The 72,089-nt window shown below is 41.0% G+C and overlaps 2 long non-coding RNA genes across 5 annotated transcripts; one reads left to right on the plus strand and one right to left on the minus strand.

The window, feature by feature from the left end:
• Positions 1 to 10,470: 10,470 nt before the first annotated feature.
• LOC310846116 lies at positions 10,471 to 27,873 on the minus strand. Its single transcript, XR_014565139.1, has 3 exons — positions 27,733 to 27,873; positions 26,858 to 26,899; positions 10,471 to 10,687 (listed from the first exon to the last, which is right to left on the minus strand). It is a non-coding gene; the product is annotated as an uncharacterized lncRNA (long non-coding RNA).
• Positions 27,874 to 27,878: 5 nt separating this feature from the next.
• Positions 27,879 to 38,669, plus strand: LOC310846115. Of its 4 annotated transcripts, none has more exons than XR_014565136.1 (5): positions 27,880 to 28,955; positions 29,062 to 29,511; positions 31,082 to 31,167; positions 37,214 to 37,382; positions 38,009 to 38,669. It is a non-coding gene; the product is annotated as an uncharacterized lncRNA (long non-coding RNA). The 4 variants fall into 4 exon arrangements; XR_014565137.1 differs by having other exon boundaries at positions 27,882 to 28,955; positions 29,062 to 29,218; positions 29,421 to 29,511; positions 37,214 to 38,669; XR_014565135.1 differs by having other exon boundaries at positions 27,879 to 28,955; positions 37,214 to 38,669.
• Positions 38,670 to 72,089: the final 33,420 nt, after the last annotated feature.

Genomic DNA, 72,089 nt, shown 5'->3' on the forward strand with positions numbered 1-72,089 from the left:
CGTCATGATTGCTTTGTCCTGTATATATTGCTTAATAAAATAACTTAGATTCCACACTTCATAGCCTCAGCTTCCAGCTTTACTCTGCTGTTTGAGTATAATAATAATAATAATAATAATAATAATAATAATAATAATAATTTATACCCCGCCCATCTGGCTGGGCTTCCCCAGCCACTCTGGGTGGCTTCCAAAAGAATATTAAAATACTGTAATACATTAAACATTAAAAGCTTCCCTAAACAGATGTCTTCTAAAAGTCTGGTAGTTGTTCTCTTTCACATCTGGTGGGAGAGCATTCCACAGGGAGGGCGCCACTACCGAGAAGGCCCTCTGCCTGGTTCCCTGTAGCTTTGCTTCTCACAATGAGGGAACCGCCAGAAGGCCCTTGGTGCTGAACCTCAGTGTCTGGGTAGAACGATGGGGGTGGAGACGCTCCTTCAGATATACTGGAGTATGCACATATCTTCGTATATGTGTCGCTGCTGCACAACAGGACTGAAGAGTTATGACCGTCCCATGCTGCACTCCAGAGGAAGACGCCTGTAGAGGTTTGTCTTGATCTGGGGGCTGTGTGCAGTGCCCCCGGCTCTTCTGACAGTGGCATCCTTCCTAAAGATTTTGAGCTGGAGGTGCATGTTTCATAAAGTAGAGCTTTTTGTGGTGGGAGGATTATAATTACAAGGGAGCCATTCTTTTTTGAACATTTATTAAAGGTACAAACTACTCCAAGGGGCTAGACACCACATACTTTCAAAACAGGGCTGGAAATGATGCCGCCCACAGATGTTGCTGTCTCTCCAATTCCCACCCGCTACCATTGTTGGGCAAGAAAGAACAGTCTATCAAGTTGGTGGTTCAGGCCTTTGCATAGCCCATAGTTTTGTTTGCCACTTTGATATTCTCTTTTATGATTAAGAAGTATACTAATGTGTGCAAAACATTTTTTTGGTACCAAGACAAGCCCTACTCACCCATCCCCATAGATTTGATGACTAGATCCCAAGCTAGCATAAGTTTCCTGTCCACGTGTAGATCAAAGGAGCTGCACATTAAATTCCCTTGAAATCTCAATGAATATGTGGTTAGACATTGGTGTTGACAAGCCTATAACCATTATTATGTCAGCTGGGCAAACTTGATTTAAATACGATCACCTTAGTGTCACATCAATACACAATACTTCACAAAAATTGTGGTCTGGATGGTTTTTGAAGTTCTGGCAATCTTTAGGTGGAGGTTTTCTTCAGGAAATCTCCAGTAAATCCCTCTTGTTTCCGCAAAATAATCTGAATCCTGGTTCTACTGTGCTGATCTTAATATAATTAACATTTATTGTACACTTAAGCTTTTCTTCAAAGAGAAAATAATTCAGTTACAGCCAAGGAACTGTACCATACAATTAATCATTTCCTTCTCCTCTGAAGTTGCATTTGTTCTCTCCATTGCTACCGTTGCTTCTAAATTACAAAAATGATGTGTCCATTTGTTTCTCTATAGAACAGCTTTTTCCATCCATGAAGGCCTCATGTGATTGAACCTCCAGCTTCTCTGGATCTTATAAAATAAACGAATAAATCTCTAGCACTTACAGCATGTACATCCGATCTCTGATATTTTCAGATGCAAGAAAAGAATTGCTCCAAGAATAACACATAACATGAGTCAAGAGCTTGTTATAATATGACAAAACTTGAAATTATTCTTCAGGGGGAATTGTGGTTTACTAGAATCTTCTTCCCTTATAGTCCATGAGCTGTTGCAGAGGTCCTGACACACTTCGCAGAGCATAAGAATCCCTAGCCCTGTTACTAATATCACCACTTGCTCAACTTGAGTGGAAATATTCACAGAATGGTTTTAAAGAACCAAAGACATGCTGGTTCATAGTTGGGTATAATAATGAAAAGCTGGCTGCAGATTCATTGGGATGAGGGTTGCTTTAGCTGAAGCAGGGCTGAGTAAATAGCTTTAGCAAGATCAAGGAGTTGGGTCTGGACTTCACATTTTGTGCGCAGAAAGGTTCTTTCTATTCATGGGAGGTAGTTGATTCCATAGGCTGAGGCTCAGCTAGAAAGTGTGGCAGGAGGCCCCTAGGAGAAGAAGGGGGAGAGGAAATCTCCTCCGTTCTGCTAGTGGAAGCGTCCCTTCAATAGAACTATACTTTAGTCAGAAGTGAATGGTGAGAGAAAGCTGAATCTTCTCCTAATATGTTTAGGTAAAAAAAAAGCGCACTGCTGGTTGACTCACTGACATGCACTAGGGTTATTTATCTGTAACAGATATATTCTTCTGATAAAACACTTAGCTTTTGGCAGAGTACGGTATATCTTACAATCAGAGTTAAGATTACATTTTCCAGGGTAGCTATATTGACTCCAAAGTGGACCTACCCAAGAGTAAGTGGTTTGATAGCTGTGTGCAGCAACAAATTTATTCTGGAAGCAAAACTGAAGCCCTTCAACTCACTTTGCCATTACGCTGAAGACACTTAGGAAGCAAATTAATAAACAAAACGCTTCCACTGCCGAAGACAAAGCTCTGTCGAGTCTTTTATAAGGCTTGTGAAATGAAGTAATTTCCTTAAATGAAGCCCCTACATATTAATCAGAAGTTCCACTATTGATTTCAGGGGCATTTAATTAGTCTCCAGTTGTAGAAAGGGGGGAAAGTGCATCTAGTTTGGCCATGATAAATTCTTTGAGAATTCATTATCTGTTTTTCACTTAAAAAAAAAAAAGGTGCACAGAAACACACACACACACACACACACACACACACACACAGTCTTTCAGTTTCAATGAATGAATCATTTTCCATCAGCACCACTCCTCCGATAAGCTAAGCCAATCACTTTTTTAATCGATTTGGAGTGGTGAAAAGTTGCCACAGATATGGGATCCTGCAGCAATCAAAACAGAGAGCAGCTTCAGAATTGAAAGTGACAGATTTATTCATCACATAGTTAACAAGCCTTTGAAGGGAAAGAGTGGGCCTGTCAGAGTTCTTAGGCTGTGTAGAAGAAGACTGTAGTGAAATACTGAAAGAATTGCCAATGAGCACTTCAGTGGAAAAAAGACTAGATAATATTTTCATTAAAGTTCCAGCATGGTAATGTGCCTGAACACTGAACTCTACATTTAGATGTTCTTAAATTAAATGTTAAAATATTTGTTTTTTAAAAACCCACCCCAATACTGGTAAACCCATTGTCATTCACTCACAATAGCTGTAATGGAGGGTCGTGTGAAAATAGTAGATTTTGACATTTTTGCACAATTTCAAACTGTTCCAGGCTAAGTTTAGAAGGCACAAAGATACGCTGAAACCATCAATTTAAGATCTCATCATTTCCTCATTGTTATGTTCTGAAGGGCCTTTTTGTCTTTTTGGCTCAGTGCCCTTTGCAAAATATTGTGAGAGCCCTGTGGGGATGTTTATGGGATTCTGTAAGATCCTGCTGGGTTTCTTTCTACTGTACTTTTAATGCATTTGTGAATTCACTATGTTTCCTGTCTGCGAGCACAGTAAGCATGTCACTTAACCATCCATTTGCAGATCATGCCTCATGGCAGTTTGTCTAAGATACCAGCCTTTCTGTCACACTGCAATTAGAAGAAACTTTATATAAAAAAAATATCACTGAGGGGAGTGAGGGAGGAGAGAATCCTCTGTTAAAGTACAGAGTTTAAATGACAAAAAGCACATGGAAAGCAGAATAATTGTGACTCCAAGCATGAAATGAAGAGAGAGGTGGCACAAAAGCGATTTTGGAAAACATGGCTGCTGTTTATTTACTATCAGTAGTGTGGCCTTGTGGGAAACAAGTAGTTATTCAAGGGTGGGTAGGGAGGCCTTCCTCACCCCAGCGGCAGAGGAAGCCGCTTGGGCACCTGGGGTGGTGCGCCCATAGGGGTGGGGCACACCACAGGGCCTGCCTCCTCCCACTCAGCCACCCTACAGCTGGGGGGAGGCAGTGGGCAGACTGTTAGGGGCAGTGAGGAGCCTGTGTGTGCCCAAGCCACCGCATCCCTCCCAGGAGGCTGCAGGCCCTGCGGTGAGTGCTGCCTGGCATTTTGTCACACACCCCCTCAGTGGTGACACCCGGGTAGACTGCACCCACCACACCCAATTCCTCCACCCTTGCCTTACCCACCCCATCTTGGTGCCCCACAAATCCAGGTGAGTGTTACAAGATAACACTAATGATGAGCCTTACTTAGACAACAAGCCCCACAGATCAGGCAGGCACATTTTGTGTCTCACCTTTCATCTTAAAGGTGCCTAAGGGTGCTCACCACTCCCTACCCTGTGGAATAATAATAATAACAATAATAATAAGTATACCACCCTATACCCACAGGTCTCAGGGTCGTTCACAACATAAAATCACAATATAAAAACACAAAATACATAATAAGAACAAAAACAAGGCAATAATCCCCCCTCCCCAACACATTTTAAAAGGATATTAGATGTCAATCTGACTGGCGCCTAAAGATATATAGTGAAGGTGACAGTCGAACCTCCGCGGGAAGAGGAATTCCCACAGATACCTGTCAAATGTGACCAACTAAACTAGGAAACTAGGAAAATGCCAAGCAATCCAATTCACAAAGCAGCACATTAACCTATTTAAACAAGCCAAATTAGCACAATAAGAGAAGCAGTACAGAGTAGGCAAAAAAAACAACAACCAAAAAACACACACCATAATGATCAGTCAACAAGTGAACCAACTGGCAAAAATATCCTGCTCAACTCCAAAAGGCAGCCAGTGAAATCTGTACTGCGCTCAGGGAGAGTAAGTGGGTGGAGCATGAAAGAGGCAGGTGGTGGAGCAGAGTGGTCTTCTATCTAGCCTTGCAAGCCCCACTCAATCATAGCATGCATGAGCATGCTGCATGACTGAAGTCATGCCAGAATCCCATTCCTGGTTTGGCCACAAAAGCCCTCTGCTGCTTGAGCTTTGAAGTCCAGTAGCTGAAAAGGAATTCCTCTCATCAGTAGTAGCCTTAACAGTGTGTAATGCTGGCTACATTAATTGGGCTCATGTCTTCCTCTGATACTCTCATTACTGTCTGACTCCCTGTCTTTATTTCACTGTAAATAATGGGCTTTGATACATAATTAAGCAATAATTTTGTTTTCACAAATGCCTTTCGTAAAGCTTCCCTTAGGCAGAAGCTTCTCATCCAGTAATCATGAGAAGGCAGAAATATTAATCTGTTTGGTGTTTTTAGCATATATAATCCAGGTTTGTGGGAACGAAAAAGGATTTTAAAATAACAAACAATAAGGTATAGGCATATCAAGTGTCAATCTTGTTCTGGTGCTCATGGATACATCTACCTAGCATGGCTTTCACTTTCAAGGACATACATTGGTTTCTCCAAGTTTGTAATAACAAGATTCCTTTGGTTTCTTTAATGTGCTCCTTAATGTTCTCCTGCTCCTCACCCTCTCTTCTAAAATGTATACGGTGGGTTATGATGCTTGCACCCAAAAGCAGGCCAGAGCTGTGGACAACTTTTCTCAAGAATCAGATCCAAAGAGAGAAGCCTTCTCTGAGTTGGGACTGCTGAATCTCCAGAATTATGGTCAACCCACTTCAGTTGTACACCCTGGATTTGCTTGTATGTTGTTTGTTTAGCTATGCGCAGATTACACTTTAAGTTTGAAAATGTAATTTAGTGTCATTTAAATGGTCCCTTGTTTCCTGGATTCCTCTGGTTGAAAATGGAAAATAGCCTATACACAGCTAAACAAACATGGATGGTGCTGGTAATATTCACTATCTTTTAAATATGTGTGCATATGTATATTGAACTAGGGTTTGTATGACTTCAGCTGATTAAAATAGAAAACACGTGACACTGAGATGCAGTAAAAAAAATGCCTCTCTTTCAAAGTGGCATAATCACTTTGACAGGGAGAGTGAGTAACAGATTATTACAGAGTTTGGACAGATAGATAGATGATAGATGAAAGATAGATAGATGATAGATAGATAGATGATAGATAGATTAGATAGATTAGATAGATAGATGATAGATAGATAGATGATAGATAGATAGATAGATAGATAGATAGATAGATAGATAGATGATAGATAGATATAGATAGATAGATAGATAGATAGATAGATAGATAGATAGATAGATAGATAGATAGATAGATGATAGATAGATGATAGATAGATAGATGATAGATGATAGATATAGAAAGATAGATAGATGATAGATAGATTGATAGATTATATATAGATACACAGATAAATAGAGTCTTATCTTCCTAAGAAATTGGTTCTGGTATATATGGATAATAATTTCTTGTAATATTTGTTTGAGGTTAAACATTGCATTATAATATTAAATGTCGCCTTTCCCAATTTTTTAGTTAGTTACATTAATTCTTCCTTTAGTGAATCTGTTAACAAGTACAGCATGACCTTATTAAAATGGAAATCCTCTTAGTCAGAAGGCCACATCATAGTTGCAAATCAGATGAAGAGATGAGGTTGAAGATGTGGCCAAAAGGTGTGCAGCTTGGTGTACTACAAACTTGTGTTTACAGCAAGCGCAATATCCTACAAAATGACAGTTTCTTAGCACACACATATTTTTTTTCTTTGTGTGTTGTCACTGAACTGTGTAAATTGGTTTGAATAAGAGGCTAGAGATCAAACTTAATCTTATTCTGTTTACCCGAACTAGGATAAGTCCTTTTCAACAAACATGCAAATTGAATCAATCCAATTCCATGAATATGTCACTGCATATATTTCCCTGCCTAATAGACCAATTACATCTAGACTTTGTCTTCTGCTGCACATTTCCAGGGAGTGTAAGGATACCAGGCTTGCTGAAGTAGAAAATGCATAAAACAAACACATGTCAATATGTTTATATTGAAGCACTGGTATGTGGTCTTCAGGGATTCCACCTTGAAACCTTTGAGATGAGGAAGCTGACTGGTTATGCCTATATTTGGAGTGCAAGAGAGTTACTTGTGCCCTGACCAACAAGGATGCTCCATGCTCAGAACTAGGCTTTATTGCAGATATCCCTTTCGTATCCATCTCTGCAGGCAAAACAATGTTGCATGAATGTTACCCCTTGTTGGATTTGGACAGCAGTACATACATCGCTGCACAGATACTGTCTGTACTGGCAGCTCTGAGTCCAGCTATGGAACTCTCATAGAACAGCCCTGATATGATCATAGCTATTTTGAGCTTGTTAATGTTGAGTAAAAGGAAAATAATCAGCTCTCAAGTATTTTGTTGATAGAAAATGATTTTGACAAAATAGACATTGATTCCCACTGTGGCATTCATACAGAGCTCCCAGTTGTTTCACAGGCTATTGACCTGTACACCAACCAGGTTTCTTCTGGTGAAATACTGAGTCTCAGTCAGGTTGTAAAGTCAACAACGAAGATTAAAGTTTATTGAAGAACAAACAAGTTTTAAATATATTCAGAAAAGTTTCTCAATGTGTGCCCTTAACTAGATGTAGCACTATCTCACACTGTCACACTCTTCTCTCTCAGTTCTATCCCTGTCTCTCACTCTAGCTGTCACAACCGCTATGTTCATCTTACTGACTCTGTCTGACTCTGACTCCTCTATCTCCCAATGGTAAAACCCCTGGGCTGAGCCTCAAAACTAGGTAGGCTCCACCTCTGAGCTTTCTCATTGGTCAATCTACATTAACCATTTCCATCCCCCTCTACAAACAAAATCACAAGGAATGGACAAACACCACACCCACCCACCTAAAAAAAGAGCAAACTCCAGTCCCGACGAAGTGTTGAGGCTTCTCTTCAGATCTGCAAAGGATGTGCTTCACTTTCTGTTATCCATGTCTAGGGAAGGAAAATAATTGCAGTTACTGTAAATTTAATGTGAATCTACCAAATTGGAGTTTGCTAAAACAATACAGAGACTGAAATGCAGTGATCCTTCAAAATTTGCACGGCACCCCACCCAAAATTTTTTTAGGGAAATATGCATGAAAATTCACATATTAGTATGACAGAGAAAAATGCATTATATTAAGCGAAACGGCTTGCAAATTTTTCTGTGTTAAAAGAAATGCACATTAAAATGCTGATAATTTTTTTGAAAAGAACAACGCAGAAATGGATGGAAAACTCTGGAGAACTGAACATAAGAGTGGAGAAAATGAGAGAAACTGAAATTGGCAGGTTCGTTCACACAGTGTGTGTTGTGTGTGCAGTGGCAGGACTTTGCACAAGTGGAAAACATGATTTTTCTGTTCCTGTGGACTTGTGGCACTGCATACATCCTTATGCGTGACCCCCTGTTACAAACTTCAGTGTGTGGACAGGGAGTACAGAGATTGCTGTTGTCTTTAAGCCATTTGCTCATTGTATGCACATAGAAGTGTCTTAATGTCTAAACGGGTCATCTGATAGAAAAATGCAGAGGGAGGAAAATCTGGTGCAAGATTTATGTGATATTCAAATATTGATTCAAAATGTATCCCATTCATTTATACAAGGAGCATGCCACTTTATGCAGTCTCTCAATATATATTATGACACTAACAAAATTTTACAGACTAAATTTCTTTACTACCAGAAGATAAAATAACAAAAGTGATGGAAACATATTCATTCATCTTTCAGCACCATTTTAACTCCCACCGCCCGACTGAAGGACTTCAGTTAACCCCCAAAGAGCACTTGGTTATTTGTTTTTGTCATATGCAGAAACTACTATTACGGGGGGGACCAAATCCCAAAAAAGACATTTCACCACTTAGAGCAGTTGAAAAGATGCACAACCCTATTTGAAGTTACATTCAGGTCAGGCCTGCATAACCTATCTGGCTAAGTCTAGTCCACAACCCCCACCCCATCCCAGTACTTGATTATCTCCTGTATCTGTTTCTTAGCAAGGACTATTAAGAGAGAAAACAGTGCTGTTAATCTGTTTAGGTGGGTGACATTTGGAGGACCTAATTTAGCCCTCAGATATTTACATTCCTTATTATGGATCAAGCTTCCTCAGGCTAAGAAAACGACAGATTTTGTTCCTTTGCTTTAAAGCAGAAATATGGACATTCTGGCCATAGCTGTCAACTTTCCCCCTTTTTTTGCGAGGAATCCTATTCAGAATAAGGGAATTTCCATTAAAAAAGGGGAAACGTTGACAGTTATGATTCTGGCCTTCCAGATGTTGATGGGCCAGATGTTGCCACACCATCCCTTAACTTTGGCTATAATGTCTCAAACTGATGGGAGATGGAAACAACATCTTAAGGGACAAAGGTCCCCTATCCGTATTTAAAGGCATTTGATGACAATAGCACTATCCAGTTCATGACCCCCAGCCTGTGACGTAGCATGCATGGCTGTTGTGGGCGCACCCTGGGTTGGTGCCCTTGGTGGGTGCAACAGGCATGCACCCAAAGGGCACACTCATGCCACCCTGCGAGCCCTGCACCCTGAACAGGAAGACAAGACATTGTGGTAAGGCAATCAAAAAGCCACAACTCCATAAGGCAACAGGTACTGCCATGTAAAAGGAATGTTAGATCTGGACAGAAGTACTTGCATCAGTAAAACTAGCACAATAAACCCTGTGTGTGAATGCAGTCTGGAACAATCCAGTACTGGAACATACCTTTCCTGGCGTACCCTGGATAGAGCTGACAAAATGGAGTGCCCTATACATCATTGCCAAGAAAGGTTCCATTTGTAGATCAGGATCTGACTCAGCTCTAAAACATCTGTATTGAAACTTCAAAGTAATGTTTACCGAACCGCCATGTGCTTAGATGAATAAAAGTTGGATTGCATGATAAAACAACTGACAACAACAGCAGCAGAAAAGATCATGGTGCTCATGTGAGAAGGATATATGCCCCTATATGTGGGGGTGAACAGGTGTTCTCGAATCTTGATCAGCAGGTGTCTGCACTTTCAAAGCAAATATGTGATTCACATGAAAAATAACTTTCAGAATGGAATGTCCTTTTTTCCCTGGCAGTCTGGAATACAGGTGTGTCATCTATTAAAAACAAGAAGCATTTCCCGCTGTTAAATTTCATGAAAGTGCATATAATATTAGCAAATGCAAACAAACCTGGCTATGGCTTAGGCAGACTTTTTCAACTTTTCAAAGCCTTTGGGAAGCTGCCCTTTTAAGTGTTCTGCATTCTTATTGCTCTGTCTTGCTCTGCTTTCTCATTTTGTTTTTACTGCAAAAGTAGATTTCATACTTTAAAGAATACGGGTTGAAAAGAATTTAAAGGAGCTGTTTCAAGTGAGGGACCAGGGAAGGTTTGTGATGTACAACTATCAAAGGACAATTCACTTTTTTAAAAAAAAGATACAACAAAATAACCTTCTCTGTGAACTAAATAATAATTTGTTTCTCTCATTAAGCTGCCAGTTTTAATTATGAGTGCACAAATAGTTCTGTCAGGGCAGCTAAACTATTTCCACAGATCGCCTTTTATTCATGCTGTTTCTGCCTGTTTGGGACCTGATTGACCACTGCTTTTTGTCAAGTTTTTTTTCCCTTTTCCTTTTCCTTTTTCCATTCCTGAGATTGGTGATTCTTTCTGGGAGTAGCCAGCTGTGATAAGTGATGAGACCATTCATTTTGCCTTGCAGCCCATGAGATTCTTTTAGAAGTTGTCCTCCATGCATTCTGTGGAGAATCAGAAAAAGTCTGATATTTTTAAGATGTTCTATAAATAGAAAAAAATAAGAATGTTTATGAGTATAATAATACTGTTGTGTTTACACCTGGGTAAGAATAAGTGATGAAAAGGTCAGCGCTAGCTGAAGTCCGACTGTTATTTCTTATAACATCCTGCTGTTGGCTCCTACAGTTACAAAGAAAGCTGCTACAGGCCCCAGTGGTTAACACTTAAAAGCTTGCCAGCTTTTATACTTGGCAGGAAGCTTCAAAAGCTCAGGATTTGGTAGGCCAGTTTTCTCCATAGAAATGGATGTGCAGAGAGATAAGTAATTAAAAGTCATTGGTCAGAGGGTCTTGTACAAAAAATGTATTATATAAAGGGGAGTTGTCCACAATGTGGTCAATGTGTGGTCTGATGATCAGCCAGCACAGTAAAGAACAGTACACAGAGAGATGGAAGAGAGGGAGCAAAAGCTCCAAGAGATCACAAAAAGAGGAAAACTCCAGTGGCCAGAGTTACAGCAGCAAGAAGTTGGCCCCAGGAAGCAGGAAGACGTTAGAGGAGACATATGCATCATGTTTCTGAGGGGTATCCTCAAGTCTTGACCAGAAGGAAGGGTTCCCTGGAAGCTGAAAAAAGTCTATCAGAGAAAGAGTGCTTGTCCCATTAAGTTGGCACTTGATTGTGGATGACAGCTAAGGGATTCTGGTCTACCCTGTATCAATAGAGCAAGTCTGCTGAAAACAAACAAACCCAACCTTAATGCATTGAACAACAACAACAAAAACAACAACAACCAGCCATCAGATCTTGAAAAGTAGTGAACTACTAATGTTGAAGCAGGAACTCCTCTGAAGAAAATAAAAGAGGTATCCAGCCTCTTTTTCAGTACTTTGCTAATTCTTTATGATAATTTGACACACACACACACTTGAAAGTCTCATTATCACCTCACTGACATGCCAGAATAAGGTGAGTCCCCCCCCCAATAATTCTTAGAATGCACCTGCTGAAATCCAATTAATATATCTCCCTTTCTGGGCATAAGAGAAATGGTCCTATGAAAGTTGAGATATTCTCTCCACCACTTTAGTTTTAGTTTGCTGAGAACTATAACTTCTGCTTTTGCAACTTCATTTTGATTGTGTTTTATTCTTTTAACTGTTTTTAGTATATATATTATATTATATTATATTATATTATATTATATTATATTATATTATATTAATTATATTATATTATATTATATTATATTATATTATATTATATTATATTATATTATATTATATTATATTATATTATATTATATTATATTATATTATATTATATTATATTATATTTCTACTGAAGAGCATGATACACACTAGTTATTTGCTCATTTACAAATGAATGAATGTTTGCTGGCCTGTGGATAAGCGTAAGATTCACTAATGTATCTGGACAAGACAGCAAGAGACTTCTTGGTGCTTTTTGCTAATGAAATACAAGGTCAGACGTTTGCTGAAAGATAAATTGTAGACAGCCCTGCAACTCTTTTTTTTTAAAAAAGAAAGCTTTGATCTATCAGACAGCATTAAGAGCAAAATATAAAAGAGCTTAAACAATGAAACGCCACCTGCATAATTAAATTCTAGTATTTAGCTCTTCTGTGTACACACAAATCAGAACTTCCTTTCATATTCTGTGGTGTTTTCAGTTCCGCTCATGTAAATACTTTGTTCGAGGTAGGGAAAGGACGCCTAAAACAGTAGCCTAGGCCTCTTCAGAAATACTTTTAAGACCCATTACTTTCATAACTATCTGCCACAAATTATCTTAAAAGGAAGATTAAGCAGTATAATCCTTTCATTTAAGGAAGCTGGCAGCTACATCAGTCAAATTTTGAGCAAAATAGTTCCACTGGTATTAGCGAGTGACATAAAAAGGATTCCATTCATGTGAGATAGATAATGGTTAAAGGTTAATCAAGCATAAGTGACAATCAATGGCAGCACTCCCTTGCCCTATACATTTTGCTTAGCTCAGATAAGCATAGCTAGACATATAGTACCAACCCGGATACTCCAGAGACTGAGTAGCTTTTACAATAACACTTTTACACTTTAAAAATATCATCCAGGAATACAATAGTGTAAAACAGTGTTTCCTATAGACTGCCACTTGATGAATCCTCACTCTTCATAAGGATCTGATTCTGCAGCCTGGTCTTGGTCACCACCATAAGTGGCAGAGAATCTTTTGGCATATTTTGTTGTCCCACTCCCATTCCCTCAAATTGCTACCTCTCCTCCTTTCCTCTCTCCCTTCCAAATTTGAGCAGAAGGTCTCCTAGGGAGGAATTTTGGTTTGACATTACTTGTGAGTTAACCAAGGTATTTTAGGAAGCTGTCTTTGGAGGCTTACAAAACCAGTCCAATATGGAAGAAGAAGAAGAAGAAGAAGAAGAAGAAGAAGAAGAAGAAGAAGAAGAAGAAGAAGAAGTTGTTCATTACATTAAGTTACCTGTGTAAAAAACAAAAGAAAGGAAAATATTTATTGTACAATTGAATATCTGCTACACTCGGCAATCAATATGATCTGGTGAAAAACATAGTGAGGAATTCCCCTCTGTATAGAAGCAGAACCCAGCAGTCGAAAACTCGGTGTACTACTTACTAGACCACTCCAAAATGTCTTGTTTTGAAATGATGAATGGCTATTGTCTTTCTGCTGTTTGCAGGTAGTCAGCGCTGGGGGTGGGGGGAGGAGAGACTAGCCTCATGATATTATAAATGGCAACAGCTGCCGCTATTATGCCTCACTTGCACAGATAACTTTTAATCCAACTAGATTCAAGGTGAGGGGGTGTTTTGGATTGTTTACACTCTTAAACAGGGGATATCTATAATGAACTCTCTCCCTACCCTATTACCTCTCACAGTCTTCCTTCCTGGACACTCTTTAGCACACTTCCTGACTATCTGCCTTGCATGATATTTCTGACATAGATAATTTCCCTGATACTGATACTTCTGCTCAGACCCCTTGCCCCACCAAAGCCTTGTCTACTAGGGTCACATGGTAGATTCCAGTGAGATCTCATGGAATGCTTCCCAGAGTTCTCTGAGAACTTGCTAGAGCCCAGTGGTGACAGGGGCAGGTGGGGCACCCCCCCCCCAAGGATTCGACTTCCTGGGGCAGCTGCTTCAGCCCACGTCATAGGCTGGCTGGCTCTGCTTCTGTTCACTCATCCTGCATTGGCCACACCACTTTCTATTTGTTTTGCAATCAGCTACTATTGCTTGATAGGGACACGGGTGGCACTGTGGATTAAACTACAGAGCCTAGGACTTGCCGATCAGAAGGTCGGTGGTTCGAATCCCTGTGATGGGGTGAGCTCCCGTTGCTCGGTCCCTGCTCCTGCCATCCTAGCAGTTCAAAAGCACGTCAAAGTGCAAGTAGATAAATGAGTGTTGCAACCCCAGAGTCGGTCACGACTGGACCTAATGGTTAGGGGTCCTTACTATTGCTTGATGGTCCTCCCACACCCTGTATTAGGGCCTACCTATAGCTTAGACATGGAGTCACTGGTGTGGTGAGCATGGGCACCAACATAGTTCCTATGGCACCCAAAAAGTATCTTAGTAACTATTCCCTGCAAAAGCCACAATGCATATGAGACTGTTTGCTCTTCCTGCTCAGCTTCCGCTACATGCTCCCGTGGCAGCCATTTTATGACAGGTGTCACTGGAATTTTCTCAAAACTCTGAATATGCCTACTGGAGCAAAAAGGGGGGCAGACCCAACGAACACATAAACAGGTCTGCAATGAAAATTGTGCTTTCTCTAAGAGCAATATCTGTTTTTCTAGGTGGGGGATGTTAGGAGGGGATTTTGAGAGAAGAATCAACCACAGACGATAGGGTGCAAACCTCTTTTCAAATAATCTGTGTGAACCCCCTGCCACTTTTTCCCACCTGCATATTTTCAAAAGCATACTTTCTTGAAAATATAAATATGTAATCTCATGTGGGAAAGGGGGCTCTTGTGGGGGGGGGTGGAGAGAGAGAGAGAGAGAGAGAGAGAGAGAGAGAGAGAGAGAGAGGAGTTAAGAATATGGTAGTCTGGGACAGAAACAGGATTAAGCAAGGCTTTCCAATTGCTTCCCCACTCTACATTCTCCTGCCACAGCTGTTTTTTCCCTAAGATGAGCAGATGTCACACTTTCCTTTCATCTGTATCTGTCTGTAATGTGCTCTTACAAGCCATGGTGAAGAGAAGGTTCTGCCCACTGGCTCGAGAGAAACAGCCACCACCTGAACAAATGGTTGTCTGGGTTTCAGTCTCACAGCTATTTAGCTTAATTCCCTGAAGAAGGATGTCTCTGTGCTCTAGACCCAGCAGTGGTCTCTGTCTGTTAAGTAGATCTTGATACCCAGGATGAACTTAAACCAAATGCCAAACAGTGGAAGCTTTGCCAGGATTTCTACTGTTAGTTTTGCAGAGTAAAGTTAAAAGAGCTTGACATGCATCATAGCATTTTGCTGCAGCGTGATAAAATTTATAGCGCTGGCGAGCAGGGCCTTAGCTTTGGAACTATCGGCCTATCCAGCTTGATGCTGGAAGCAATGTGCATGAATAGAGTCCAGATCCCGGCAGTGTAAAAATGCTTTCCTAACCACTGATGAGCTAAAATATGAAATAACTGAAGGGTGAACCAGGGAATTGGCTTTGGTGAAGAATGTTTTGCCAATCATTCAGTGATTGCTGACAGGATTACAAGCTGAGCTTTGTCGGCCAAAGAAGAAACAAGAAAGAAAATGAACAGGAGAAGCTCATGCCAAATGGAAGGCTGATAGCTGTGAACGAGTGAAGTACTATCATTTCAGCTAGCAATGCACTGCTGGAATGGGTTTTGTAGGGTCTTACTTCAGAAATCGGAACCACAACAGATTCAAACTTGATGTGTCAAAAGATTGCACAATCACCTGATGTGCACTACATTCTGCCACTAGCATATAAAGTGGAAAAAGGTAATTGGAAAGTGCATTGTAGATGATAATATATGACAGCTGTCATTTTATCAGGATAGCAGTTTGGAGTGTGCCTGCAGATGGGAACTGGGAGTCCAGTCCAAGGAGCAACAAGGGTAAACCAGAAGAAACAAACACAGAACAAACCAGGACTAAAGAAGATCAGAAATGCATATCAGATGAAGTTAAGGGGAGATAACTAACAGTCCCTTATTTAGGGCCTTCTCAGCCAGAGGGCACAGCCTCTGACCCAGAGGATGGGTCTCCTACAGTACATCTGTCCCTCAGCCTCACAGAAGACAATATTTACAAAATAATGTGAAGGCCCTTTAAACAAACATCTCCTTCAGAAAGTGGAGACTCCTCCACTTCAGATCTAGTCAGCCTAAGGTAAAGGTAAAGGGACCCCTGACTATTAGGTCCAGTCGTGACCGACTCTGGGGTTGCTGCACTCATCTCGCTTTATTGGCTGAGGGAGCCAGCGTACAGCTTCCGGGTCATGTGGCCAGCATGACTAACCCGCTTCTGGCGAACCAGAGCAGCACACGGAAATGCCCTTTACCTTCCCGCTGGAACGGTACCTATTAATCTACTTGCACTTTGACGTGCTTTCGAACTGTTAGGTTGGCAGGAGCAGGGACCGAGAAATGGGAGCTCACCCCGTCGCGGGGATTCGAACCGCCGACCTTCTGATTGGCAAGTCCTAGGCTCTGTGGTTTAACCCACAGCGCCACCCACGTCCCAGTCAGCCTACATAAGGTTTAATTCGGCTCCAGCTCTCTGGGAACCAGCTTCTCTTGCCTTAGCTTCAAAGAGCTGTCCAAGGTTCTGTATGCTCTCTCCTTGGTCCTGACTTACAACTGCACAATCCTTGCTTCCCTTTTGAGCCTTAGGTAACCACAGAAAGTGGACATGTGTCAGGGATTCTGCATATATCTAAACATATTTATAAAGAATTGAAAAAGAAAATGAGAGCTAGGTGGTCTGGTGGCAAGAGATCACACTCTGTGGTCATCAAACATGGGGCCTTTCACCCGGTAGGCAGTGGTTGATTAAGGAGACTCAAAGTAAGAGAAGGCAACTGTCCTTCTCAATTATTTGTTCCAATATCTAGACTCAAATGGCACATTACCTTGAGACTCAAATGGCACATGGATGGAGGCTGCATTTACTTATCACATTTAATAGCCTTTGAAAGACCTTCTGCCCATTAATTTGTCTAATCCCATTTTAAGCTTTAGCCCTACTATGCAGTAACTACAAGCATCAAGGCAATTTGGAGGAGGGTGGGGTTCTGGATATATCTCAGTTTCCCATACAACTGATGTAACTTCTGTTTCTATGACTTCTGCTTTTTAAAACAAAACTATTTTAAAGAAAAGCTGAAATAGAAGTATGCAAAAAAGGATAACTTTAACAATTATTTAAACTGCAGGATACATAAATATGTGATTGGAATAGAAGATGGAGTATGAAATAAAGCAGATTTGAAACTGCATATATGCGGAAACACAATACTATTGTCTCATTGGGGACCATTCAGTCAAAAGGAGTGTAATTGTTAAAATTTATTTGCATTCAGTATATAATTGCAGGATGTAAGCATTTCACTAGCAGGGCTAAGTACATGTGTGGTGTGAGATGGGGGATAAGTGCACAATTGTCGATCTGCAACTGATATAGAAACACCTTACCATTGTTCTGGTAGAGGCAGGTTATCCAAAACATTATAATTATGACTCATGAGCACATATATATTCCTTAAAAAAGTTAAAATACTATGATCTAAAATTTTGACTTCCACAAAAAGTAAAACATAATGCATTTCATTTATTAGTTCATAATGTTCATGCATAAATCAGGCAAAGTCTATATTTGATTTCTGCAGAATATATTCAGTTCTTTGTGAGATGCCCGCCAGTTTATTTCAGTAATTTTTATTTTATCAAAAGAGCACTGTACTTGCATTGAATTTGTGCATCACTTTTGCCATAAGTCTCTGCTAGTAAATCATCAAAGACTTAATGAACCTTGTGGTTACCATATTTTCATTCTTCCCATAGATGCCAGCCCCTGCAGACTATGCAAGCCTAACCATATTCAATCATAAGGACAGTGGGGGGAGGGGGCTACTTAAACAATACTGTGAATTCACATTGTCTTTTCTAGTTTTAAAAGCACACCACTCTTCTTCTTCTTTTTAGGTAAGGGGGCAACGTTTAGCAGCATTTTCTAAAAGCCCTATACTGTTCAGTTCACATGCAACAAAACATAGTTTGGAGATTGACAGTGCAATTCTAGACACATCTTCTGGGAAGTAAGACCCAATCAGAGGGGCTTAATCCTATATACGTAGGTGGGCATATGATTGGAGCCTGGAAATATGGCAGAGGTTCAGAAGCTGCCTCTTTGCCCTCTCTTTTTGTATAGTGTTCTTCAAGTGTTCAAAGCCTCACCTGATGAAGGCAGAATGAGGATGCACTAGCTGGTCTGCCCCTCCACAGCACATCTTCATCACCTGGCCCCTCTTTTCATTTCTTTTATTGCTAGGAGGCACCCTCAGAATATTTATACCAACGTGCTAATACTAATACTAATAATACTAATACTGCCACTGTAGGCGGCTCCCAACAGAATATTAAAAGCACGATAAAACATTAAACATTAAAAACTTCCCTAAACAGATGTCTTCTAAACTTCCCTTCAGATGTCTTCTAAACGTCAGATAGGTGTTTATTTCTTTGACATCTGATGGGAGGGCATTCCACAGGGCGGGGGCCACTACCGAGAAGGCCCTCTGCCTGGTTCCCTAAAACATCACTTCTTGCAGTGAGCTGGACCTCAGTGTCCAGGCTGAACGAAGGGGGTGGAGACGTTCCTTCATGTATGCTGGGAAGTCATGATAATATGTAATAAGAACGTGGGTTTCTTTGTCATATTTGAATGAGTTGCTATGTCACGGCCTTTGTGGAATTTAATTTATCTCCCTTAGACAGCTATATCCCAGGATAAAAGCAAACTGAAGGTGGCTTACAAATAAAAATAAAAATCTGAACAAAAATTGAAATAAACCTAAAAAACAAAACAAAACAAACAAGCAGTGCCAGGAAGCATTGTCAAAAGTTTAATGTGATCTACATAATTGTGAATATTGTCATTTGGCTCTTTCCAAGCATTTTTGTCATACAGAGTGCTATGCTGAACAAGCTAATCCTTGCAACAACAACTAAACCCTCCTGAAAGCCATTGTTCACAAAATGACTGCTACGTGGTGTCCATTTTGTCTATGCTAGCCTGACACATTTATTTTTGAATCTGTCCTCCAAATGTAATTACTGGTAACTCACCCAGCTTTTCAACCCGGATGACTTTAAATATTAGGTGAAAAAGTTAATGATGCTGTTTAATGGGTATCTTTTTGAATCACATTAAATTGTCTATGGTGAACGATGTATTTATCATTTTGTAAGTCAACGTGGTCAAAGCTGTTCTTTCTGAAAACAACACATGAAGAAGACAAGGCAGGTATATGCACAGCTGTGCTGAGTTTTACTTTAAAACCTTGCTATTGGCATGGGAGGTTGGTGTGGCCAGATATGTTCAATTGCTTTTCTTCTATATAAGCTGTCTAGAATAGTAAATCATCTAACAGAGAGTGCTAGGTTTCTTGTGTATTGTAAAATGAAAGTGTCTGAAATATGGAGCAGGGCAGCTAAACGGTTTGGTTACATTTTACTAGTAAAGTCTCACTGCCATTCTCTCCTGTATGCATTCCAGATGTTTGGATGCGTTGAGGCACACATTTTCTGAACCTTTCAGATCCTTTTGAACCCTTGATCACTTTTTCATCCCCTCATCATTAAATCCAGCATTGACATACAAATACAGCTTCTACCCTACAAGTAACAATTAATACCACAGTTTAGAAATAACATGTGGGCTGCTGCCACAATAAGTCCACATTGGTTCCTATCCTTGCGCACTGGCTTATTGTATTTTTGTCATAATCATTTCCCTTGTTTATAGCCAAACACTCTGGAATATCTGGGAACAACCTGTAATATGCTCAATATACGATGCTGCTGTGGTTTATTCATGCTAAAAAAAAAATCAAAACAAATGACATGCACGATATGCCATGGCTGCATTTCTCAAAGAAAAAACAAAACAAACAAAAACCTAAGAAAAAAATAGGCAATAACTTGTATCATTTACTGACCCAGTTTGATGCTTGGAACCCTTCAGTCCCTATCAACCCTTTTCTTAGTATTGATTTGTCAGAGAAGGATTAGGGTACTAGGAAGCTAATCAGACAACTGAGCCATCTTGTTTGGTATTGTCTATCCCAGAGGTGCCTAACGTGTGGCCCTCCAGATGTTCTTGGACTACAAGTCCTATCATCCCCCACCATTGTGGCTGGGGCCAATGGGGCTTGCAGCCCAATAACATCTGGAGGACTACAGGTTGACCACCCCTGGTCTTTACTAACTTGAAACAGCTCTCCAAGGTTTCTGAGAGGAGCCTTCCCCAGCCCTACCTGGAGATTACGGAAACCAAACTTAGGTGTTTTGCATACCAAGCATGCACTCTACGACTGAACTCTGGCCCTCCCCAAAACCAGAGATGCCTGGGAATCCATCTGGAACCTTCTTTATGTGAACCATGTGTTTCTGAGCTATTGTGAAAAGCTCACCTCACAACTGAGACAAGCTTTTACAAGCCCCTCAAAGTTATTCCCTGAACCTGACTCAGGAGAACTTCACTGGCACCTCTACATGTAAACTCTGGCAACTTTCTAGCCAATAGCTCCAAAAAGTGATTGCTCTTGATTGGGGGGGGAATTATCCTTGCTTATAGAATCCCCGCTACAGGGTGAGCTCCCGTCCGTTGCTCGGTCCCTGCTCCTGCCAACCTAGCAGTTCAAAAGCATGTCAAAGTGCAAGTAGATAAATAGGTACCACTCTGGCAGGAAGGTAAACGGCATTTCCGTGCGCTGCTCTGGTTCTCCAGAAGCGGCTTAGTCATGCTGGCCACATGACCCAGAAGCTGTACGCCGGCTCCCTCAGCCAATAAAGTGAGATGAGCGCCGCAACGCCTGAGTCGGTCACGACTGGACCTAATGGTCTGGGGACCCTTTACCTCTTTTTATAGAACACTAATACATGAGAGAAGTCTAAGCTAGAACCTGTTTTCCATGACAAGATTTGAGGCTGAATGAACCAGGCCTATGTTTTGCAGCAAAAAAATGATTGGTTGTCTATATTCACAAGTTCTATCATCTTGGAAGCTAGCAGTGTATTCTGTCCAAGTCTACTTTGAAGTGAGAATCACTGAGTTAAATGGGGCTTACTTCCAGGCCACGTGTGTGTAGGACTGAAGCCTGAATGCAATGTACAGAGTCAACCTTTGTTCACATACAGACCTGACTGTACAAGGCATACATTTCATGTTAAATGAAGAAACTATTCTGCCCCATATTCATTTTGCTCTGAGAGTCCTGTGTGGCCATATTTTGATTTATAATATGTTTTGCTATGTGATGGAGGCAGCACAAGATAGCTCTTGTTCCTTTTTGTTATTATTCTTTGTGTGTTTATTGGCAAGGATGGGTAGGTGGGTGAAAAAGGTTGTATATGATGAATGGATTTTGTTTTCTGGGTGACAGAGATTATTAGTTAATACATCACTTTGTACACTAGGGGCTAGCACCTGAACAAAGATTATTGGCACCATGCTGAGGGGTTGTGGCTCAAATTCCAAACAGGAGAGAGATCCACTGAGACTATTTAAAATGTTCTTACATTACATGCGCAATCTGGGGATTTGAGATGCTAATGTGAAAGGTATGCTGCATTACACATTCTTAGATAAGAGCTACTCTTTCTTCCATGCGATTTTGTATTAACTTTGAACTTGATGAGAACAGCGCAAGATGAAAAATATGAGAAACACAAGTAGAAAATAACACACACACACACACACACGTGTGTGTGTGTGTGTGTCCTGCAACCTAATGTTGCTGTGTATCTTTCCTACTGAAATGGTTCAGTTAGCCATTCCCTCTAAGCAGGGTATTGTACCTTGCTCTTCTTTCTCTCCATCCTATTTTCCCCATAGACCTTTTCCAACTGACCACATACCATGGCTACTTTGCATGTTTTGGCCTTATTAGGTTTTTTTATTGGGGTAGGGATGCCCCCTTAGTATTTTCGGGGGGGGGGGGGGATCTGCATCTGTGGACCTCAGGATTTGCATGAACATGCTGATGCCTTGCTATTTTTTTCTCGCTTGTCCCATTTTGGCTACAATTTTGTTGGCACTCAGCATCTGTGTCCACTGTGGAAGGGTATGGTATCCTGTAGTCTCTATGAATCTGCATAAACCACTAAGGAGTCCATGCCTTCAAGCACTTGATAGATAAAAAAGAGGAATAGACCTGTGATGCCCTAATTCTCATACCAAGGATGACTGCCGACACCACTTTTTCCCACTGAACTTGACTGAGAAGTCCACACCTTCCTTCTGTATGCTATTTACTCTGTAATATAGACTGTAATATATGAATGAATTTATTATTTCGGTCACAGACCAGTTCCCGCTCACGTACAAAATCAGGGAAGTCATGAAACACAATAGGGACACATTTAAATTTGCAGTTCAGTATAACAGGGACAGTGCAGATATAGCAGCAATTAAAATATATAAATTAGATCTTACTCAGACTGTAATATAGTGCCTTCTGTCATTGTAAAAGCCAAGATTGTCTGTTCTTCTTTCAGATAAAGATAGGCTAGTCCAACCCAATTTCCCACAAATATATATCTGAAGCATCTGAAATATGAAGTAGCAGGTTCTGCACTGCATGGTATTTTAGTGTTCATGGACATACAGCATGTTGATATTAGAAATGAAGCACCTGCTCTTCCACTCACCAATATTTAACTTCTGAAGAAACTAGGGTGAGGTGGGGAGCACCAAATAAAGGCGTGTTCCATTTCCACTGCAAGCAACCAGTAGCTTTTATTTTGCAGCCAGGAATTCTTCCTGTTGACCTCATTCCTCCCATATCCTGCATGGTCATCTATTTGGGGCCTTAAAAAACCCCATAGACCAGGGGTCAGCAACCTTTCTCAGCCGTGGGCTGGTCCACTGTCCCTCAGACCGTGTGGTGGGCTGGACTATATTTTGAAGGGAAAAAATGAACAAATTCCTATGCCCCACAAATAACTCAGAGATGCATTTTAAATAAAAACACACATTCTGCTCATGTAAAAACACCAGGCAGGCTCCACAAATAACCCAGAGATGCATTTTAATAAAAGGACACATTCTACTCATGTAAAAACACGCTGATTCCCAGATCATCCATGGGCCGGATTAAGAAGGTGATTGGGCGGGATCTGGCCCCCGGGCCTTAGGTTGCCTACCCATGAAGTAGACAATAGTACCTCCATGTGACTTTTAAGGTTATGAGGGAGGTCGCCAAATTCTTCTTTAAAAATTTTACATTGACCATAGACTGATGTTTTTAACTACAACTGTTCCTGATTCCTTTCTGGTGCCTAAGAGGAGGAATGACTGCTGGGAGGAACACTGAGAGAAGGAGCACCATGGTGTACATTGTGGTGTACAAAGTGGACATCTTTATCTGTCTCAGCTGCAACAAAACATGTCTCTTCTCTATTTGGTCTCTGCAGCCATAGCAGGTGCTTTTGTAACCTTCCAACAGTTTGACTTCACCCCCAAAGGGACACTCCTCCATTTTCTCCCAAGACAGACGGATGCCAATAACAATTTTGTATTCAATATGCTGCTTATGAGTGTCTACTTTTCAAGATCCAGCTAGAGTATATATAAAAAAACCCCAAACAATTTAATATATCAGTTACTTCAAAAGGTATCGTTTATTGGAAATGACCTTTTGTTACTTGGTAACTGTGTGATTTTCAGAATATATTAGAAAATTATAATTAGCATGAGTTTAGCATAATCTTTTCTGGTCTTAGAAACATTGAGTCTCACTATGGGCATGTGAATTAACACTGGGAAGTTCACCTTAGGGTCACTGCAATTGTAAGATAATGCTGAACAAAGTCAAATTAATTTAGAGCAATCTATAGAAAGACTCACTACCGTTCTGCAGAAAATATGCAGTATTCTGGAAATTGAAGGGCCTGCAGAGCAAAGATGTCAAGCTCAAAATAAACATGCGCCTTTCCAAAACTGCAGTAGAAATAATAAATTGGAAATGCAAATCTACTTTAACTCAGCGTGAATCTTCCAAACCAACTTCATTTTGCAAAGTTCCTATTTTCCATTTTGACTAGTTTGCATTTTATCACAGTAACATTTTTACCAAACTTAGGGATACAGGAAGTTTTCCTAGGCTAGGGATGGCTGGTGGGAAATATTTTTCTCTTCTCATAGACCTACATCATATCAATAGAAGCATTGTAAATATTAACAATATGTCAGTTAACACCTCTGCATGGAAGTCAATCCCTCTTTCCTCTTATATAGCACTGGAAAAGATGCTTGAGAAGTTATCAAAACAATGCAATGAATTACTGGACTAATTTTCTTTTTAATCAACTATCAGGTTTGGCTGTTGCTCAGAGAGAAGTTCAGTCGTGAGATAATATCATTGCTCCTCTTATGCATTAGTAACTATCGACAGAACAGGAAATGGAAAATAGAAAGAAGTGGAAATTGTTTCAATGGAGGGAAGTATTAAGTGGGGTCCCCCAAGGATTTATATTAGGTCCAGTGACACTTAACTTTTTCGTAAATGATATACAGGAGGAGTGAAAAGCAGGATAGCCATATTTGCAAATGACTCTAATAAAAGCCTATGCAGATAGGTTTTAATAATTCCTTTTAAAAAAAGTAAAGTACAGTCGTACTTTGATTCCTTCAACTTCGTAAGTTGAACAGCCTACTTCTCAAACGTTTTGGCTCCCAAATGATCAAAACCCGGAAGTAACTGTTCTGGTTTTTGAATGTTCTTTTGGAAGCCGAACGTCTGACAGGGCTTGCATGGCTTCCGATTCAGAAGCCAATCAGAAGCCATGCTTTGGTTTTCAAATGTTTTGAAAGGCAAACGGACTTCCGGAACGGATTCCGTTCGACTTCCAAGGTATGACTGTATTTGTTTTAAAATTAAATACACATAACAAAAAAAAATGTTTTCATATAAATCCATCATATCTTTACATTACTGTAAAGATGCTGTAAAGATACTGCAGAGAAAAATGTTTATTACTTAATACTTAGTATCAAATAATAAAATGGTAACTTTTATCAAACAATAAAATAAGCCTTGTTCAATCTCTAGCCTCTCCAGGAATACCATCAACATGAAAGACGGTTACCTGAGAAGTCAAAGAGCTAGCAGGCTGGATGGACCCAATGATCTGGTTCAGTAAAGGGAATCATGACTAACTTATCTCACTGATTCCAGTGGGGCCAACATGTGACTAAGTTAACCTGGATCCAAAACCAAACTCAGATTTTGCAACTGCAATCTTATCTTGGAAAATGGGGTGGAGACCTCAGAGCTATTGGGTTTAGTCAACTTTTTTTTCTTTCTGGCAAAAAAAATACAATTTGACAGTAACATTTGGGAACCATCGTGTAGACAATGTACCAAGAACATAAGAAGATCCTGCTGGATCAGGCTAATGACACATCTAGTCCATAATCTGTTCTCAAAGTGGCCAACCTGGAAAAACACAGGCTATTTGCCAAATTACAAATGAGAGTTTTTCAGTGTCAGTGAAGAATTCTTCTTAATTAAGACCTGCTTAAGGGTGAAACGCTTCAAGACTTTTACCAACAGAAGTTCACATAAATGCATCAGTGTCTTTGCTGTAGAGGCAACTCAACGAGTGCTTACAAAGGCAGAGATTATTTCAGTTTTCTAAATACAGTGGTACCTCAGGTTAAGAACTTAATTTGTTCTGGAGGTCTGTTCTTAACCTGAAACTGTTCTTAACCTGAGGTACCACTTTAGCTAATGGGGCCTCCCCCTGCTGCCGCTCCACCAGAGCACGATTTCTGTTCTCATCCTGAAGCAAAGTTCTTAACCCGAGGTACTATTTCTGGGTTAGTGGAGTCTATAACCTGAAGCATTTGTAACCTGAAACGTCTGTAACCCAAGGTACCACTGTACATCAGTTATACATCGGTATAGGTGATCAGTAAACCAGCACTGATGTGTTTTGCTCATTGAGAGCCAATCAACAATAACACTGTACAAAGGATTCAGAAAAAAACCCCAATTCCATTTTCAAATATGTTGCATGGTAAAACTTTTGTTTTACCACTGCAAAGTAAAATAGGATTGTTACAGATCTGAAAACTCATGAGGGAACTGATGAACACGGATCATAATAAATCTCCTTGTAGAACTTGTTCCAAATTTGGAAAATATTATTTACATTTTGCAGTCAAATTCACACCTGTGAATTCATAAGAACTGAATATTTAAATCACTTTAATCACTTGTTTTCATCATCACTAGTATTTTCATGTAGATAATTGCATTGCAAAATAAGACCACTTCTTCTGTGATCAAAAACACATTATCCCACATTCCCTAGCAGAGGAGCCTCTTTTAGATACAAATATTTTAGTTTTGGTAAAACAACCTGAACATAACAAAGGATCCGTCTTGGAACTTGAAAGTTACAGACTGATGAAAACAATTTCATTGTACCCAGATTGATGGGCACACATTGTTGGTAAAGATATGCTTACTGGAAGGGAACACCAAAACAATGTGACAGCTGTAAAGGTTCTGTGCTTTGAAATCTTTCAGAAAGATAGTATTTCTCTTGAGTGATGCCTTCAGTTCCTCTGCTGGTGACCTCTCGGGAAGCTTGCAACTTCTGAGCTGTAATGGTGCCCATCAAAATTGACACACACTTTATTCTGTGAGTCAGATCACTCTCCTGTGGATAGATTTGTGTGTGTGTGTTGGGTTGTGGGGAGAGATAGCTTTCATCACATGTTTGGGCACAGACCACAGGCATCATAGTATGTTATTAATGCAATGCAAGAGTTACAATATAGTGAAAATTATAAATATCACCACACTACATATCTAAAAGTTTCAGAAGATTTGAAACATGCTCACAGCTAACTATCAGCAATTGCCCTTACCTTTTTTCAATGTCTTTGCTATTAAACAGAATGACAGGGATCCTTCAAAGGATGAAAAAGAGGATCACAAATGATCTGAAAATGCATCGTACAACATCGCCATATCTGTCGCTTTTAACAACGAGGAACCCTCAACCCCAGGAACTGTATTGTCATTCATTTTCATATGCTAGCATACTGAATTATATGCCAACAGAAAATTGCTTATTACTTAATACTTAGATTGAAGAATCAATTCTGGCTAAGTCACAACACATCTCAGCCAGGTTTCATGAAAACTATCCTGGTGGCAATCTTTTCTTCCTAATTACAAAACATATTTTCTATTTATTTTAAAAACAACTAACAAATTGCTTTGGCATTGGTGAAGCCTATTAAATTGTGCGATTTTGCACAGTCAATAAATACAGTATAAGCAAATTCTCAGTCTTGGTTATTTTTTTTTTAATGATTATTTCACTTTAGTGATGGGAAAGTATAAAACAGATTTTAAACTGATGACCTTCTGGCCTTTGCACATTTGCTTCCATGTTAACCCAACCAATGAAGAGTTAGACACACCTTCACCTGATTCCCATTTATACCCACCTTTCCTTACTCTGCTACTAACTGTACGGAGCTAGGCCAGAGATTCACATAACCTTTATGACTGTTCTCACAAAATAAAGATTTGCCATGAACATGCATATATTTTTCACTCAGCGAGAGTGCCTAAGCAGCACTTGGAAACGTGCTTCCATGTATGTGAAACAGGCACAGTTTATGTGCAACTTCTGCCCCAATCAACCCTGCAAGCTGGGGTGGATAATAAGGGAGTGTGTTAGTTGTGACAGGGAATCTGTGGCTTGAACCAGGTCTGTCTAGGTCCACACTACCTGTGTTTGTAGTTTTCAGTTCCTTGAGCCCTCACTTCAGGTCCAGAAGGAATCAGACATTTCTAACATCAGCCTCTGGGATTACTGGGCAGCCTGGCATTCTGTTCTTATATGGTTAACAGTGTTTCCTGCCAGTTATGCTCAAGCTTCCAACTGCCACATGGAAGTCACTCAAACACCACCTCACTTCAGATTAATGCTGAGACTCTAGACTAGAGAAATCCTATTCCCAGCTCCAGATATTGTCATGAGTCCCAGGTCTCAACATGAAGGAAAATAAGCACGCCAACCTTAGCAGCAGCAAAGCAGTGGAGGTTTCCACTCCTGCAATGGGGAGGCTTGTGAAGAGAACCCCCTACTCTGATTTCAGGCTTCCCTCTCCACCAGCCACTGCCTGGCTTCCAGCAGATAGGAAGATAAATATTTATCTTCCTTAAATTATAGAATTTATATCCCTCACAGCCAACATAAAAAGTACATTCCCGTCAGGAACATAAGGAAAGAAGGAGAGGATCCAGTTATCTTTAGTTATCTATATTTAAGATTTGAAGTCTCTTTACTTGGTGTTTTGTGTGGGTGATGCATTAAAGTGGGATGTGTGTGTACACACAGGTGTATTTGTGAAGGATATTAGAATGTCAGAGCTTAATATAGAGTTAATGGAGAAAATTCGACTCAAAAAGGAGATGAGGTCAAATGCATTCTTTCCCCTGCCATTCCCCAAACAGATTGAGAGCTGCTGTGAACCTTCTTTGTATGTTTTGAATAAGTGCGTTCCACTTTAATGAGATTTTTCTGATGCCTCCATTAGGTTTTGTCAGCAATTTACTGCTGCTTTTTACAACAAAGGCTGATTTGGGTTTTTCAACAGAATTTGCCTTCTGTAGCTTTAATAGTGACATCTTCAGCACATTCAGAATGCAGAGTTAAATTACCAGCAATTGTTTTCTACATATGTTCAGTAATATTAATACTGATACTTACTCTGAAGTTTTGGTTGCCTTTTCCTTTTTGACTGATATCCAGACTTAGTTGTGGTGAACTTGTCCCTGTGATTTAAAGTGTGACCAGCTTAGTCTGGATCTGAGCTCTTATCTCTTGCAGTTCAGTTCATTTCCTGAGATGGATGCTGTTTACTTTCCCCCAAATTCATTTATTCTGCTTGGAAAAGAAAGTTTGGAAAAGACAAGAAATAGTTCAATCCTGTACCTGTCTACACAGAAGTAAGTCTCATTCTTCTTCCTCCTCCTCTTCTTCTTCTTCTTCTTCTTCTTCTTCTTCTTCTTCTTCTTTTATTTATTAAATTTGTATACTGCGCTTCATCCATAGATCTCATGGCGGCTCACAATAGCTATTCCTAAGAACAACATCTCTTCCTCTCTTCCTAAGAGGAAATGCCAGATAATTCCAATGCAAATGGGAGCAAAAAATGCCAGTGTTCACTTATTCATCTCATACCCAGAAATCAATCCAGCAAATATGATTGGTATTCATGATTGTTGATGTTTCAGTCAATAAATAATATGTAATTGATAATGCTTCTTCCTCATTTGCATGGCATTTCCTTTGCACTGAAAGGAATGGAGTGGAAGAATGTAATGGCAACATGATAATGTAATTAATTATGCACATTATGTAACTTTGCCACAGCAGACAAGATGAATAATATCATTTATTTTATTTTGCAGAAGATGAGCTGCACTGAAATGGAAACAATACTGCATGTGACAACTACAAGGTAGAAAGGAAAACACTGCCTTCTTATAGCCATACTCACAAGTAAGTAGCAGTGCCGGATTTACATATAAGCTAAACAAGCTATAGCTTAGGGCTCCATTCTCTTGGGCCCCCCAAAAAAAATTAAAGAAAAAACACCTGGATGTACATTTCAAAAATATAAGATAAAAAACAGATGAAATAAAACCTACATACAGCAACAGTGGCAAATGGCTTTAGATACCTATAGCATATATATATATATATATATATGCAGGTTTTGGTGTCCTCGGGTGTCTTCCCGTGTAAAAGTTGGGGTGTCTAGGCGACGTTTCGACGAGGTCTCACTCGTCATCTTCAGGCTGGTGCTTTCGGCTTCTTGTTACTGGAACAGAGCGGGATCTCAATGTTTGAGTTCCTATAAATACTGTAGAGGGGGTGTGGTGTCTAGCCTCCAATGTTCTGGGCAGAGAGGAAGTTCCTCTCTATATATATATATATTCCTCTATATATATATATATATATATATAGCATATATTCAACACAAAAAAAAGTGACAATTTGTTGTTGACAAAGGACAGCTGGACATATAAAGGGCCCCATTACCTTCAGTAGTTAGTGCCTCATTGTCAAGGTGGTGTTCCCTCTTTGCAGTAACACTCCAGTACACTCAGCGTGATATTTACAGTCTTTATTAAAGGTAAAGGTAAAGGTACCCCTGCCCGTACGGGCCAGTCTTGCCAGACTCTGGGGTTGTGCGCCCATCTCACTCAAGAGGCCAGGGGCCAGCGCTGTCCGGAGACACTTCCGGGTCACGTGGCCAGCGTGACATCGCTGCTCTGGCGAGCCAGAGCCACACACAGAAACGCCGTTTACCTTCCCGCTGGTAAGCGGTCCCTATTTATCTACTTGCACCCGACGGTGCTTTCGAACTGCTAGGTTGGCAGGCGCTGGGACCGAGCAGCGGGAGCGCACCCCGCCACAGGGATTCGAACCACCGACCTTTCGATTGGCAAGTCCTAGGCACTGAGGCTTTAACCCACAGCGCCACCTGCGTCCCACAGTCTTTATTACATATATACAAAAGAACAGCTACAGTTAAAAATCATGCATCCGGACCTGTTGAGTCAGATTTGGGGAGTGGCTTCTTTCGATTCCAGCACCAACAAAGTAGGCGTGGAAACCTTGTGAGACGTCTTTGAGCTTTACATTTCATTTCCCTCCTTGCCTGTGCTGATGTGAACACTCTCCCCCCTTTCTGAGTCTGAACTTCCTTCTCCCAGCTCTGGTGGGTTATAGGACTCTTCACCATCTCTGACCCCCTGCTCCGCCTGACTACTCTCCGCCTCCTGTTCTACTTCATGCGTCATTTCCCTGTCTTCCTCTTCAGTGGTATAGTGGTTAAGAGTGGTAGATTTGTAATCTGGGGAACCAGGTTCGCGTCTCCGCTCCTCCACATGCAGCTGCTGGGCGACCTTGGGCTAGTCACACTTCTTTGAAGTCTCCAGCCCCACTCACCTCACAGTGTTTGTTGTGGGGGAGGAAGGGAAAGGAGAATGTTAGCTGCTTTGAGACTCCTTAGGGTAGTGATAAAGCGGGATATCATATCCAAACTCTTCTTCTCTTCTGACAGTTCCTGCTCTGAACCCTCCCCTGCTACTGACAATGCAGCACATTCTGGCTCTTCCCTGACACTCATCAAACCTAAATCTGGCCCTGGTAAGTAAATATGGGAGTGTAGCCCAACAGCACTATTAAGATTTCTAGAACTGTTTGCATACTTAATAAAACTCAGTTCAGTCAAGACCGTTCCCTGCTATTCTGAAAAGCGAACAAAGCACATCTTAATGCAGTATTTCAGCTGCCATTCCCCCCCCCCCAAGAGAAAAGTGGGTATTGTAATTCCAGATTAGTGGAAATATGCATGGCTTATTCATCCTGTGCATAAAACTGATAACCCATGCAGTTGGGACTGTTTATTTATTTCTTATTCATTTGTTTCAGTCTTTGTGAGTCATCTGAGTGTTTCCCATTTGTAATATGATTCTGGAAAATTATTTTGCATATGTAATAGTAAACACTTGGCACCACATCTTCGCAGAGAATGAAAATGATCTAAACAATTCCCATCGGCCTAATGAGCAGAAACGGTGACTGGAACTGTGGCTAAAATTTTGGCAGCAGAAAACCGACTTGCATCATCTGTACTTTTGACTAGCAAGCATCTTGGGAATCAATTGACATAGCTTTGATTGCAGCTTAGAAAGGCGTAAGGAGGGAATCTGGTGTCCAAAAGACAACTCCCTGATATTGTCACAACCAACAGCCTAAACAATATTTTAGGTTTTTAATAAATAGATTTAGAATGAAAAAAAATTATATACTTCATCTGGGCAAGATGAAAGTATTCTGTTAGTTCATTTAGGATTATTTTCAACCCAATATACAACAACAACAACAACAACAACAACAACAACAACAAAATGGTATAATCAGAAAATTTCAAGAGCTCAGGATAAAGAGGTGCATATTAGGTAAAGGTAAAGGACCCCTGGATGGTTAGGTCCAGTTTAAGACAACTATCGGGTTGCAGCGCTCATCTTGCTTTCAGGCCAAGGGAGCCAGCGTTTGTCCACAGACAGCTTTCCAGGTCATGTGGCCAGCATGACTAAACCACTACTGGTGCAACAGAACACCATGACGGAAACCAGAGTGCACAGAAACTTTGTTTACCTTCCCGCCACAGCAGTACCTATTTATCTAGTTGCACTGGTGTGCTTTCGAACTGCTAGGTTGGCAGGAGCTAGGACAGAGCAATGGGAGCTCCCCCTGTCACAGGGATTCGAACCACTGACCTTTTGATCGACAAGCCCAAGAGGCTCAGTGGTTTGTACCTCAGCACCACCCACATCCATATTAGGACATCTGGGAAAGTTAGGCTGGTGTATGTAATCCACTTTTGGGTGGGGCAAATGAAGCAGCACCAGCAGTTACAGAAAGGATGGTGTTCCCAACAACCAATAAGAGTCACAGCAGAACGTACTAAAATGGAGGCAATCAGGAATATCTATTGCATGGGAGGGGAGAAGGTTACTGCACGGTAAAGCAGAAAGTATTTAATAGGTGATACATGGTGTCTATAGAAATCCATACCGATTCTGTATATCCTAATGCCAGCCAGTGTTCTCTAGGCGTTCTTATCTGCTATCTACAGTAAAGGGGCATGATCTTACCTAGTATTATTTTCTGAGCTGGCTAATTGTGATGTTTTTGATACATTAAGAGGTCAATCCTACCCTGAAAATCAGTCAGATGAGCAGCCAGGTCTACCTTAACACCACAACAGATATACCACTGGGATATCCCATATAATATAACTTTATGGTGCAAGTGTGTTTGTGTCATTCACCCCTGCATGACAAACTGTGCCTGTAAATAATAAAAAATTAAAAATAAAGCTCACTATTTGTATAGCGGCAGGAAGATATAGAAATCCCAATGCAACTATCGCAATAACCATCATACACAGGTCTTCATGAATAGAATAATTGCTATTATCTGCTAATATAAATACATATCAGCCTTGCACTTGAGCATTTCCACATATGGCAATGCAACCTGACACTCCTTGTGTCAGGATAACAGACAGAAATTAACCATTACACAAGAAACATAGGTATATGAATAGTTACAGTGCAAAGCTACAGCAAATGAAAAGAGAAATCACTAAGAAGCTGCAAACACTGTTTCCATTTCTGTATCTGCACATGGTAGTCATCCTTGCTCAATGAGCTCATTAGAAAAACAAAACAGCTTTGTTTGATAATGCACCATGGTGTATGTGATACTCCATAGGGACCACGGCAAGGGTATTGTAACCTCCGGCACAGCGCATGAAATCTATGTGCTTCCCATGGAAAAAGAACGTCACGTAGCACTATACAATACAACAAATATGGAGCTAACACCCTCTGGGTTTCTAGTCTGTGATCTCACAGCTAGTAAAAATGGTGATTCTAGTTAATGTAAATACAAGATAACAAAAAATACAGGCCTTCTCCGATTTCTTTGCTTGGGAAAGCTGTACTTTTCAGTATGGTGTTATAAAAGTGTCAGGGCTGGGAGCTCTCGCTTTCCTATATAATAGAATTGTATTGTGTTGGTTTGTGCGTGTGTAAGCATATGCACACACAGGCAATACTTGTCAAAAATTACTTTTTGGAGAGTGAGTGTTAGAAATGTCATTCCTAATGTGATTTCTCCCCATAAAAGGAAAACATATTTTGATAGCTTTATTATTTATGTAGTAATGACCTGTGTTTTTAATTAGGATTGAAACAATAATATTTATGTTCAGCTGAACTACTGCTTTTTAAAAATATATTTCCGAACACATGCTGAAATGTTTGACGTCTCTTTCAGCACCCTAAAATGAAATGCAACAGGGAGGACTATGGTTATAGTTTCTTTTCTCAGCATTCAACAACTACCTTTACTGTACTGACCAACAAATTCAGTGTCAAATATGCATTGATTAGAAGTAGCAGTTACAGTTTCAGCAGTAGTGGCAGCAGCAATGCTGGTATAAATGTAATATAAAAGATGAATACAAACCCAAGTCATCTCTGGGCAATGAAGAGTCAGGTTGGATGAACTGGTCTGTCTCTGCCCTTGTGACTTTTGCATTGCTCATAAGTAAAACAAAACAAAACAAACAAACTCCTTGTGAAAATTTTAGTACTAATTTCACCAAATACCCAAATTTTTGTATGCAATTTCTCCTTATATACACATTTGGCAAAGCATTTCTGCCTAATATAATGCATTTTTGTATGTTATTTTCACCCAGATGCATGTTTTATACACATTAGTTGGTGGGAAATCTGCATTGCAAAATTCAGAAAAGTGCAAATTCAGAAGAATGGCAATGCTTTGGTTTGCATATTGTTTTGCAAACTGCAATTAGGTAGGTTCACTTTTAAATATGAGCTGAATTGAATCCCCCCCCCATCCTTACATTTCAGAGACAAAAGGGAAGAGTCAGACATCAGGATGCTGCTCTTCGCATCAGCCATGCTTCGCCTAGCATGTAGTTACACTCTTATTCTGAGTCAGACCAATTGTCCATCTAGCTTAGCCCACCCAGAAGCAGATTACTAGAGTTTTGATGTTATAATTCCATGCAGCCAGCCAAATGCAGAATTGCCCCTGGGCTTGGCTGGCAGTTCGTGATCACAATTTTCGAAGGTGATGCTGAGAATGCTGTTGCTTCGTGTATATGAGCAATTTCCCTTATGCTCTCCCCTCTCCCTTTGGCTATCATGATGTGAACCTAGAAGTAAGCATAAGTTTGATGGGTTTCTTGGGACGATGGTGTCTGTAGGCCCTTTCAGCCAAGCATTTCTCCATTATCCGGAACCCTTTAACTGCTGGGAATGCCTTTGGGATTTTATGCATGCAAAAATATGTGCCTTTCTTCTGGGACATGGATAGCAGGCATGCTATATTAATAGCAGAATGTAAAATATGGGTTTAAGTAAAGCCCACCCCTCCTTTTGGCATTAGCTCTGGTCATTGAACCCTTTCCCAGAAGCTGGGATGGGCTATGCTTTGTAATTGTTTGGGGAGGAGAAATATTATGAAATTTCTTTTGTATAATTGAGGTTGATATTTATTGTTCCAAAAATGTGCAAATCATTTTGCTGATTTCATATTTTTCTGGGCAGACTACTCTGAGAATTATTAACGTCCATTTCTGGAACTGCTATGAAATAACCAAGGCTAACATGACCACAATGCTGGAGGAAAAGGCCATAATATCACTATTTATTTCTTTGGGATAGACATGATATGCTTTAGCTTCCCCTTTGCCTTGTGTTTTTATTCCCACCCTCTAAGTTCAGTAGAAGTTAAACATTTGGTTCCTCCTTTGAACTTTCAGGGAATTTCTACCCTCTTGTCTAAGCTGCCTTTTATAAATCGAAATTTGTTTATTGAATGTTTAGAATAATATAACAAAATAACAGAGAGAGACACACATCAGAGGGAACCACAAACACAGAATAATTAGGAGATCAATAAACTATTCAGGAATACATAAATGACTTTACAATGACCTTCTCCAATAAAAGAGATGAAGAGTGTATAGGCCATGCAAATCCTAAATGCTAGTTACAGTGCCAAGTGAATTCAAGTAGGCTGGCAATGTTGACTTAGCTGTTCTAATTGTGCTGAGCTTGGCAGATCACAGAATAAAAGAACAGTATGGAGAACAAAAGGCACAAGCACAACAAAGAAATATGCCTAAAAGAAATAGACTTGAAAGAAACAGTTGGGAGAGAAACAATAAATAGAATCAGGAAGTTAAGTCTGCATAGAAAATAAAATACGTAGCAGTATGATAAGTTTTCCACCAAAGCTTAAAGTCAAGTTTATCACACTGCTGCTACTTTAAAACACTTCCCCCACAGGAGCTGAACTTACAGTTTCCTTTTGTATGCCATCCCATCAGGAACTGCTGTGAATCATAGCTAGGGCCTTTGAATGTCAATCTGACAGACTTCGCTTCTATATGCACTTGATGGCAGATCAGGGCAACATGAAAGTGGTCTGCTTTCAAGAATTGCTCCCTCCTAGTTTTTCAGCCAAGGAACCAAGCATGATATGGAAACATGCACAACAGGAGTGGTTGTTGGGGTTGGGCAGAAGTACTTACCTGACCTCCCAGCAGTGGAGTCACTGCTGCAAGACAGTGGGAAGGTGGTGCAGTGCAAATATACCAGCAGGAGTGCTGGATTGACTCAGCCAGTGTATTTGCACCACACTGATTGTACCACTGTCTATCTCCCCCTCCCCTTCGGATATGCAGCAGCAACTCACATGCTGGGAGGTCAGGTAAGGGCCTCTGTCCCACCACACTACCTGCTTCTGATGGATAAGGATCAGGAGCCGTCACCTGACCTTTTCTGGGTTAGTGGCTGAAGTGGATACCTTGGATAGCGTGGTCCACTCAAGTCAACAGTTCATTTTTCTGCTGCAGTCCTGACATCATTGCACCTAGGAGCTCCATGAAAGCAGGAGTTTCCCTTGTTCTGTAATGGCAAAGAATATGCCACAAAGAACATTTTACCAGTTACATCCCCTTGACACCAATGTGTTCATTATTACGTCTGCAGCGTACTAATGAACATTTATGCATACATTGGGGAAATTGTTGCTTCCAACATATATTCTTTCTGAACAAAACAACTGGAGGTGAGGTGATCAGGAAGATTCTGTACAGTGTGTCCAGGCCTATGTTTCTATCTGCACAGCCCAATAGTATGAGGGAGTCACTACATTTCTTTTCATTCTGGATGACATTTTATGTTAAAGAGCATGACAGCTTAATTTCAGTTAAGCACTGCTAACAATAGGAATTCACACAGAAAGCCAGCAGTCATGCAGTCATTGATCGTGTATGTAAATGATGTAGCCCATTGTGCTTGGTCATTGTGAAGATTCTCATTATAAAACCTTCCCTCCTGTCACCTACGTGTGTGACAGACATTAGCAAATATACTTTATGCAGCCACGTCAAAGCTGGCACCATCAAGACATTTTCATCCGGGAAAGAATCACGTAAGTTGTTGTTTGTTGCTGCCGTGAGGCACTGAGAATTCTAGCGAATGCCCATTAGGGAATAATCTGTTCTGAACCTTAAAACATACTCCACTCAAATTCTTTTTGACCATTTGTGTCTCTCCCCCACTCTCTTTCAATCCAGGGAACAGAAGACATGACTTCTTCCTGATATTTGTGCAGAGTCAGGAAGCCCAACCCATCACAGACATCTACCCAGTGCTATTTTTCTAGAAAAAGAGGTGTGGGAACTCACTCTTGTTCTCTTATAATGGCAATGGCGCCCACCTGAGAGGTGCCAGAACTGAGTTCTGGTGAGTTCTGGCTGAAAACCCCCCTGCATCTACCCCATCTTTTCATTACCTAACAATTTTAGCTGGCTTTAAATAGTACAACTTGGTTCTTAAAGGACCCCTGCTGATATTTCCTCCAACCCACAGCAAATCTCCTATTTCCTCTCAGTTCCTGGAATACTACCAGGTGACATTTGCCCAGAATTCCCTCCAGTTTTGCTAGTTTTAACCACAGGAAAGGGTGCTTCTTGATCTGGCTCCATGTAGCATCTAGACTGCCAGTGTTCTCTTGCAGCGTTCCTGCAGCCTTGCTTCCTCTGCCTACATTCTTATATGATCATAGAGAGGCTGGGGAAAATTCCGACGGCCAATTGCTGCCACACCCAGCTTCTACCACATTCACATCCCATTGGTTGATGGAGCAGACATAGTCCCAGCTATGCCAGACTTCCCACATACCCTCCTGCTATAGCTCATACTTGGAGTGTGATTCTGTGGAAGGTTAGGGTGGGGTGGGTTTTTAAGTAAATTTAAAAACAGTGTAATAACAAAATGTAGTCCCGTACATTCTCAAATTTATTGAAAGTGGCCTTGCACCGAGTTGAACCATTAGTCTATCTATCTGAGTGTTGTCCACTCTATACTAGGCGACAATTCTTCTCCAGAGTTTTGGAGAAGAGACTTTCTCAGCCCTGCTTGGAGATGCCAGAGATTAAACCTGGAACCTTTTCTACCACTGCACTATAGCTCTTCCCCATAGAGGACTGCTGCTGCTGCCCAGGACTGACCTGCTGGGAGCCTGAAGGGCCCTGCCCTGCCTCTCTCCACCTGGCTTGGGGCGGGGGCTGGAGGGCTCCATAAAGGACTGCTGCTGCTCAACAGAGATGGATACTTTTAAATATTTTTATTTTTTATCTATATCATTTTTAATTGTTATTGATATCAATGTTGTATTTTTTTAGTTTTAGATTTTATGATTTATGTGGAAATTGTTTTCCATTTGGTTGTGTACCTTTTGATGTGCTTTATTTATTTATTGTTTATGACCTTTGTTATGTTGGTAATTATGTAAATCTTGTCATGCTGTAAGCCGCCTTGAGCATTGTTTTAACTATGGAAAGGCAGCATACAAATAAAAAATGATGATGATGATGATGATGGTGATAATGTTTTGACTGTTAGACAAAATAGCCTCTCACCTCAGTTTTTGCCTTAACTTCAGAATGACCACTGATAAATGCACCAAGGAGAAGTTTGCTGCCCTCATATATAGTTGATTTTGAACTCATTAAAAATTGAATACAGAAATACGTCTCTGAATCAAGATGTCCAAATACAGAGAAGCCACGAGAGCCTGCTGTTCTGTAAAGTGCACAGGGAATGGGTTTTGATTTGTATCCAGCTAGAAATAATATATTGTTTAAAAGCAGTGCAAGCAACAACAAACCTCACCAAACTGACACCCCATTTGAATTGGTTTGTTGAACATCTCTCAACAACGATCCTCACCATGCTCTTCCTTTCTTTCCCCCTCCAAGTAAAATAAACATTTTTGTGAGTATTTCGACCAAGGGCAAAAAGCAATTCTGGAAAGAACTTTTCATTAAAATTGTTAAGTTCAACAAAATCATTTGCTTCGGAGTCATTTTGGAAAGAAAAACAAATAAATTTTGCAACTGTTTTGCTTACCTTGAAATGGGCATTTTTATCTGTAATTTGAGAGGGGGGGTAAAACAAAATTTTATGTGTGTGCTGTGTGGAGGAGCGATCAGAATGAGTGCCATTTTACTTTTCTTATTTGTGATGTATATAGGATTAGACTTATAGTGTCCATATTTCCAGTGCCCTGAGTTTGACTGACAGATCCCTGCAAATTCAGAAATGCTTCATGCGGATTTTACATGGATATACGCTTCAATTGGGCATAGTCCTATGTAAGTGCTATAGGCTGTAGCCCAATATGTGAACGTCAGCTGAAGGGAGATATAGAAACAACAACAACAATAATAATGGAATTTATTGGGTTGTTTTTTTTGAAAACTTAACATTTTCTAATGAAAAGAAATGTTTAATAGAGACTTTATTCAAGATACTATTCTTTGAGGTCAACCAGTTTCCAGACTTTACGGTCCTTTATGCTTCCTGTTCAGCCTGCAACGGTATTATTAGCATTTTATCAGTCAGAAGCTGAACCGTCTTCAGATGAGAATCAGGTTAGTTCCTGTAAATTAATGATAAAATCTTTGTCATCTTGAGGCTGACAATATCATTGCTAGTAAGATATGTGGTATTTGTATCAGCAGTCGATTGATGCTGGTAACACATTTTCCTTTAAGCAAAAACAGGTAAGTTTATTGGCATTTGAGATAGAATTGTTGTTTGGCTGGGGGGGACAGAAGTAACTCATAGCTGTTACCAGAGGCGTAGCGTGGGTTGTCAGCACCTGGGGCAAGGCAAGTAATTTGCACCCCCTAACCCGTGGATTTGCGCCCCCTAACCCTACCCCCCAGATGTTGCGTCCGGTGCGTCTGGCTCCCCCTGCACCCCCCACGCTACGCCACTGGCTGTTACAATTACAAAGCAATTTCCAATTTAGGTAACGACACGTTTGTCTCCACCCGCTTTTTCTGTAAAGACGGCTTGGGAATCTGATTCCCCAAATGGAGGCATGGAGTGGAGGAATTATATGAGCAGCCGGGAGGAGGACTGGAAGCTAGCTATCTTAAGACAGCTCTGCTCCCATCTTGTACTTCACTCTTGCCATGCCCTCCTCCCTTAAAACAGTGTGGACTGTGCTCATCACCTTTTTAAGGGACTGAGTAGGAATTTTTGGAGGGAATCTTCAGTAGGCCCTTAAGACTCTTCATCTTGCCTGTTTCACACTTCTGGGGTTATAATTGGGAGAGGTGGTTCACTAATTTGGTTACATATTTGGCATTCAGTGTGGGTAAAAGGAGAAATTCTAAAAACACGAAGAATGGTTATTGGGTTAAGGACACTCCTTAGTTTCTTTCTATTGCCTTTGGCTTGTTTGGTGCACTTTAGGCCTGAAGAGCACATTTTGATGAACAGTGGACATGATCAGGGTACACGTGTTAGGTTCACATACTCAAGGCTCACTTAGCAAAAATGGAGTGATTTGCTCCCAAACCTTGACTGGGAATTCACAGACTGAAGCTGTAAACATGCCCAGAAGATTGGAGGCATGTGTTGCTACCAGATTTAGCCACAACATTCCCGCCCCCCCTATTTTCTGAATTTGTCTAATCAGATTACAGTTTTTCTATATGTTATATGACCATTTCTACAAGCTTTTTGCCTCTTGAGTCTTCTTTATGGGTGTGTAGTCAGTTGCCTTAGTTGCACTAAACCTGGCAGGACTTAAACATTAAACCCTTACAATAAGGAGGCTATCTACAATCTTTGAATCTGAAAGATTGATCTTTGGCTTCATAGCCACTGAGGAAAGCTTCTTACATCTTTGATATTCATTTTATATGTGATGTGCAAATCAGACCGTGACTGCAATATCATAGTTTGGAAAAGGTCATTCTTGCCCTGAGCCCTTATTAGAGATGGGGATAAACACAAATGAATAAATAAAAAAGGTGAAAGGAGGGAATTAAAAACCTTGTACCAGTTCTTCGGCCTTTTTTTTTATTTGAAGTGATCTGCTGTTGCTGTTTATAATAAGCTCTCAACATATGTTGAAGCTGTATGAGTCTGATGTTTGACATAATATGATTAGGGTAATCATGAGCCGGATAAATTCACACACACCCCTCTACTATCGGCCAGAGACATTACAGCTCCTCTGCTATGAAATATGCCTATTGCTGCTCCTGTGAGACAATGGGAAGAATCTCCCCTCCCAAGGGCCATCCCAAGACATTTTGGCACCTGAGGCAAACAAAAAATGAAAACCTTTTCATTGCCAGAGAAGAAGGGGTGAGTGAAGATCTGTATCAGGAACAAGAGGGGAAGAAAGATATACAGTGGGATGTGCTGCCCCTGTGGATTCTGCTGCCTGAGGTGGTTGCCTCACCTTGCCTCAGATTTGGGCTGGCCCTGTCCCTCCCTGTCATTTACATTATCAGCAGGGAAGCCCAATGTTTGATTTGAAGGATGTGAATTAAACAACATTTATGGTAAGGGGATTCCAACAGATGAAGGGAGATGAGGACTCCCAACATTTGTCACCGGACAAATTGTTAGCTAAGGTGTGCAAAGATTCCAAGGCAACAATCCTAAAGATTCAGAAGTCAGGAGAAAAATGCTGGATGACCCTCAGCAGCTTCTAGTCATGCCTATATTTTCAGAATCACACTCATTCCTACAATGCTCCTGCCATTGCAAAGAGTTCAGGCAAACTGGTGTACTGGCTAGCACTGTGATTCAGGAAGTTCTTGCCTTAGATTTCAGCTGAGATCAGTTTAGTGTGTGGTATTCAGCCCCTATCTGCAGTATGAACACTAGCCTGCCTTAGAACTTTGGCTTCAAACAGTTAGAAAAAAAGCTGACCATAAATGCCAAATCAAAGCTTCCCATTTCAAAGATACACTAAGTTAAATAGAACACAGCTAAGAATATGCTAAGAAAGAAATATGAAGAGCTTATGCTGCAATCATGTGCATGTGTACTTGAATGTAAGCTACATTGGTTTGAAAGGCCTTACTACCAAGTAAGTGTGCATAGGTCTGCAGCCTCACCATCTTTTAGCATTAGCTAGAGCATAGGCTTTGTTGTTGTTTTTATTATTATTAGCAAACTCTGAAAACCTCACTGATTTATTTAGCAACCACATCATACCTTTAGGCTATATTTTATATGCCTCCTGCCCCTCCATAGTAATGTTTCCTCATTTCAGAAAAGAAAAGAAAAAATCTCAGCCTTCTGCTGCAATTACTGAATGGTATTATACACTTCCTCCTTGTAAAAATAAAAAAAGAAGAAGAAGCAAATATTCTTGCTACTGAGAGGAAGGGTGGTTGAGAATATATTGTGCCTTTCAGAGCCACATTTCATCTTTTCTTCATTCCTCCCTTTCATCTTTCTGCCAGCTGATGGGCAAATTCCTGTAGAAGAATATTTATGCTTGTAATTCTCCAAAGCCTACTTGCTGATTTTTTGCAATCTTGAAAGTGCTGTTCATACATTCTCTACCTTCACAGTGAATGCAGACTACAGCATATCCAGAGAGTTCCACTCCCTTCTTCATAGTATCACAGGCACTAAATAACTCACCCCACAGTCTATTTATGGAAAGAAGAAAGCCCTAGCAGCAGGATGTCAGTGTCAGTTTTTCATGGGGTTCTCAGAATGTCATTTCCTTGGCACGAATGTTAGTGTAATTAAGTATTCTCCATGCAGCTAAATTGATTCTCCAGCCTGAAGTTTATAAACTTAAGCATTTCTTTGTGAATGCATCGCTCATCTGCAAAACACTGGGCCTCCTTCTGCAGCACACTAAATTTTCATAGAAACTTGCAGGAGCTGCCAGGTTATGAAAACAGAGGCTACTGATATACAGCAAAGGATACATGAGTTGTTCTGTTATTTCTATTCTAATTACACTTGTCGACAAATACTTGATTCATGTCAAGAAGGATTGTGAGAGTAGTAGGAATAACTCAAATCCTGGTAAGGGGATGGAACCAATGCAACTCATTGCAGTTTATAGTATGGCAGGCTATACTGTTTTCTCCAAGATCCTAGACTTTGCCATAGTGGAATAGTTGCACCACCCTGTGGCTCCATTTCCAGTAAGATCTATCTATAGTAAATTGTGTGAGTCCTTTCTAATGAGTTTATTCATTCATAATAGCGAGAGACAAAAGAATGCAGTCTTCCTACCGATTATGGCATTGTTCCAACTGAGCTCCTCCTCCCTCCCTCCCTTGCAACAGCATTTCTCTTTATAGTGTCCGCCCATAGCCAACTGTCTTTGGGTCCTTTGCTCTTGCACTCTTAGTGAACACAGAGTTCTGGGAGAAGGGAGGTCAGAAATGCTCTGCGGTGATAATGTGTCAGCTGGCTGCTCTGTCTCTGTCTCCCCCTTCTCATCTCCTAACACCTCCCAACTCTTCTGCTTGCCTGTCTTTGTGCTGTGACCTCCCTTAAACCCCTGCTGTAAATCAATACTGCTTTCCTCTGGAAAGCATCAGGAGAAAGGGGGGGGGGTGCTCCATTCCTCCTCCATCTCATCCCCTTCAGTCCAGTCCCTGTCACCTTGTTTCCCATGCCAACCCAGTGAGGGCCAATGATGGCATGGAAAGTGGCCATGACAGCAGCTTGTGGTTCCCAATATACAGGTTTAACTATTAGTATTTCTTCTTTCAAAATATTTTCAAATACATTTGTAGCGCAGCGAAACATCCTGCATATTAAGAGTAGCTAAAAGTCACTTAAAGTGTATTGTCTTTTATTGTGCAAGCGTCTTGGGCACAAAGAAGCAAATTTATAAATCTTAAACATACTGAGTTTTTCAAACCTTCACCTCCACATAAAATTATTTGCTTTAATACCAAGTAAAGTTGTTGGTAACTATTGAGACATGCTTGGAGATAAAGAGACCTTAACAAAATCCCTCCATGCACATGGAGGTAGCGGTGGGATCACACCAGTACTGCCACTACTGACGTCCTACTGGCCTCACTCTCAGAACTCTGCAAATATTTGATGTACTTAGAGACATCTAATTGGTTGTATGTTGATAGTTACCCTTTTCCAGACCTACAGCTCTCCATACACTCAGGTCTGGAGGTAAGGCCACTGGGGTGTGATGATGTCATTGGCAGCAACAGTAACATGATCCTGTTCTACATATGGAAATAATAAACCACTACTCCATTTATGAACATATTAAAAATTGCCCACACACACACAAACACACACACACACACACGTAGATAGATATGGTATCATTGGGTATTTCTGAGTGCAACACTGGTGGAATCATTCTGATATGGTAGATATTACCTTACACCTAAAGTGGACATCTCACTTTGCTTCACGCAGAGAAGCCAGAGTTATGCAGAGGAAATAAGGAAATAAGTAGGTGCTGCCATGGTTATAGCCTTTCATGAGAAGCAGTTTGCTTATTTGTTTCATCAATTTATATACTGTTTAGCCTCAACATTTCAAAGCACGGTACAATAAGATTACAATTAAGTTTTCACATGCTCAGACTTTTTTCAGCTGTGGGACTCATGTGAATACAGAGCCATATGGAGTATGTATACATCTGTGGAAGACTGACACTGATATCAAAACATTGGTGGGTTGCAGCATCTTTCAGGGAAATGAGAAGGTGTACCCAGGAGTGGGGGGAAATACTTCAGGAAAGAGGTCGGAACAAATGAGGGTCTAGTTTTATGCATAGTAAGGTATATATTAATATAATTTATATCCCAACCTTTGTCCATAGTAGGTCTCAGGATGGGTAATGAAAGAGAAAGTAAATACAGCAATCAATATTAAAATCAGTAAAATGAACCAAATCCAGATCTCCTTGAGATGTAAAATCAGTCAACAAGAGATAAATGGTGATAAGAGACGAATGATGATAGCAATAGGGCGTGACTGGTTCTGCTTCAAAATAAATAAATCCCCCACTCATCACCTTCTTGCACAATGAGTTCTAAAATAGGACATCTGGAATTCACATGGCCCCATTAGAAATCTACAAATAGTATGGACAGGGAGAAAACAAATTCAAACAAAACAAATGCTTAAGATCAGTATATGATTTCAAAATGCTGAATTTTCACTTCCCCTTATTTGTCTTGCCCCCGTCATCTTTATTTTACTTATGTCAGCATAATAATAGTTCCCCACTACCAGCAGGGGAAATATAATTGACCACATCTTTGTATTAGAATCGGCTGTTTAGCAGACTGATTTCTGTTTGCTCCATTAGCCACTCATACTGATGCATAGATACCACCCACACCTTGAACTTCATATATCCAGAAGGAGTTATAAAACCTAAAATGCCTACTATTTGCCTGTTTGCTCAAAGAACGGAAAGCCCCTAAGGAGATTTAGTGTTTATGTACAGAAATAGGATTTTGCTTCTGTTGTTTTGTGAACATAATTTCAGGCTTCTGGAGGACAGGTTTTGGAACAAGTCTCTAGATGGAAAGGAGTAAAAATAATTCACTTTTTTCCACTCCTTTAATTCAGGGATTCTGGAGTGGGCATCAAAATTACACTCAGATTGGGTTTCGAAGACTTTGTTTTTCCTTCAACAAAGCCAGCTGCTGAAATGTTAATGGAGAAAGTATGGGTAGTTCTAAACATATTGCATGCCAGTGGTGACTGAAACCAGTTGGGACACTGGAATTATTACCAACTGGCATTTTTAACAATGAAAAAATAAATGAAGTCAGGCTCAGTGAGGGATTACCGGGGAGAAGACGTAAGAAAGGCAAATGTTTGCATTAAGGTGTAGTTAGGGCAAAATGAGGCTGAAATACGGAGCAGAAAACAACAGGAAAGCAAAGTGGGGGGGGGAGTGAGCAAGAAGAGGGGTCTTCCATCAAGGAGAGAGAGCTTGCAGTAAATGAAAAACATCAAGCATTGTCTGGTCTTGCCAATCAGCCTGTGAAAAAAGACTGCCCAGAAGGAATGATTATAGCTTTAGAGCTGTGATTGCTCCTCCTTGCCTCTGAGTGCTCATTAGGAAGTATCTTACTATTCCTTTCTTTCCTGCAGATCTATAAGATGCTCCTAGGTTTCGTTAACTGATGGGGGGGGGGGAAAGAGAGAGAAACCATTCTACGGATGCTTGTGGTACCACTAGTACACTTAATTAAAATGCCTTGGAATGAATGAGATCTTTTTCCCAGGCATCCCAAAGTTTTCTAAGACTCTGTTAAAACCAAACTTCCTTGTAGGCTTGTCGTGTCCCTAGGCCACTGTATCCATATTTTATTTTTTGAATCCAAAAGAGTGCATCAAATGTGTGGGTGTCTCCCTTTTCTTCTTCATGACCTCGTACACATCCGCAGCATACAATACAATAGGGCATTGTTAAACACATGGTTGGCATGTGATCAACTTCCATTTTTTATTTTACTGTTGAGTGATTTGTTACAGTAGATAGAAATCATTCAGTACCACTGACAAATAGCAGACGGTCCATAGCTCTGAATTACTTGTGGGCAATTTTTGTAATGAATGGAGACTTAATTTCAGCTCTGTTGTCTTGGGAGCGCCAGATGGAATTATGTAGGACTGAAGGAGAAAGGAAAGAGGCAGGGGGGAGACAGAGGAGGGGGAGACATTTAGGATTGCATAACAATTTACATTGCAGGTTTGCATTAGAGACATTTTAGTGCTAAATCTTAAAGGGAGTTGCATGTGAAGACCCCCAAAACCACCCCCAAATTAAGACACAATAGACACTGATTTTAGTTTAAGGTTTTTGGCATTAATTTTTGGGCACAACTTTATCGATTACAGCATGTGAGTGGTTGCTTAGGCATTGGTTCCAGACTACCTGAACCTGCACAGAGGCAGGAACAGGACTGATACTGGGCACCACCATAAGTCAGTAAGGGAAAGCATTCTGGGGGAGTGAGAACTCCTTCGATCTCACAGTTCACCCCAGATGCTCCCAGGGGCTCTGGTGGGGCCCTAGCCCCTTGACAGGGTTTAGACAAAAGCAAGGCGAGCCCCTGGATTCCTTTAATGGAATTCCCTAGCAGCAGCAATGGAGGAGCAGCCACAGCCAGCCACATCCCCTCCCCAAAACATTGAACCAAATGTCTAACCGTCAACCTTACAAAGTTGTGACAATTTGCTACATGGTAGGCAAAAACCAAGTGGCACCAGCAATCAGCCAAATGGCAAAATTCCTATTGGGCCCTTGCTCTAAAACAGATGATCCCTAGACAGGCATAGCAAGGCCATAAGAACAACCCTAAATATAGGGAGAGGAGGGCGGGTGATGCGCTGTACGTCACAAGAAAGCGAAACTCTCTAGCGATGTGCAGCAGCTTAAGTAGCCCCTCAGCTGCCAATAGACAACCCAACTGACCAAATTTCTGCCCCAGCAACAGAGGGGCAACCAATGGGGTGTTGTGGCCATCCAAACGGTCCTGCCCCACAACAGGGAGGTAGTTTCTGGTGATCTCACCGCAACACATGCCCTCCATGATGGAGGACCCGACTAACCAACAAGCATGCAAAGAAATGCAATAAAAATTGGCTGTCAACTAAAGAACCATTATCAAAGTAAAGGTCCCAATTAAAATAACACATTTAGTCAATTTTATATTGCAATGATTTTAAAACTTGAGGCTGAGCCAAAAATGGGTATTTCCATGAAAAAAGCAATGGTGTGTGATGGGGTCCTCAGACATAAGCAAGGAAAACCACATGCTTCCAGAAGAGGCAGTCACCACACCAGCATATTTCAAGGGTTCTCGGTCAATCTGACCTGATGGAAATTCCTTGCTGAAAAGGAATTCCTTTTTTGAAAGGTTTTGAAAAGTTACAATGCCAACTGATATTTTCCCCTTTTGTAAAGGTTATGAAAAAGACTAAGCTCCATGTGGGAAATATTAGCACATTGCTTTAATGCATTAATAGAACACACACACATATTCTGGTGTAAAAGAGACATAAAAACCTGTTAGAAAGAAAACAAGATGCATTGAAAGGAAAATGTAATGAGCCACATCCATAACAATTCTTACATTATGCCCAGCAGCCGTTTATACATGAAAGCAGAGAGAAATTGAAGAGCGTTAATGCTATTCATCCCCAAATGACAGCTCTCACTGCTAAGTTTTGAGGACACGGAAGGCATCAAATAAAATAGGTACCTCAATGCTCCCCAGTGACTACAACGCATACCGGAATCCAAAACTATATCCAGATATTTGGCAAGCAAAATGACTTCTAAACTTGTCTCCATTATTTTGCTCCTCTGAGAAAAGAAACACATAACGAGGCTGGGAAAGCTTTTAAAGTCTCCTTTCTTCAGGCTGAGCTTTGTTAATTGTATATTTTCAGATCTATTCCTGTGGTCATTTTGCAGTATCAACCACCGGGGTGTGGGTGCAGGGGATAAATGTGTTCCAACATTGGGGATGGGGAAGACATTTTCTTTGATTCACCCACTTATTTCATACTTCTCCAAACGGTAAGTTAACAGAAACTGTATTTTGAAATTTGCACTTTTTGGAATGTTGCTGTGCAACCAACCAATCAACGTGTATGTTGACTGAAAGTGTGCAAAATGCATATGTCGATAAAAGTAATATACAAAAATAATATGCAATATACAAAAATGCATTATCTTAGGAAAAAATACTCACAAAAAGTCAAATTTTCACTTAAAATGCTTACTCGTTCTCATGACAATGCCCTCACACCCCCCAAATTATTCAAAGTGCTGCAGCCATGTGCAGATCTGAATTTAAAATTGAAGAAGAGGGAATGAGAAACGGAGAGAAACCAAAACTGACAGATTCATTCATCTCTACCAAATATCTCCAGAAATATGCCTAAGTGAGATCAGGGAGAGGGGAGATTCAGTGGCTGAACCCAAGCTCTGGTACTTTTTCTCAAAGGAGTTTTTCTCTAGGATGATCAGAAACTTCCTTTTTTAGGTTGTTCACTTTTTGAACTGCTTTTAATTGCTACTTTAAAATACTATAGTATTTTAGAATTATAACATATTGCTATACCAATCCAAAGAGGTAAATTATTTACCCAGGCTTGGTTGCCTATAGAAGCCAATTAAAGCAGAATGGTGCCATGTAATTATTTATTATTGTTTACAATTAATATACCTCTTGATTGTAAAAAGAAGTAAAAAACATAAATGTGGCAATATTCATGTTTATTCATAAATATAGAGGTTGGACACAAATGGAGGCACAACTTAAGCAGTCCAACAGAGAGCCAACAGGCACTGTATCTACAATAGATTCTGAAGAAGTAACACTCAGCATCCCAGCATGGTCCAAACTCGGTTGTCTGTAGCTCCGTGCAATTGGAGTCATATGAAGGAGAGAATGAGAACATGCCTGTTGAACCCACTCCTCCATCATGTCCTCAGCATTTGGCTCCACCACTCTTCATATTTTAGAGGGGGGAAGTCTGAACTAGAGAGTCTGTTCTATATGCTTAGGCTTCCTGCATTATTTAAACCTGAAAATCAGGGGTTAAAAAGATGTGGGAAACCTCCATAGATGCAGAAGACTCTCCTCTTCCAATAGTTGCCTTCCATGACTTGATAAAACTGTGATGGAAGGACCAGAGAGGCTCTATTGTCTTTTTCATTCTTTGGAGTCTTCCGAGTCCCATTGAAGGAAGGTTGGTTGTTCTCAGTTTATTCGGTGGTACTGAACTCAAAACAGATTTTTAATTCGATGCACAGTGATTAATAATTTTATCCACTCTTTTCCTTCCTGCCACTGAGAGATTTGTAATTATCCTTCTTATACACAAAAAAATCTAGTCCGAAATAAACAAAGGGAGCAAAGGTGCATTCTGATTCCAAGTCAAAGAGATCCAGGCAAACATTTTGTGTGTTTTCTTCAAGTGTTGTGTTCAAATGGAAGGCCCCAGGAATACAATGCTAAACATGAGTGATGCCGACAAACAGAAGCTCTTAAAAGAATCGGAAAGAGCTTTTGCCAAAAGGGCTGCTCGTATTTGATCAAATAAACAGTGTATCTAGGAACCAAAGTAAAGTTAAATGACTCTCAAATAAACTACAGTAATTTGTACTCTAGGAACATCGTTATTGCAAGTGCCTCAGGAAGAGAAATCTTTCTTTTTAAAACAACAATTGCCATGTAGCTTCTTTAGATAGCAGGGCATTGCTAATTTTTCTAGCACCCGTGGTCACTAAACATAGGTTGGAAGTTTGTAACAAATGTGTAAATCAGTGTGAAGCAGCTGGGACTATCTCCTCCTCTGCAACCCTGAAGTTCTAGTGAAGTAACCTTGGGGTGCCTTATTATGTTATGGAGATACAGGAGGTTTTAATAGGGCTTGATTGTAAACTTTTAATGGGTGTTGTCTACAGACCAAGGGTGGTGTCCATCATAATGGAAGGCTCTTTAATCCAGTGCAACCTTTCTTCTCTAGAATGAAGGGAGTTTGACAATTGCCTCCCCCTCTATGGCCTCCTCCAATGTGCCCTCAAAGCTTGATCCTGATGTCTGTGGGACCCTTTGGAATAGCATGTGACATGAAATGCAGGTGCGGTGCACAGATTGACAAAAAATAGCCTCCCTCCCCATTCCACTGATTCGAGGCTGCATCATTGCAAGAGACACAACTCTATGCAACTCCTGAAACAGCACTGAAGATATACTTTCGAGATGATTCTTAAAATTAAGAAGCAGACTTTTTATTTCAGGGTAGAAATCCAAAGTAAATTTCACGGAAACCTTTTTTAGAGGTCAAGGCAAATCATAAAACAGTCACTCAAAGTAACACTGTAATTACTGGAAACATGACACGAATGCATTTTGACCAGTCAGAATACTTTCCTAAATGACTTTTCAGCAGCAATAGCACCCTCCCACAATTGATAGATAAGGGTGGCAGGAGGAGAGGAAAAAGAGCTCCTTGATATGGAGAGTTACAGTGGTACCTCTGGATGCGAACGGGATCCGCGTGTCTGCGCTGTGATCTGCGTGTCTGCGCTGTGCGTTGGTTGCGATTTGCCGCTTCTGTGCATGTGCACGACATCATTTTGAGCGTCTGCACATGCATGAGCAGCGAAACCCGGAAGTAACCTGTTCCGTTACTTCCGGGTCACCGCAGAACGCCACCTGAAAACGCTCAACCTGAAGCGTATTTAACCCAAGGTATGACTGTACTACAGGGACGCGGGTGGCGCTGTGGGTAAAAGCCTCAGCGCCTAGAGCTTGCCGATTGAAAGGTCGGCGGTTTGAATCCCCGCGGCGGGGTGCGCTCCCATTGCTCAGTCCCAGCGCCTGCCAACCTAGCAGTTCGAAAGCACCCCCGGGTGCAAGTAGATAAATAGGGACTGCTTACTGGCGGGAAGGTAAACGACGTTTCCGTGTGCTGCGCTGGCTCACCAGATGCAGCTTTGTCACGCTGGCCACATGACCCGGAAGTGTCTTCAGACAGCGCTGGCCCCTGGCCTCTTAAGTGAGATGGGCGCACAACCCCAGAGTCTGTCAAGACTGGCCCGTACGGGCAGGGGTACCTTTACCTTTACCTTTATGACTGTACTGTGCTGCTATAGTTTGACTTGCTGTGAATCTTACGCAAATACTTCTCAAAGTACAAAGGTGGTGGTAGGGTTTTAAAATATTGCAAAACAACTATTTTCAAACAATTTCAGACCAGCATACCTGACACACATGGCATAACAACTATAGCAATTCCCCTCCCTACTCCTAATACTTCCTCAGTTATCACGTGTGTGAATACATGTCTTCATGTCTTCACGTCTTCTTTTGTCATTCCACAATCTTCCATACATACGAGGGAGATTTCTCAGTTCTTCTCCTATCAATCACAGACACCTCCGTTGGGTTTCAGCCTTCAGGATTCAGGTGTTTTAAAATCTCACACCTTCAGATGAGGGGTGTGCAGTTCTGTACCTCAGCAATTGTGGGTGCCTTGCGTTGATGTTTAGAGCCTCAGGGCACTCACTAGGACTCCAAGTTATCCCTTCACTTCCCATGCAGGTTGCAACAAGACATACAAGTAAGACATACATTCTCATAGTATACACAAAGCATATACACAAACCAAAGCATGCATTCCCATATCGTGAACAGGCAGTTCAGGACAATAAAGCCTGATTCCTTCACAATTTTTCTAGAATACTTTCAAAAAAGCAAAAGGAACTTTTTTTGAAAAGGTTTGTGTGGATATAATGAAGGAAGGAATGAACAAATTGTGGTGTACAGAACAAACTGCATTCCCTCCAGTGTAAACACCAGTGGCAAATCAGGAGAGAATTTCACCCTGAATGCATCCTTGCTAGCCTCTAATACGATGGCTAAAGGAACTATTGGAAGATAGCTAGGGCTGGGTGTCTGCCCAAGATGAGATTTACAGGTGACATCATATATATGGCCAGATCTGTTGCCTTCACCATGTGTGCATTATAAAAACCCACACAGCCAGCTTTGGAATCAGTCTGGTGTTTTATAGCCAAGCAATGTAAAATGTATATAGGGCAGCTACATTGACAGGATCACAGCTGCACTACTGCAGTTTCATTTTGTTCCTAACACAATTACCATACCACTGCCTCGAGGCCACGGGTTATGTGTTGCTGTTGCGAAGAGACTGCGGAACAAATAAGGGTGCAGCCCAACTGCTCTTTGAAACTGAACTATGTTAACACCATATATGAGGCACAGTTTTCCACAGAAAGGCTGCCATAAAAATAATGTCAGTTTTATAGCTGCACAGCTTTCTTTCTTTCTTTTATTCCACCCAGGCTTTGTCAATCGGTAAAGATGCTAGAGGAGAAGAGATTATCTTCCAAATTATAATTCCTTTCCTCCCTGGAAGCTCTGATTTATACAAATAGCCATGAGCTCTATGGGTGAGAGCAGTGAACGGCTGATGTAGATGGACCGGGATCATAAGCGTTATTCCGAAAGAGGGACTCAAACTGCATGAAATCAGGGATACTTCTTAAATTGTGTTTTTCCTACACAGGAATTATATCTGTGTGGCAACCACACATGTGTGTGAACTGAAATACTTAAGTATGTAATCATTAATCAAGATGGTTCACATACTTCTTTTGTGCTTATTTTGCAAGGAAAACAACATGCACGAATATACAGTACTCCTTTTCCACGTAGGGAAAAAATATAATACATTAATATTCCCCAAGACAACAGGAATACATTCTATATGAGGGCTCTGAAGGTTCCTTCCATCTGGCTTCAAGAAGCTTCTCATTTAGCTCCCAGTTTATAATGCATCTTCTTACACAAATATCTACCATCCCATATGTATCCCACTTGCCCATTCCAAAGGTAACATGCAACTTACTATTAGTGCAAGCAGTTTAAATGTTGATATTGTTATGAAAGCACTAGCAGTAGTGCAAGACGTCACACAAGAAGCAGCATCACTGAGTATAATAGGAAACACAATCAATGGGAAGCACTATAATTGAGTATAATAATTATGGTGTTCGTGCTAAGTGTTGCACAACATGTTTTGCAAGTGCAAGACATCCATTGGAGTTGAGTGTTGCATTACAGAAAGACAGGGCTCCTGCTAGCAAAATAGTTGTTGTATTAGTGGGCTGTCCCAATTGAATATTGACCGGGGGGGGGGGATGACGACAATGACAACAACATACATCTAGCATAAGTCCATAAGACAATAAATCTTGCTAAAACTATGTTGCTGTCTAGTCTATATAAAAATGATGTGGCTATTGAAGGAGGCGAAAGGTTAGCACTTTCTCCGTCTGCTTCAGTCCTGATAAAAGTTGTCTCTGCTGAAGTTGGTGGTTGGAAGAAAGCTGCTATTTGTACCAATGCCCTGGTTTGCCTGTTACAGTGGTACCTCAGGTTAAGAACTTAATTTGTTCTGGAGGTCTATTCTTAACGTGAAACTGTTCTTAACCTGAGGTACCACTTTAGCTAATGGGGCCTCCCGCTGTCACCGCGCCACCACCACGTGATTTCTGTTCCCATCCTGAAGCAAAGTTCTTAACCCGCAGTACTATTTCTGGGTTAGCGGAGTCTGTAACCTGAAGTGTCTGTAACCTGAGGTACCACTGTCTTTCTAGCATGTTGGGCCTGCAACAAAATGTTGTAGCGTAGCATGGTCCTAGTCAGGATTCTATCCCTCCCCCCATGCTATTTTCCATTCCATTCCCTCTCTACCCCACTTTCCAGTTTTCCTTCCACTTCCCCACCAAACAACATGTTCATTGAGCTGTTTATGGCTCGTTCCTCCAAAACACAACTCCCTGAAGTCTACCAGTAAGGCTACATAAGGATTCATACTTTGAAAAATGAGTTCACTAGAGCATATGTGATACATGTAATTCCAGGTTGTTTCATGCCTCAGCAATAACTTTTATAGAAGCTAGAGAACATCATTAAGTAACACTACAATGCTTCAGAAGAAGGACTAAAATGCTACTTCACTTGCACAGAAGTGAGAGAGAGCTAAAACAAAGCCTTTTGGTTCTTCAGTGTTTGCTCATCTCAGAAATGCCGCAGAAGTGTTTCCCATGGACCTCTTTACATACACAGAGCTTCTCCCACAAGAGAACTGCGTAATCCATCAGGCTGTGAAGCTGACCTCCTGCATCCCTTTTTCTTTTCAGGAAAGAATGCTACCCAGCTAATCTTTTTACCATTTCTATTAATTAAGTATCACCCCATAGTTTAAAAGAAATAAGAGCCTGAGGCTTAATGCTGAATACTTATAACCTGCACACAGGAGCACATCTAAAGCACATGGCTTCCCCCAAGAATCATGGGAACTGTAGTTTGCCACCAACAGAGCTACAATTCCCAGCTACCTTAACAAACTACAGTTCCCAGGGGAATTTGTGTGCTTTAAATGTGCTTTAAATGTATGGTTCATATGCACCTTCAATCTATATATTTAATAAAAGGGAGATATTTCGATCCTGTTTCAGAATGGGAAAGAAGAGCAATTTTTACTGGTTAGGTACCTCTTCACTCCTGAGAATGAGCACAGCAGGCATATTAATTGAATGGGGCATCCCTTTGCAGTCTGCAATCTACCATGTGCCCATAACACCTTCATTATTTGTTCTATAATTAGGAATCTAATCCCTCCTGGATCTGATTGTTTAAAAATGCATTAATTCTGCAATGCATTTCTACTGATACAGATTCATTTTTTGTCTATCATAAATGACTCCTAAGGATCACAACCCCTAAGCAGAATGTCTAATTCCACAGGAAGCGGCAAGTATTGTGCTAGTTTATTACAGGAAACTTCATTTCTGCCAGTATCAATGTCACCTTACAAAGTGCAGCTGAGGAAAATAGCACATCATCAGACAGGGAAATATCTAGCTCTTAAGGGCTGTTATAGGTCTGATCATCATTTCTTGTGAATTATTTGATTCAGCCTGTGTATAGCCGAATCCCATAAGGGGAAATTGCCCCATTAGTTTATGACAATTTAAACAAGCAAGATACAATTGATGACACTGAATGTGAAAGAGCTATTACTGATATTATCCCAAGCTTGATAACTGTTGCCATTTTTTTAATAAAAAAAAACAAAACAAAGCCCAACAATTGTAGGAAGATATATATTTTACGTAAAACAGGTAAATAACCATAATGTGAAAGAGCTATTACTGAAGGCTAAATAGCTGCACTTGCATTTGGATAAGGCTGAATACCTAGCTGTTGACACAGTGTGCCATATTTAGTCCATGGCAGTCCTTAAACATTCAGATAGGCCAAGGGCCATTCTATGAATTGCATCCTTTCTGAAGCAAATACAGAAGCTTTTGTAAGCAAGGAACTCATCACGAGTATCAGAACTCTCAGCCTGCAAAGAACTGTGGAATGGGCTAAATAACTCTATTTATTTATTTTTATTTACTTATTAAATTTCTATACCACCCTTCATCTAACTATCACAGTACTCCAATTCCCATCAGCCCTGCTGTTTGGCCATGTTAACTGGGACTGATGGGAGTTGCGGTCTAGCTACATCTGGAAGGTTGGTTACCCCTAGACTAAGGTTAAAATCTTCAAAATCTGCAGCTTGGAGGTGGAACCAGGAGTACATTTGATGGCATGCAGAGATGCTTAGAAAGAACACAGAGATGCTTTAAAGAAACCAGGATGCAGGGAAGGAACAAGGTGTTACAAATCAGAGAGACACTAATGGCTTTTAACAATCTATGGCTCCTGTTTGAATTAAAATTGGCTGGGTGGACCGTGTGACCAGAAAAACACTGCCTGATAAAAGACTTTCAAGACTATGGAAAGTGTTTACATAATCTTGAAACTCATCATGGGGTTGAAATAAGCCAGATACAGGATATTATTGAAGTTCCCTTCATCTTTATGTTCAAACCTCCAAAGAGCGTAATTGGTACTCAATAGCCCAGTTTAGAATATTCATTATTAGCAGTAGTGTGGGAGATCCTGAAGAGTGAATGTTCCTGTGCTACTTCAGCAACATTTGAAAAAAGCAGATCAGTCATGTCAGCAGAAATGAAAAGGTTGCTTCTTTGCCAGCCCTTTGGTAAGATGGTGGTCTCATGCAAAGTAACCACAAAGCTGTGCTCCTGCACATTAGATGTTTCCTGAAAATGTTACTGGTTCGCACCGAGAGCAGCCATGATGCAGCACTATTGCTGGTACAGAAATCTGGCCTTAGTTTGAATGAAACTCGTGTGTGTGTGTTGCATAAAAGCTCTAATCTCAGCCTTTGCATCATGATGACTAACATCTTGTGCATGAAGGAAACCGTGGATGTTTTCTTGGAATATGGAGCCAAACGCAGGTTTTGCCAGCACATTCTCAAAGACTCAAGAAACTATAACTGTGGCAAATAAAATAAAATACATTTATTCGAATGGCACAACACAGAGCATCTGCAAACAACCAAATAAGCACAATTAGACAAATCAAAACATAGTCCAGAAAAGGAGGTTCTGTAAGGTGGGAAGGATCGGGTCCTTCCCCACTCCTGTACATATAGTTACACCTGTGGCCCTGCAGCAAAGGAATGGAACAAATTATTTCTCCTTGCTACAAAAAACCTGGGTATGTGAACCCGATAAGTGCACTATGGCACTGCTGCGTTGGTGTTCACCCTGGTCCACTTGCCAAAAGGGCATCACAAAGGGCCCTATGCCAAGGCACCATAGGGTGACAGAGAGTGCTCTTAATACTTCAGGTATTTCCCACCCCCTCAGATCATAACTCTTCTTTCCTATCTGGAATGAAAGCCAATTATAGCAATAAAAAACAGGCCTGGAGCAGACGAAAACAGAGGAGTCCCAAGGCTAATTCGGGGGCTCCACCTTAAAATTCTCACTCAGCCCCCCAAACAGGCAACTAGCAAAGTCCATAAAGCTTGGGAAAGGAGGAGGTTGCTGCAAAGAAAGGAGTGCAGTGTTTTAAGGATGAGCCAGCTACTTTAAGGATGAGCAAACTAGTGCTTTAAGGATGAGCAAACTACCCCCCCCCCACTCAAGGGTGGGATCAGCGTATGCATCTGGCTGGCCACTGTGAAGATAGGATGCTGAACTAGATAGGCCTTTGGTCTGATCCAGCAGAGCTTTTCCTATGTTCTCTGAAAAGTATTGCTATGTATCCTATTAGTGACTCATATATTGGGTTGGGAATATCTTTGAAAATGGAAATGACAAAATGAGTCATGATCTCAAAATAACCCCTCCAGCATGTGCAAGTCATTTCCAATGTGTTGTCAAAAAGTTAGTATATCAGATATAGTCACATGCAACCGTGCCCCTAAACACCAGATATTGTGAAAGCAGCAGATCATGCGATGAGGTGGTAAACATGCTTTGGCGATCATATATAACAGATTTCACATGTATGGTATTTCCAGTGTCTTCCACATTATATTTACAAAATGTGTAGACCTCCCTAGAATTCCCAGTGCCTAACCTTTGGTCTTCATTGAAGCCAAAGCGCTGGCTCTCTGTTTCTCTTGAATATGCACTTTGAGATAGCTTTTGAAAACATGATGGAGCCACTAGTGTTTGTCTGTATTTACCATCAAAGCTTCACATAAAAGGTTAAAATCATAGTTCCTGTTTCTTTTGTTAGCTTCTGTGCAAACTTCTGCTTAGTTTTCCAACACTTCGTAAGATATGCAGAATTTTCATGGACTTTGTCACCGGTTTATGAATATTGCATGCAGTTTTGTGTTCACACTGTACCCAATAACTTTTCGGAACAGGACACTAGTACACTAAGTCCATTCTTAAATAATACAGCAGGTTTTAGCTGAACCTGTTAAAATGTTAAGACCAAGAATGTGCCATCAATGGGCTGCTAAGGCTCTAAGTGAATGAGTCCTGGATGCACTCAGCATTCCATTATACAATTCTGTATGAGGCAAGGTGATTGGAAAGCCATGGGGAAAATGGTAGCAGTCATCAAGATCATCATGCTTGTAACAGCACCTTCAGCCTTGTGCTGCCGCCACCCTACGATAACTGGATAGGGTTTATTGGAGGAAATACACAACTGGTTTCCCTCAGTCAAAATATCAGAGAGGGCTGAATGGTGATGGTGGTGATAATGATACTGAAACCCATCACACAGAGACATGGACCATCTGATCACTATAGCACAAAACGTGCCCCTGGCCAAACATGATATCCAGAGTGTAAAATGGAAATTCACCTAGGAATAGCCTAGCATTATCTCATATATTATATGTCTCTTCCAATCCAAGTATCTTATTGTGAAGAACAACTTAATATGTGTGAGAGAGTTAAAAACACTGCTGCACAAGAACCAATTCAATTTCAGTGAACCCTTCCTAAAATGTTTAAAGCACTAGTTGTTAGTGTTCTTTCACTCCTTACTAATTTATCATGCTATTTCATTTATTTATGTTAAGCAAAATTAACGGAAGAAAAGCACGGGGTTTCTGAAACTATCGCTCAGTGTGTTGCCTCATTCTAATAAATCCATGTTCTGAAAACACTAGATCTATTTACTCTGATCTATACTTCTGAGGCATAAAAGAAAGACTAGCTTTTTAATTGGAAGATGTTTTTCAGTGTTGCCCAAAGGTCAGAACTATCAATTAAGAGGCACATTTGTAAAGAAGAAATCTTGCCAGCATTGCAATATATTCTGAAATGTCTAATTTGTTCACTGTAATAAGGCCATGCCCGTCTATTGATTAATCAATCACTGTTGTCTACTTGATGATTATATCAGAGGAAGTATCTTAATTTAATGGCATATCATATGCAGAACAATACGATATATCACATATATGTTTATCTCTAGAAATATAATAAATGTTTAACTACTGCCAGTGTGAAATGGAAGGTCTCTTCAGTAGAGCTCAATCTCATTAAACACAGCTGAGTATACAACTGTTCTATATTCACCATCAATCTTGCTGCTTGATTCTCTCCTCCAGTTTCTCCAGGTTTTATGCTTTCACACATCTGCAGCATGCAAACTCGTAGCTTCTTGGCAACTGAGGCACATGCCTTGCTTTTAGCAGGGACAGCAAATAGTGCCATATAACCTACCACGGTGAGAAGAGACCTCTGAAGTTTGCAGGGTATTGGGTCACTGAGGCTGTTCACACTGGTGACAGCAGTAGAGACTTCTTGGCAGACAGTGAAGCTTCTAATCCCAGAAGTAGAGTGTTGTGTATTGAGTCAAAGGATTTTATATCTGTATTATTATTGTCTGTTCTGTATTAATACGGGCTGGGGGTGGTGCTGAGTCATAGGGAACCGGATGGGTCGGAAAAGCCCATCTCTTTCTATTCCCGTACGTTGTTGGCCACGGAGCGCAACTATGCTCAAATTGACAAAGAGGAACTTGCAATTGTGGCAGGAATCAAAAAGTTCCATGATTATGTGTACGGTCGCCATTTCTCCATTGAAACGGACCACAAACAAACGCCACAAATTCTCTCCCCCAGAATGTTGCGTTGGTCTATATTCCTGAACGGGTTCCAGTACACCTTGACCCATGTGACGGGGAAGCGGTTGTGCCACGCTGATGCGCTGAGTCGATTGCCCCTTCCTGGCGGGAGCAATGAGGATCCTGCTCCAGCGGAGCACATAATGATGCTGGAAACACTTCCGGGGGCTCCTGTAACGGCTACTGATATAGCTGAGAAAACGAGGAAAGATGCTGTTCTCTCCCGTGTGCTCACTTGGGTGGGGAGGGGGTGGCCAGGTGGTCCGCATGAAGACAAATTCAGGCCTTATGCAACAAGGCAGCACGAGTTGTCCATGCATAAGGGTTGTCTCCTGTGGGGAGATAGGGTGATCATCCCAGCACCACTGAGAAACAGGGTTCTTGAGACGCTTCACATGGGACACCCGGGAATGGTCAGGATGAAGTCGCTAGCCCGATGTTATGTGTGGTGGCCTGGAATGGACCAGAACATAGAACAATGGGTACAAACATGCAAGGCATGCCAAGAGGTGCGGCCAGAAGTGGCCAGAGCACCAGTTCACTGGTGGGAGCAGTCCAGATCTCCCTGGAGCCGGCTGCACTTGGATTTTGCTGGGCCATTCCAGGGGAAGGTCTTTTTGGTTATCGTCGATGCATATTCCAAATGGTTAGAAGTGGCGATGGTCCCTAGCATGGCATCAGCTGCCGTAATCAAGGTGTTGAGGCAGCTGTTTGCAACCCACGGGTTACCTGAGACCATTGTATCATATAATGGGGCAGCTTTTGTATCCCAAGAATTCAGGGCATTCTTGGCTGATAACTTCATAAGAGGGGTCACATCCGCGCCCTTTCACCCATCCTCCAATGGGCAGGTGGAGCGCATGGTAAGAACAGCCAAAGAATCCATTGCGCGCTTAATGGAGGGTAACTGGTCAGCTCGCATCGCGCAAATGTTATTTTTGCAGCATGCGACGCCGTGTACCGCAACGGGCAAGTCGCCAGCTGAGCTGCTCTTGGGTAGAAGACTGGTAACGGTGCTGGATTATGTCCACCCGGATAAAATGCCAAACCGTAATGCAAGAGCAACCCCCCCAGGCTGAGACTGACACAACAAGGTATCTCGCCCCTGAAGATCTGGTCTGGGTGAGGAACTATTCACGAGGTTCGCGGTGGGTGGCTGGTGTGGTCACCCGGGCTAGTGGACCTGTGTCCTATTATGTGACCTTGGAAAATGGGCAAGTTTGGAAGAGACATATAGATCAGCTGAGGCGCCGGGCGCTCAGAAGAGAGGAGTCTGATAATTCATCCCTGGCTAACGACGCAGAGCTACAAGGCCAGGGTGAAAATGGCCCAGAGGTGCAGTCACCAGGGGCCTCAGCAAATGAACCAGGGTCTGCTGGTCCTCAGGATGACGAGGTACAGGTAGGGGACCCTGAGATGTCTGGGACTCCATCTGTTCCTGATGAAACCCCTATATTAGCCCCCCTACCACAGGTGACACCCAATCCAGAACCGGCAACACCTGTTGTCAGGAGATCAAGTAGACGTTGTAGGACCCCACAGTACCTGAGAGATTACGTCTGCTGTGCTCACTAGGGGGGGAGGGGTGTTGTGTATTGAGTCAAAGGATTTTATATCTGTATTATTATTGTCTGTATTGCATTAGGGTAAAGTAACTGCCTTTTGGTTCCAGAGGGTACAGCTACTATTGGTTCATTTAAGCTGCTGTATTTGGATCCTCTGTCTTATTGGTTTCCTCCAAAAGGCAGGACTGTGATTGCCTGAGATTGTTCCCTCCAAAATGTATCCTTTCTAGCTTGTTCCCTGTCCCTATAAATGTAGCTCTCCCCTCCTCAAGTCTTAGTCTTGTTTGCTTTAATAAAGAAGTGTTACTAGAGAACTGTCTCCAGCATATTATGTCAAGAGAGCTGAAATCACAAACCCCACGTCACAACATAGAGGACAACAACAACAACAACACTAATGTTCAACACATGAAGTTTCATTTAACATGTTTCTACCACTACCTGGAGGATGTAGTTAATGCATTATATAGCAGGATTCTGATGTGCAGCTCTCTATATTAGTCCCATGTGTCCCGTTTGAAGACAGGGCTGCCCCACTAATCTTGGAGTGGTTATTTGCAATGATGCTGGGAGTATGGAAAAATATAATGATAATTGCTGTCATAATGTGTTTTAGACCTTATTGGAAATAAACACTGATTGTTCTGCTCTACCACTGTTATGCATCTGTATTTCTGCAGTTTTTTTTGCTATGTGCCTGTTTTGGTATTAGTGTGATCTTACATAACCACTGCAGTTATATTTTCATTACAGGGAGATGCCATACTAAATGTCAGCATCTTCATGGCCAGAAATGACATGATCGCTAGATATTTACTATAGAAAAAGAAGAAAGAGAGAAGAACGGACACTCCCCAAATACACACTACGTGGCAGTTATAACTATGAAGACTCCTCCACTGTTTCTGAGGGAGCATATCATTTACTTAGGTAATATAATGCGTAGGCTTCTTTCTCTGATGCTGATGCTGATGGTTCCCCAAAACACAATAATAGTATAATAAAATATGCCTCATATACCAGAAGAGCTATAAAATTCTGAGTTTTAAACATTTTATACTATAGCATGAAAAAAATATAATGGCTTTCTGTGATATAGGTACACAGCAGCTCTGCCAAACATTTTACACAATAATTACAGCCCTAAACAATTTCTATTACTACTACTACTACTACTACTACTACTACTACTACTACAGTGCCTGGCGTGCTCTGGTCCATGGGGTCATGAAGAGTCAGACATGACTAAACGACTAAACAACAACTACTACTACTACTGCAGCAAAAAGTAGAAGCTATAAGGCAGGCATAGGCGGACTCGGCCCTCTAGATGTTTTGGGACTACAACTCCCATCTTCCCTGACCACTGGTCCTGTTAGCTAGGGATGATGGGAGTTGTAGTCCCAAAGCATCTGGAGGGCCGAGTTTGTCTATGCCTGCTATAAGGCATTACATCAGTGCAGAATTCAGGTATATGTAGCACCAGCACTGAAATACACACAAAAGCACAAAAACTGTTTGTAGCTGCAGGTGTGATTTTAAAATAAAATTTATCTTTAGATTCACAGTAAATCTGGCAAGTTTTGCATAAGTGGATCCCCATTCCTGAATTTAAAAGCATGAGCTAACAGGAGATTCTACATGCAAGAAACAAATTTCACAATGTGTATCACAGATTTGGAATGAGACAGAAACCTATGCAAAAGCATAGCAGAAAGCAGTTTTCAAGTAGCAAAGGTGAAGTAGGAAACAACAAAAAGCATTCCAGTGGATGGGTAATTTCAGCAGGAGAAAAGTGATTCCAGAAGCTGGGTGCTAGGATGCAGCTCTTTGATCTACATCCAGAATGAAAAGGTGGGACATTTTTATTTTGCTTAACTATGGTCACAACTCTATTAATATTAACAAACCAGATACAAAAATGTTAGCTGTGCAAGAGCTGGATAAGGCAGAAACTGTCTTGCATTCTCTTCCTAAGTTGCCTCACCAAGGGTCCTCAATAGCTCCTAAGAACTAGTAGTGATGAGCTGAAAGTACATAGTGCATTTAAGTAACATTTTTAGCCCCATCATACCCTTCTGGCAATCATTTTTTCAGCAATGTCTGGAGGGAAAAAGGCCTGTTCACTAACATTGCCATCATTTCCTGCCACTCTCAAAATGGTCCCATTTGCTAGTAGCGAAATAGTCACATAGCCAAATCTAGTTTGCTCTGTAGCATTATGATGTCAGTTGTTTACTATATGGTCCTCAATTGGCTATGACTGGTCCAGCAAACATTGCCATTGCAACTCTGATTGGCTCTTAGCATTCCAAGCTGGGGTTCACTATGTTAATTCCTGATTGGCTAGGATCACCTGTATGACAGAAAGAAGAAGTGGTAACTAAATGGGTGGTGAATTTTGTCATAGCAGCGCCAGACAGATTAAATAATGGAAATAATACAAAGTTTAAAGAAGGGTTAACATTTTCCCAGTCAAGGAGTTTTGGAAGGAAATATTTATCTTCCTGAAAGTGAGTGCATTATATTCAGCATGAATATTAAAGCAGGACCACATATTTAAATAAAATACCTGGGCTGTAGTGCTATGCATGCTTTCTTGGGAATATGTCCTGATTAACTCAATGGATCATATTTTTTTAGTAAATATAAGCTACTGGTCCCAATTCCAGCATGCCCTTTGCACAGGGCAACATTTTCCTGTGGCAAGTTCATGGTGGTGGGGAGATCGGTCTTTATTTTACCCCACAATGCTCTAATGAGATCCTGTAGGATTGGGATCATCTTGACACTGGGCAGGATCAGCATAGTCAGGGATAGAGACATAAGGGGCCTGGGGCACACTCATGATTGGCCCCAGGCATGCCCTGAGCTCTGCCTGCTATATCTACCTGGCTGGAATCTGTCTTGAGCTATTCCTACACTTGAGTAGGACCCTGGCAGAGACACATGCCTGACTGGCATGTTCCCTCCCTCCTGGTCAATTGTTCAGGAGCTTCTGAAGCTTTCTTCTGCCCGAACATCACAGTAACCAATGCCAACAGACATCAGCACACTTAGGGATCCACAGAGTCTGCACAATTCGTGTGACAGACCTCAGCAACTCAGCATTTTGGCTAATCTACTTTATTTACATATAAACACACACGGAGCACTGCAATATGCCTCTCTCTAGCTCTAGCATCAGACAGCAAAGAGAGAGAACAAAGGACAATAGTCCCACTTCACAGAACACAGTAACACAAACATCCTGTCTCTGTCCCTTCCCACTCTGTGGAGTCAAAACATATACTGTCATGTGATAGACAACAATCCCATGACTGCAACCATGGAGCCAGGAATTCTAACAGAATCTTCCCCCTGCAAGTTGCCTGGATGTTTGGCTTGCACTGTGCCAGGGTTCCACCCTGGCCAACTCCCATGATGGGAGTTGGGTGCTTCCCACCCTCAAGAGGAATGCTGTTCCATCAGTAAGGGACTGAGTGGAATATGGAATTGATCCTCACCCTACTGCCAAGCCAGCTCTGCTTATTTGCTTTTTAGTTAGTAAAGTTGTGGCCTGATTTCACACAACACTTGTGTTGCACCTGAGTTATTCCCACTGCACTCAAATATGTGCCTACATCTTGTCTAGCACCATGAGACTTTGGTGACGAGGCAGTACAGGGTTCTTAGGGTTCACACAACAGAGGATCATGAAACAGACATAGCAATTCAATGGACTTTGTTTTGTAGATAACTAGTTAAATGATGCTCGATAATATCACTATAGTGCCTGCTGAAAGCATTACTTTTGTGTTTCCGTGAAGAATAAGTGCTCAAGCATTCTGAAAAAACAATAATGCTGCATTGACAGTTATTTTTTCTTAGAGAGGTCAGGGCAATTCTCCACTTCTCTTTCCCTCCCATACGCTGAGGAATGCTTCATGTATAAAATTAATAGTTCTACCCAGTGGAGATTCTGTATTTCATTAACATCCCCACATGTTGAAAAATGAACACTAATGCATATGTTCATTAATTAAGTCTTATTGGTGGTGGAAAAATGTTTTTGTAACCACTAAACATTTATTTCAATGACTCTGCTCCCAAATCACAATTTCATTGACATAAAAGCTACTGTTTTCCTAATGAGTTAGCTGGTAAGGAACCCCTGGGAAATCAGTTATTGACTCCTATGGCTGATCTGCAAAACAGCCTTCTATCTTATGTCGTATTACACTGGCATTTTATGTTACACTTTTATGTTCAGGAGCTATATTCAATTCAAGTGTTTGCTGTTAGAAGCCACTCCATTCATGGAACCACCAAAGATGGCTGAAAACATTCTGATGGTTAAGGCAGAAGGCCCAAATTGTACCATCCTTCATAGTGAAAATATAACAATAAGCTATAATTGACAATCTACCCACCTTTGATGTATGGGAAAATCTGTTGAAAATTATGCACGCCCTTCCTACCTGTTGGTAGGGATGGTCATGGGTGATGCAACTATTACATGTCCTGAGTAACAAAGACTTTGTGGAAGACCAGGGCACACAGAAATGTCTTACTGTAGTCCAGCTAAACAATTCTCTTCCTTGCCAGGCATTGGGTGTCTTTTGTAGCATTCTAAATATCTGTGGCATATATATATATATATGTTCTCTGGGTGTCTATTAATAAGGATAAGAATAAGTGAACATTTTCATAACAGCTAGAAAATATAATGTGTATGTCACTAGAAAATCACAACAAAAATTTGAAGGAGTTGCATAGTCAATGAGAGGAGTATTCTTCACCCTCTAAAGAACTCTACAGCAAAAATGGTGCTTGCTAGTGATGTCAGCTGATGGGGAGGAAGACAAAGTAAAATTCTGCAATGGCTGTGCACTTGCACAGCCAAGGCAACAAGATCTAATCAGTTGGTGAGAAGGGCTAATATCCTGCCCATGCTATTTTACCACGGATACTCACTAAGGCTTGAATGCAGAGGAATGAATAACAAGGTGTGTCTTGGTGCTGTTGTAACATTTGCTATTTAACTTCTTATATTCACTTGACTTAAAAGGTAAAGGGACCACTGGCCATCAGGTCCAGTTGTGGCTGACTCTGGGGTTGTGGCGCTAATCTCGTTTTATTGGCCGAGGGAGCCGGCGTACAGCTTCCGGGTCATGTGGCCAGCATGGCGAACCAGAGCAGCACACGGAAACACCACTTACTGTCCTGCCGGAGTGGTACCTATTTATCTACTTGCACTTTGACATGCTTTCGAACTGCTAGGTTGGCAGAGGCAGGGACTGAGCAACGGGAACTCACCCCGTCGCGGGGATTCGAACCGCCGACCTTCTGATCGGCAAGTCCTAGGCTCTGTGCTGCCACCCATGTTCCCTCCTTCACTTGACTTAATGAGGAGCAATTCCACAGCCAGAGAATGGTCATGGCCTTTCTGAATTGTTCTTTGGAAAGACTATGTCTCTCAATCTTTCAGCATCCCTTGCATCCTATACTTATTTGAGCATTACTCCTTCTCCATTTCCAAAACTTTACTTTGCATTGTGTCATGACATACTTATCCTGATAGTGTTTAAGTTTGATGAGCATTCATTGATCAGCAAGAGCTCATTGGGCCTTTATAACAACATGAAAATATCTCCCGATATTCTTTTCCCAATATTTATTGGCTATCTAAAATCAATGAGTGTCAAGACTGGGTATGAATCAACACAAAGGAGGCTTTTGAGCATGCTCAGGAATGTTGGGGACTTAAAATATAAGCCATCTGAAAGTCCTAGCTTTTCTTGTCACCAATTTCAGTCTTTCTCCTTTCACTTGCAATGTAATTTTGGGCAATGGGGAAAGGAGGAAAACCAGATGCAGGAAATACCTAGGGCAGCTGGTGCCAAGATGACCTAATTAAAAGCCACACTTAACTTTGTCTTGGGATTTGGCTGACTACAAATTGGAACTAGAAAAAGGCTTCACTTACTAGGTACCATGCCAATTCTAAAATCGAGAGTTATTTCCTAGTCTGGCTTGTGTAAATGGAAAGTGCTACCAACTATCTATCGTATGGAATTATTAAAATGGAAGAAAAATATATATGTCAATTTGGCTTTCATTCTTTCTTTTTTTAAAAAAGTGGAATAGTATGAGGAGCCAGAAAGTGTCATTTCTGGTCATATGCTGCACCTATATTCAAAAACTAAAAGGTAAATGCAGCACAACATGTTTACTGGGCCTGTGTGTATTTCTAATAACATATACACATGATTATACTGGCAATGCCTTATAAAATTCCAGTTTCCAACTGAAATCCTCTGGGAGAAAGAGAGAAAATGTATCTGTGTTTTTGCCTAGAAAACATAACAGATGCTGTCAACATTAAAAAGGAACACAGACATACATTAAATCCCTTATGTCTTTTTAATGATGCAATTGTGAATTATATTCTTGTTGCATTTGTAATTAGATGGCAAAGCAGATGGTTAAGACTTGTTTTAAAGTAATGTGTAGAGGTTCCCAGCCACTGAAATACTTAGAAACCACATTAATGCCTAATTGATTATTACAGATCAGGACATATTATCACATTTATTTTAAGAATGTGGGTGTGTGGGTGTGTGGACGAATGCAAATTTGTCATGTGCCATATATATTCTTAAATGTCACCTTATGGTCATTAAGACTAATGATGTTTTTCTTCTATCAATACTTCTACTCATGCATTCCAGCATTGTCAGTATCATCCAAATGTGCAGAAATTAAAGTTGCATCAGTTAGTTCATCCAGTCAGATGCCTGGCTTTTTCTGGGATTAAGCTGAATGGAAAGATGTGCAGCACGGTTCTCAGAAGTAAGCTCCATTGTGTTCAGTATGGATTAAAGGTAAAGGTAAAGGGACTCCTGACCATTAGGTCCAGCCGTGGTCGACTCTGGGGTTGCGGCGCTCATCTCGCTTTATTGGCCGAGGGAGCCGGCGTACAGCTTCCGGGTCATGTGGCCAGCATGACTAAGCCGCTTCTGACAAACCAGAGCAGTGCACGGAAACACCGTTTATCTTCCCACAGGAGCGATACCTATTTATCTACTTGCACGTTGATGTGCTTTGAACTGCTAGGTTGGCAGGAACAGGGACCGAGCAACGGGAGCTCACCCTGTCGTGGGGATTTGAACTGCCAACCTTCTGATCAGCAAGCCCTAGATTCTGTGGTTTAACCCACAGCTCCACCCATGTCCATTCAGTATGGATTACTCCCAGTAATGCATTGGGTTAGAGTCTGAAGTATGACTTTTATTATCCCACGCACGATTTTTAAAAAAGAAGTGTATTGAGTACATATGCTGTACATACATTTCCCCCCCTAATTTAATGATGAAGTCTATGGTATGCTTAGATCATATGATTGCTAGAGGCAGCAATGTGACCAATGCTATCCTATATGTATCTACCATATTGGCCCAAATATAAACCACACCTCCCCCCCCCCAAATTCTGACTGTGAAAAGTTAAAGTGCAGCTTATATTCATGACCTTACACCGCCGGCAAAGCAGTGTGGCTCCCCCCCCCCCAAGAGAGCAGCCTGGGAGTGTGGGGCAATGGTGCGCAGCCAGCCCGCCACTTCCAAGCCTCCCCCGAGCTGCCAAAAAGAAGAGGGGAAGGCCCCTGGCAACGCAGCATGCCCCCCCCCCCAGGAAGCAGCCTGGGAGCTCAGGGGAATAGTACCCGTAGGATTTTCTTCTACATTTGCCATTTACGGGTGTGAGTGCCTGCGGAGTTTGAAGGGAGCAGCTTATATTCGGGTATTCTCTCTCTCTCCCCCTTGAATTTTAAAGTTGTGTCTTATTTGTGGGTGTGGCTTATATTCAAGCCAATACAGTACTTAGTATTAATCCCATTGTGCTCACATGCACTCCCATTCTAGTCTTAATTGGTTAGATTAGTTGATTAAAAATGTTTAATCAACTCAATTAATATCTCAGCAAAATGTTTTTTTTATATATATTAAAAAATAACCAGTACTCATAAAACTTGTGAATGGCAAGCTACATCTTAAAAGAGGCATTCATCTCTCTTCTCTCACACATAGAATACAATGGATTTTCTAAGGTTATCCTTGCTGCAACATTTATATATCAAATAAAAAGTGAAAGTCTTCTTCCTTCAGAAATGTTGTTCTTCTTGTTTTTCCTTATGGAAGTCAATGAAAATTAACTGATAGTCATTATCTAAAACTATTTTAATGAGCTGGTCAAAGTGTGTTTAATAGGGTTATAACCCTAATTATTGTTATTTACTTACCACAATGGTTTAGAATGAGTTTTAAATGAGCTAAGGAAGTGGTGAGACGAGGAGTTAACACTGGGCTAGATCCTGTAGCCATTATTTAAATCATAGAATCATAGAGTTGGAAGGGATCCTGAGAATCATTTTCTTCAACCCTCAGCAATTCAGAAATATGCATCTGTCACTTACGGGGATCAAACCTGCAACCTTGGTGTTGTTATCAGCACCACTCTCTAACAAACTGAACTAAAGCAACTGGCCCAACTGAAAGTTGAAACTATTTTTGGGAGGGTGGGGGGACATTCTCAAGCAAATGTTTCTGAATGAGTTCCAAAATTCAGGGCTAGTCTACTAATATGAATATTTTGAAACCCTTCCCAATTATGTTGTATTGAGCAAGGAACAAAGAAGGGGTAAGTTGCATTCCACAAAACTGGAGTTTCAATCGAGAATAATTTCTTGTAATCTTGAGGTTAGCCCAGAAATGCTTGTTAAATCACCTAAGGAAAATATATGGGCCATACCTAATGAAGCCTAAGTGATATAAAGAATGCAGTAGAATGGCATTCCAGTCAGTGATCATAGGCTTTTGTACAGATTTGTCAATGTATTTTTTTCTTGGTATTTTTGTTCTGCTGGCAGTTGGTATTGATGAGGGTTCACACTTGCCCCCCTCTATGCGTACAATGAATAATAATAATAATAATAATAATAATAATAATAATAATAATATATTTATACCCCACCCATCTGGCTTAGTTTCCCCACTACTCTGGGGAGCTCCCAACAGAATATTAAAAACACGATAATGTATGGAGGGGAAGCAGGAACACATTCCTTGGCTCCAGGCTCACTCAGCAGAAGTGTGAAAGGTGCTTTTGATCTATGGGCTCCTTCATACATCAACAGCCTTGAAGAATTGAGGATTGTGTAGAGGAAGGTATAACATGCACTTTGTCTATGCATACATATGCTGAACTGAGGGCAGGGACCAAGGTCATCCAAGGTGAACATGCTTCCCTCTGTACACTCAGTTTATGTGAAATGGGATACTCATTCTGTATATGCATGTGTGGTGGTTTGGGTCTTGCATTGTGCTGCTAGGACTCTGTAAAATATGCAAAGGGTTCTTAATTTTACTTATATTTTGCTGTCTTCATCTTATGTGTACATGAACAGTACAGGGGCAGCCACCGAACTGGAATTCAGGGATTAGGTACAGTGATACAAGGATACTGAGAGGTGTCATAGAAACAGGATGAAACCACAGAGAAGCAAAGTGAAGAGTTTGAGTTTTTGGACTGAGGCGTTGACCTATGTGGCAGTGACAGGCATCTGAATGAGCCATTTTTGCTCATTGTGAAGAATGTCATGTACTCAGGACTTCCTGATTCCCATCAGTTTTCTCTTCTTGCTGCAGGGGGCCAGAACCAGGACTGGAACGAGCAGCAGGAATTCAATTCATGCTGGTGAACTTTAGGACATAGTGATAGACAAATGACTAAATATACCGCTTGAGAAATTCAACATTTCTTCTTTTAATGAGGCAAGATGACATAGACTCTGCTTGTTTTCTGCAAATCCTGACCTGCCTCAATCTTTGTAATGTCAAAGGGATCAAAGGCATGAGGAAACTGCATGAATAAAATATAATAGCTAATTGTCCTTAGCTGATAGTCTATTCCAGTTATTCAGTACCTTTTTTGACCAACATAGGATTATGTGAATTTGTCTTGGCTTTTGGGTTAGGCTATCCATGCTCAGACGAGGCCATGGGCTCTGAGGAAGGAGGTATTGGGGTGTGGGAGATAATTAATCTCAGCACCAACTCTAGATAACCCTACTTCCTCAGAAGCATTAGCACTTTAGGAGTCCATTTTGTCACCTTCTCGTTGGAATTAAAAAGTCATGCAACTATCATCCTCAGAATACAAATACTTCATCCAGGAGACTACAGGAGGTCTACAGAGATTTCATGATATTCTCAACTGGAGGTGTTCAAGAGAATCTTGGACAATCATCAGCAGGTGGGGGATTTATAGAATTGCCTCCTTCAGTCAGAGAAGCAGAAAGCATGGTGCATTGATTCCCATTCTGAGTGCATATTTCTGAGGCTGCAAACCCATGCCAACTTTCTTAGGAATAAGGCCAATTGAATTGATTAGGATTAACTTCTGAGTGAACATAAGAATAGCTTTCCGGATCAGGGCAATGGTCATCAAGTGCAGGGATCAGGGCAATGGTCATCCCACTC

The sequence above is a fragment of the Podarcis gaigeae genome, assembly GCF_964106915.1.
Source record: "Podarcis gaigeae genome assembly, chromosome: 5".
NCBI lineage: Eukaryota > Metazoa > Chordata > Lepidosauria > Squamata > Lacertidae > Podarcis > Podarcis gaigeae.